The sequence below is a fragment of the Saccoglossus kowalevskii genome, chromosome 20 (assembly GCF_978046115.1).
Source record: "Saccoglossus kowalevskii chromosome 20, keSacKowa6.1, whole genome shotgun sequence".
In the NCBI taxonomy this organism is placed as follows: Eukaryota; Metazoa; Hemichordata; class Enteropneusta; family Harrimaniidae; genus Saccoglossus; species Saccoglossus kowalevskii.
Window position 1 is genome coordinate 28210249 of NC_140660.1, and position 65194 is coordinate 28275442.

A 65194-nucleotide genomic window follows, 5' to 3' on the forward strand; every position below is an offset into this window, starting at 1 on the left:
GACACGAAATATGGACATGAACTCATTTTGCAGATTTTTCTGAAGTTGACATTCAAAGAGGAAGTGAAACTTGTCTTCTATTTTAGTATTTTCACCACCAGTTCTTTCTTTTCATCACATGAATTAGTCCCATTTATAGTTTTCACATTTCTTCAGAAGATTAGGACAAAAATAGCAAACTTTTTTAGTAAAAACTGAAAATCAACTTTATTTTTGGCTGTTACCTACAAAATTAGTGTTCATTTCCCAAAATAATGAAGGATATAAGATAAAAAAAGTACAGAAAAATTTCGGTGAGAAAGTCTGGTGGTGAAAAAGGTTAAAAGTATTAGGGACGACGTCAAAAGATCGGTCGGATAAAAAACTGAATTCTTTTAGTTTTTTCCCAAAAAACCCCCTACCCCCCACTGAAACTTAATTGATAAATATTGATCATGGTGTCAGACTACATTCACCATTAAATACAAATTGATAATCGGACAGTAGTATGGCATAGCAGTTGGTTGTAATAATGAAGCGGAATATACGCATACGCAAACTACTTTTCTGGGTTCTAGGTCCATGCCCTGAAATTGACCTCATTTGACGCACATATTTACACTCGGACCGAACTATTTTCTCGTCTTGGATGTTTTTTTGCACTTTCTGTTATTTTTGTCTATGATTGAATAGAAAAAAACGAACTACAAATACTCCAAGGTTTTTTTGACTTCATTAAAAAATAAAATCGTTTTTGTCGGATGGAAACTTTTTAAGGTCAAACCCCCCACCCCCAAACTAAAGCAAACAAGTTTTTTATCCGACATCAATCTTTTGACATCGTCCCTTACATTGTTAAATTGCTCAAAATCTGAAGTATATGTGTATGTGGCTAATTTGTTTGGGAGAATTCTGAAATGAATTTATTTTCGTTGCCAATACAATGATTGTGTGTACCAGGCTTCTCAAAAACCATTTATAAATAAACAACATTGTCTTGACTGATTTATCCCAGCAGTTCTTACCATATAATTGCCGTGATTTTAGTTTGGTTGCATATACCTGTTAGTGTTTAAAATTTAATTTCTCCCAGCAACCTCAGTGATCTTCACCATGTCGACCAAGCCACTCCTTCCCTTCAGCTCCCCTCCCCTCCCCCCCTCCTGCTTCATTGATTACATGTCTGTGTTGTTTATGGTTTTACCAAATTTTGATAGTTTGTATTTCTCTATGGTGTGCATTTATGTGTCCTCAGGATTGTGGATCGAATATATTCAGACATACATGTAGCTGTATACCGTTTTTATTTCACATTTTAGCAAATTGGTGAAAACTGAATTTTGAGTCTTTGGATGTAAGTGACTTTTTCAACCAAATTTTTGTCTTCAGTAATATTATCCAATTTTGAACATTTCTAGCATTGAAAATTATATACTGTAAAATAAGTTATTTTTGCTGAAATAATTTTTAGGGTGTTTTGTATGAAATTTATTTTTACTGATTTTTGATGAGTTGTATGTAAAATATAGGAAAAGGTATATTCACTGAATTATTTAAATATTACTCATTTTGATGATAGAAACACATCTTTAATTTACGTAAGCACATGTGCTACTAATAGAGTAAATATGGTAGTCTTTATTTGACTCAACAGACTAAGAGATTTATCATCTAAGTATAGACTTTATAACGATGCGGTATGCAAAGATTCCACATTTTAAGATAACAATATTAGAAAATAATGTTAGAAAGGTAATACCAGTTACTTCTTAGTGAAATATGAAAGAAACCTCGAATTTGCCTTTGTCAATATTATACTGTCTTGGGAGCTAAATGGTGGATTGAGGTTTTTAAAAAAACAGTGAATCATATAATGATTGATGATATTATAAGGTTATTTAAGAATATCACAAAGTACATGTAGGCTATAATCTAATAATATCTATTAATTACTGTAAAATACTTTATTTTAGCTGGAATTAATTTTTCGCTGAAAAGACTTTTTTGGGTATTTTGTTAAGGAATTTATTTTCACTGATTTTTAGTGAGTTGAATGTAAAATATAAGAATAAAGGTATAATCACTGGATTTTATTTTAACTGATTCATTCCTTCAGTGAAAATTGCAAAAATTAGTTGCAAGCGAAAATAAAGTATTTTACAGTAAAGCTTTTATAAGTTTGGGTATGTATGTTAATTTAGTATTTGGTTCAGTGGTCTAGTATCGATATAACCTGTCTTTAATATAAAACTAACAAAATTACAGAGATGTTCAGTTTACATGTGTTCAGTTTACAGAGATGTTTATTTTACAGAGGTGTACAAGGTTATAGAGGTGTACAGTTTACAGAGGTGTTTAGTTTACAAAAGTGTTTAGTTTACAGAGGTGAACAACTTTACACATGTGTTCAGTTTACAGAGGTGTACAAGTTTACGGAGGTGTTCAGTTTACAGAGGTGTACAAGTTTACAGAGGTATTCAGTTTACAGAGGTGTACAAGTTTACAGAGGTGTACAAGTTTACAGAGGTGTTCAGTTTACAGAGGTGTACAAGTTTACGGAGGTGTTCAGTTTACAGAGGTGTACAAGTTTACAGAGATATTCAGTTTACAGAGGTGTACAAGTGTACAAGTTTACAGAGGTGTGCAAGTTTACAGAGGTGTTCAGTTTACAGAGGTGTTCAGTTTACAGAGGTATTCAGTTTACAGAGGTATTCAGTTTACAGAGGTATTCAGTTTACTTATTTTCAACCTGTATGTCTCATTCCAGGTGTGGAGAATGTCTCACAGTCAGAAACAACAGAAAAGTCCAGCAGCCAGGTCACCTAAAGTTGCCACGGAAACAGCATCCACAACTAGTCCACATCATGGTAAGTTGCCATCAACCATTATCAAAATAATAAATGTTAGTTTACATTAAATTTCACCGGAAAAATGTTTTGTGTGTGTGGCTAATTTGAATTCTCGTTTTGTCAGTTTTCATAATTTATATCTTTGCATCTCTGGAAGAATTTTGAAATGAATTTTTCATTGCCAATATTTTGAATGTACCAATGAATATAAATATGTAAACACTTTATTTTAGCTGGATTTAATTTTTGCTGAGAAGACTTTTTGACTGTTTTGTAGGAAGTTTATTTTCTTGATTTTTAGTGACTTGAATGTAAATTGAGGAAAAAAATATTTTCACTGATTCATCCTTTCAGCAAAACTAAATTCCAAGTGAAAATAAAGTATTCTACAGTAGTAGTATAAAATAAAATAGAATATACATCACTTCCATATAGAAAAGTATGTCTTCTTTTTATTTTCGCAATAATTACAATATTATATTAACAATTATGCGTTGTCATGGTGAGTGGATCACTGTATACCCCTTATCTACATGTGCCTTTCTAAACACCCAATAGTAGATCACCATTTCCAATTACTTTTTTTTCGCTTGGATTAAATTTTCCCTGAAGGAATGATTCAGTGAGAATAAAATCCAACATATATACCTTTCCTATATTTTACATTCAACTTGTCAAAAATAAGTGAAAATAAATTTTATACAAAACAAATTGTCTTTTCAGTGAAAATTAATTCCAGCTAAAATAAAGTATTTTACAGTAATTTAAATGGAATCTTCCTTCCTTCGTATTTATAATTTTCTCATAAACTAATCTTATTTTACAGCCATGTAACTAACAGTTATTCTTTATTTATAGAAAAAATATTTTCAGAGTTTGAATTTAACAGATTTGGTATTGCAGGAATATTTCCTATAAATCTAAAATTCTGTTTTTTGTTCATTTTTATGTTGAAATTGAAAATCAAAGTTGCCTGTCTATTGGACAGATTGCAGAATAAAAAACGATGTTGTAATTGTCTCTGGCAAGATAAATTAAGAAATTTTTGAAATAAAATTTTATTCTTGCTTCATTATGATTGTTTCATGGGCTTTAAAGTGGGGGAGTCGTCACCTGCGCATGCATCAGATGGCCATAACATGTCATTGTTTACAAACAAGGGTCTACCTATGAGCCTTTGCATTTTTAGCATGTATTGTTATCATCGCTTGGGACTCAATTCCTGCACACGCGCAGGTGACGACCCTCCCGCTTTAAAATTTCTGAAAGCATTTTTGGTTAACATCAACAACTATGAACGTCTGTACTTGATCATTTACCGTGTCTACAGGTACAAACAATATCTCTGTGTAGGAAAGGTGTGCAGGCCTTAATTTTGATTCCTGTGAAGAATAAAATGAATTTATGTTAATTAAAATACTCATTTTGTTCAATTTAGAAATATTTGGCTAAAATAAGTAAACAAAATATCATAAAATACTTTATTTACGCTTGGAATTTATTTTTGCTGTTTTCGCTGAATAACTTTTTTCCCCATATTTCACATTCAACTTGTCAAAAAACAGTGAAAATAAATTCCATACAAAACACCTAAAAAGCCTTTACAGCAAAAATTAATTCCAGGTAAAATAAAGTATTATACAATAGAAAACACAAATAACTGAAGCCTTCACAGGACAGTCCAAGCATAACTTAACATAAGCTGGTATTAAGCTGACCATATATCTAAAATGGTGCAGAACAATCTGCCTACTGTGAAATACTTTGCTTTCGCTTGGAATTAATTTTCGTTTTTTTCGCTGCAGGAATGATTCAGTGAAAATAAAATCCAGTGAATATACCTTTTCCCATATTTTACATTCAACTTTTCAAAAATCAGTGAAAATAAATTCCATACAAAATACCCAAAAAGTCTTTTCATCAAAAATTAATTCCAGCTAAAATACAATATTTTACTGTAATAATGTGTCAAGTCAGTAAGAAAGAAAACGAATACAAAGAATAAGTTGATATTATTGATTCAAGCGTTCAGTTTTCTCAAAATTAGCTTCGGACAATTTGTCAAAAAATGACAACTACCGGATTCGGCTGATACCCCGCCCTGGGCGATCTCATAGAGGATTCGATTTTTTTTTAGAAAAATGTGGACCAAAAGATCGCCCGGGCGATCTTTTGGCAGATATTACGAGGCCCATCTTGTCTGGAAAAATAACCCTGCGTTGATAAAAATGGTCTAGAAAAAATAATGTTTCGCGTTGACCAAATATAATCATGCAAAGTATAAATTCAAAGTGTTTTAATACATTGGTGAGAGGTCGCATTTTACGTGAACAAGAACATGCACTAAGAAGGAAAGGCAAGCCAAAGCCGAAAAGGGGTGCATCATAGACATGACACAACACACGCTACGACAACTGAGTGATCAGCGACATCATTTTGGGACGCAATTGAACATCAAGTACTTCTTTGCGAAACTTGCTGCGTGGCGATGCTGAAATCAAGTGTGTGTTGACCGATGTTTGACCCCAAGTCACGCACTGAACTGGCGCGTTACCTTAGCAACCTTTTTCTTTCGTGGTCCGCGCGTCCATCTAGAGAAATTGTTATTATATTCGACGGTACTGTAATTACGCAACTTGTATGCAACTCTGTACTGGCTTTGAATATATCAACGTGGTTTATTTAGTTCACTGCTTTTCTAATTACGCAAATTTGTTTACAATATTGCACGGGCTCTAAATATTTCAACTGTGTAATATATTGCTTTCATGATAATTACTAGTACGCAAAGTTATTTTTTACTATTGTTAGGATGCTGGCCCGGGGTATTGGGTTGGTGAATAGTTCAATATTACCGACTTGATAATGCGTTGAATTCATAATAATTACGCAAACATAAACATGGGCGCATTTAAATCATTGAAAGGATAGTAGTCAGGTGTCTACGGAAAGTCAAGAAAATATTTTAAATACTTGTGATTCATCGATGTTCCAATGGTGAATTATTTTATTCAAAATGAAGTGAACATGTAATATAAACCATACTATGCGTCAAGTTAAATTTTACTATAATATAATAAACTCTGGATCTGGACAGCGCACTTCGATCGCAATATTGACGTACATTTAGTCTGAACTCTAATAACCACGCAATGGGCAATGACCTCCAGAGTTCATGCACTGATATTTAAATTCGGGCCACCCAGCTTGACGCAAATCAATATAGTTACTTGTCATTTGTTAAAAAAATCTTTCAACTCTCACAAATATTATGAACGCGAAGAGTTAACTGGGGGTTAACTGAAAGGAAACGTCTTTTTTGGACAAAAAACACGTCAATACATGATTATGTGTACAAGGTTAGATTTATAGAACGTACATGACCGCTTAACTCACTGTTTTAATAATCATGTCGCATGTGAAACGCAGGAGACATTTTTGTTCGCCCATTTCTTGTTTACCAACTTTTTGTCTGGAATGCGATACAGACAAAGATTAAACATTGCTGATAACAATCAAGAGGCTCGAATCAGGAAAGCTTGGATATTTTAAACTTCGTAAATAACATTCTTTTCAAGCGTAGACTTTATTCGAGTGTAATAAACGTAAGTGAAATGTACTTTAACGAGTCATAATACGCAACAACAATTCGTATACAGCATTGGTTTTATTGAAGTTTAATGCTTTTCGGCTTCACAGTGAATTATTTTAGCGTCATATTTGAAATAGCGCGCTCGATACAAGATGTCAGACGGGAAAATTGGGGTCTGTAAAAATGTTTGTTGGTTCAGTCAGGCAATGTGTGGACCAAAACATCGCCCACTATTTGAAACATCGCCCATGGGCGGGGTTTAGGATGGGCGGGGTATCAGCCGAATCCGGTAGTAAGATGGAGATTTAAATTCTTTGCCATATTTTTACGCTTTAACTCAAATAGAACTGAACAAGACTAGAATATTTTAAAAAATAAATACCAGACAACGAGCAACTGAATCACTGTGATCACAATAATACTCGCTTTAAAAATTAAAAATTTTAATAAAAATACAAATCCAACAGATACTGTAAAAGGATTAATTATTCACTCGATTTTAATTTTGCTTATTTTGCTGACTGGAAAATGTGCTAAATTAAACCCAGTGAATATGTAAAATTGAGCATAGAATACATTATCTAAATGATTAAATCGTGAATTTAAAATCTACTGAATATGTCTGAAATGCTAAATCAGTGAAATTTAAACCCAGTGAAAATTAGTCATTTTACAGTAATCAGCTTGGAAGTTTTGATACGCCCAGACTATGCTGTAATGTAAATGGTAAGATTCCAGTGCATTAATGTAGTAAAGAGATTGAGACTCACAGCCTTGGGGATAGGAATAATTTGTACCAAGTGTGAGAAAGACACTAGTTTATAAAATAAAACGTTGAGTAGTGATATCAAGTTACTTGCAAAATGGTACTTTGTATCAGGTTTACAGTTTGAGGCCATATTTCATTTACATAACAAAGACAATCCTAATTTGCATAACAAAGTAGTGTTTGTGAAGGATACTCTGTACAATGATGTGTTTGTACACAGCAGTCGGTTGATTTGTCAACTACTGTTCAGTCTGAGTTGGAATGATACGATGTCTCTGCCCCAGTGCCCTGGAATTCCTCAGACCCCTAGCATACTGGAATGCCTCGGTTCCAGTACCCCGTGATAGCAAGATGTCTCATATCATCACAGTCCACTCATAACTGTGACGCTTTTCTTTTTTTAACGACATGGATGAATCGTGGCAGACAGAATAGGTGTATGCTGTGATAATTGAAGCGTAGTGTACGTGTGACGTCAATAGCGCTGAGATGAGAACCCTGGGTGGAGCTCTATTCAAGGGAACAACTCACTGCAACACTTTTATCCATCCCTTGAATTCCATAGTACAATGTCGCATTGACATCCGTGGAGAATAAAACGTTCAATTTACATTATGTTTATGGCGGGTCACACACTCAATTCTTTTCACGCATGTCAGCGCCATTTGCTCTTGGTGTCCATAGACCGAGTCTGTGCGTCCTTATCCGTAGAGTAGTGAACTGAATTGTAACAGTTATTATTAGTGTCATATTACACTGTATTGAGTGGATTAACACTAAATATGGTTTTAAATTGGTAGTTGTGAATAAACATTACCTGATAACTATGTCCACACTTAGTGATTCTAGTCCATGTTTGTATCAGGTGGGTTTATGTTACACTGTATTGAGTGGATTACACATGTAACACTAAATATGGTTTTAAATTGGTAGTTGTGAATAAACATTGCATGATAACTATGTCCACACTTAGTGATTCTAGTCCATGTTTGTATCAGGTGGGTTTATGTTACACTGTATTGAGTGGATTAACACTAAATATGGTTTTAAATTGGTAGTTGTGAATAAACATTGCATGATAACTATGTCCATACTTAGTGATTCTAGTCCATGTTTGTATCAGGTGGGTTTATGTTACACTGTATTGAGTGGATTAACACTAAATATGGTTTTAAATTGGTAGTTGTGAATAAACATTGCATGATAACTATGTCCACACTTAGTGATTCTAGTCCATGTTTGTATCAGGTGGGTTTATGTTACACTGTATTGAGTGGATTAACACTAAATATGGTTTTAAATTGGTAGTTGTGAATAAACATTGCATGATAACTATGTCCACACTTAGTGATTCTAGTCTATGTTTGTATCAGGTGGGTTTATGTTACACTGTATTGAGTGGATTAACACTAAATATGGTTTTAAATTAGTAGTTGTGAATAAACATTGCATGATAACTATGTCCACACTTAGTGATTCTAGTCCATGTTTGCATCAGTTGAGTTTTTGATACTTTATTTTCGCATGGAATGTTTTTATTGCTGAAAGAAAATTCAGTAAAAATTAAATTCGGCTAATATTTCTTATTTTGGCTATATTTTACTTTCATCTCGTCAAAGATACATGTAAGTGAAAATAAATTCCAAAAAACTCCCCAAAAAAATTTTTCAGTGAAAGTGATACATTACCTGTGTTCAATTGTACATTTACCACTGGATACAGTAGAATTTGCGGTTTTCTACAAAGATATCCCAGCACTCAAATTCAAATTTTTCCTCGTATGGAAACTACATCGCTAACATGGACGAGTTTAAAGTTATTGGTGTAACATTGAACATTAATGCCAAGGGGCCTCAACTCAGAAAGTGGGGGTGGGCGCTTACAACGAGCACCCCCCCTCGAAAAAGAGTGCAAATGAAAATTTTGATTGATCATGTAACAGATATTACAGGGGGATATTACATCTTTGAGGGAAAATAAAATTATTAAATCAGTTGCATCATCATTGACATTTACAATGATCACAAAAAATATGCACATTTTATTACAATATTAATTACGTACCACCAGAATTTACAATATTAAAAATATTAGAGTCTGTTGGAACACAATCGAAGTCAAAATCTTCATCATTATCTCCACTGACAAATGTGTTGGATCGTACGCAAACTCTCGATGAAAATCACTTTCTGCCATGATGCATTTGCATGATTTGACCCACAACAGCGTCCTTTGACCTAATGGGTCAAGTCTGTTATTAACCAATCAGAATGCTGTGTTGTACCATTGCAATTCTTCGGAAATTCCTGAAGACTTTCTGGTTATGCAATGCGGAAGTGAATTATCAATGTCGAAGTACGATCTGTTGGAATTGATTTCAGCGAATAAATGACATGGTTTTTCAAAAGAGGTAAACTGAATATGGCATGAAATATTTATAGCATTTTACTTGTATTAACAGGTCATTGTCGACAGTTACCATGGTCTACGCATTCACAACATATTCACATAGGTCGATATCCATGCTTTATCATATAAAAACGATTACATTGTACCAAGATTCGTTACGCAATTATCAAAGACCAAGTTTTAAATTAGTTGCACTTTGAAGGGGTAGGCGCTTTGCCGAATGTGACCCCGAATATAAAAATTGCGCAATAGTGGGGGGTGGGCGCTTGACCGGGCATGGGCGCTAACGTGGTTGAGTACGATTTTTGATGCAGAATCGCTACAGCATTACAAAATCCTGTCACACAGCTCTTAAGCGTTCTTCGTTGCCATTTGGGCTATTATCTCATTAAATTATTACTACAAGCAGATAAAATGGGTATAATAATAATGCTATCACAAGAGTACCGCAAAGTATGCATTCAGGCAGCACAGAAACACATCAACCTACATGTTGATATACTATATATATTTTACATTCAACTCATCAAAAATCAGTAAAATAAATTCCATACAAAACACCCAAAATGCCCTTTCAGTGAAAATAATTCCAGCTAAAATAAAGTATTTTACAATAACTGTATTTAAAACATAAAATAAAATTGGTTTCTGAAACCAAACACTAGATTTTTAACATTTCGGCAATTATCGTCAAAATGCTGTTGGTGAAATAACTGCGTTCGTTTTATGGATAGATGAAATCACTACCCAATCAGTTCACACAGCTCGTACCTTCATTTTTAAAGCAAACAACATGAGATGATTTTGTTTTCTTGTTTATCAATTTATTTTATCTGACACGGTGAAGTCAAGTGAAATTTCAATTTGAATTTTTCTGAAATGAATTAAATTGCAGCAAAAAACTCACTTTATTGCCACTGTCCTCAGTTAACCAGTCTTTTATTCAGTGCACAATACATTGCTACAAATTAGCATCTTGTCCTGAGGTGTTGTAACCTTTCTATTGTTATGCTAATTTTACAACAACAATGGTTGTTGATGACCTCCAAAACAATCAAATAGTCTGTCTTGTTTGAAACTAATCTAATTTTGAGGGAATTTTCAAAATTGTTACAGACTTCTTAAATTTACAAAAAAAGTTCAATGAAATAAATGAAATACCTTAACTACGCACATTGCAGATGTAAGACACAACTGGAAGGTCAAAGGTCATTTCATGCCAAGATTTATCAAGTATTGGGTTACTTGGTATTCTTGTTTTGATGCAGTCCCTTAAAGTTTGTTAAAGCAGTCTGTGATGCAAAGTGTTTATAATTTCTGTGATAATTTTGGACAAATGGTCTTTATTCACATGTTGTTGAAAGTTTTGGTGAAATACGAAAAAATAGTATGCAGATTTGAAAACTTGAAAAGTTAACTTGCGTGCATACATGTCATGTTTTATAAAGTGAAATGGACACACTATATGTCATTCATCTGTTTTCACTAGATATAGTTATGTCAGTGTAAATTGCACACATTAATTACAAAGATAAGAATATCATAATCTGACGTTAACATCTGCAATTCTCACAAGTGATGTACACATGACTGCAAATAGATAATATATGCAATGGCACTGATTTGTAGATAGGCGAAGTTTTGATTTAACAAACATTTCTGTCTTTTGTGTACTTAGCAATAGTTATTAACATAGAATGCCATAAACTGTTAAAACATAGAGCTGCACTGGTAATCTTGTTTTAGCTCTATGTTAGAACCATTCAGCATACTTGAGTTTATCATTGTTTACAAGTCAATGCCACTATTTAAAATTTGATGCATTGCCAGCCTACCTACTGGTAATAAGACTGTGATACTCAAATTTAGTTTGCTGATTCACGTACAACACCCTTTGTGAATGGTTGGTGTTGTTGCCTATGCTATATTTAAAACCATTTATGTTCACATCTGTTTTACCTGACAATTAGGTACTACTGTAAAACATGTTTAAATAGCTACATGCCATTTTAGCAAATTTGACTCCATGCATGAATTAACTAAATCTTAATTTAGCTAAAGTGTCAAAAATCTCATTGTGAAAATATATTTTATTTTAAATTAGTGACATCTTGAATTAGCAAAATTACAGATTAGCTAAATTAGCTAAAATAACATGCTAGCACAAAAAGACGTGTTTTACAATACTGTAAAATGACTAATATTCACTGGGTTTAAATTTCGCTGATTTATCATTTCAGGCATATTCAGTGGGTTTTAAATTCATGGTTTTATCATTTAGATAATGTGTTCTATACTAAATTTTACATATTCACTGGGTTAGTTTAGCGCATTTTCCAGTCAGCGAAATAAGCAAAATTAAAACCCAGTGAATAATTAACCCATTTACAGTATCAGTTGGATTTGCATTTTTATTAAAAAATTGTACATATTCACTAGCTTATATAAACCCTTTAAGTTGGCATTACATGTTCACATTTGTTATTCTCGTCAACTTAAGGTAGCGGAATAGTTTTTTGGGCACTTTTCACATTTTTTTTGAAAATCACAAGCATAGCTCCATAAGGCATGCCACATACATTAGTGTATTTATTTTATTGAAAAAATAATATCTTGTACAATTAAACTGTTTTTTTTCTTGTGTGCAAACAAATACCCAAGTTTTTTGTTTATCCAGTGTACACCCCATGAGTGCTTCTCATTAATATTCATGGTTAACAAACATAACTGAACTGGGGCTAAGCTATTTACAAACAACTGATAAGATATCTGTTTGTAGTTTACACACAGCTGATAAGATGTGTGCACTGCTTCGTTTCATGAGGAAGAAGCTGTACAGCAAAAACAAAAACAAAAAACACTTTCGAAACACAACAAATTTTGTATAAACAAAATAGTACATGAGTGTATCACATGTTACCGGATTTTGCCATAAATTCGCCCGGGCCGTTTAACGGCAGTTTGGTATTTTTTAAGATTTTTTTTTTAATATTTTGGGATAACAAATTTATGTTCTAAATGTTATTTTTAAATCTGTTGTCAAAATAAAAGTACAATGTCACAGTTGGAGATTTTTTATTTTTTATTTATTTCTGTTTGATACATTATATGCTTTTTAGGATCAGATCAGGGGGCCTTGACCCTTACCGAGTTCCGTGTTGATTGACATTCAACGAGATCCGAATTTTTAATTTGATGGCTGGTTTGAATTTATCCACTTTTACAGTGATCAATATAAGCGTTTGGAAATAGCATAATTATATTGCGTGAGTGAAAGAAGCCAGTGAAACAGCGTGTTCTATTTATTTCTAACGCGCGTGGTCGGCGTCTTTGATTGCGATTGTTTTGTATTTTTATCTTCGAAATGTATCACTGTCTGCGTTTTTTTTTTTTGGGGGGGGGGGGTCACGTCTCGCAACTGAAAGTCCAAGCTGACTTTGTTTTGGCTGTAAAACTAAAAGCCCCCAACGTCGGATTCGTCAGCGTCATTCACAAATACTTGAAGGGCATCTGTGATATCTTCACCTTCAAACTGTCTTCGTCCAAAAAGTCAAATTCGTCATCTTCTTCTCCAGAGTTAGCTTCCCCAGCTAACACCTCTTGAAGTTTGCTGTTCAGTAATTTACTTTCATTGACTCCACCGTCATTCACAGCAGTTTTCGTTTCCTCAACGGCGGTACTCACAATGTTAAAGGATGTTTCCCAAGATAGTACGACGTATTCAATGCGGAAGTGTGAATTATAAACAGACCAGAAAAGTCCGGTTAAAGCAACAAAAAGACGACAAAAAGACACTTTGAAGCCCCGTCATAGCCATAACAAGAAACCACGTGGGGTTGTTTAGTGTCTGTCAATATTTTAGAACACTGCATTTTTATTGGTCGAATTACGTTGAAAGAGTCGTCAATTGAAACAAATATTACAGTCTGTTAACAGTGATTGATCACTGTTATCATCATGAGGAAAAAAAATATATCCGCAATGTACTTGCTGTTGGGGAGCCACACTACGGCAGCTTCCTTTGCCGAGATCGCCAGAATCTTCACGATAAAGTGGCAAGTTTAAAACTTGATGCAGCACAATTATTTGCGAACATAATGGACTTGAATTTAGCTGATGGTGGTTGTTACTATTTTAAACCAAAATCAAACCAAAGTCCGACGTACCTGCAAAAAGAGTGCATGTAAATGTGCTGTAAGTTTGCTCTGCGCAAGTTTGCTCGCGGGAGTCTGATAATTATTGTCGGAAAGTGTTCTTGTGTCTCTAAAAGACTTTGAAACTTGTGGAATACTCAAGAAAATAAGTTTGCAAATAAAACGGCCCAAACATAAATACGCTATGTTGACAAACACTTCAACTGCCCAGTGTAGTGTTTGTGTTGTTTGCTACCTGCAAACAGAACCGCCCACTTTGCATAATCCCAGCTGTAATGAATGACGTCACCGTTCGTTATCAGCACAGACAGTGTCAAAACTCCATAGCGTGAAAGAAAACGGTAAAAATACAGTTTTTTCACAGACATAAATGTCGAATCATGATTTTTTTCTGAAAACAACCTTCAAGGTAATTTATTTACTACCAACCTATATAATTGTTGCTGCTAAAACGGGAGTTAACCTTGATTGAAGTTTAAAATCATAAAAGTGCCGATTTCTCGGTGTTCGATTTCTGGAAATTGCCGTTGACCTAATTTTAAATGGCGTTTCAGTGAGTAGCGCTACGATGTCGCCGTTTGGCTTTTCGTACTCTCGAATATGTTGGCTTCGTATCCGTATTTACATTTTTGCGAAATTCTATCGCGTATTTTCACAAACCTCGCGCAAACCACCGGTATACACTAACTTCAACACCAAAAAACGTGCTTGAAATTTTCCATTTTCGGAGAGGAAAAAAAACCTTAATTTAAAAAATAGAAATACGGATTTAAACTTCATGACCCTTGCTTCAAAACAGTGTAAAGTTTTTGGCCGCATGCATGACCGTAGAGCTGACATTTAAAAATGTATTTACGTTAGTTAATTATCAGCCGCGCCGATTTTCAGAATCACGTGACGCTAAAACAAACACAATGTTCACAAAATATTAATAATAGAAAAGTACAAGTCAAGGGCTTTCCAAACATATATAGATTGTATAGGTTCTTGTAAAATTTACTCCGATTATAGATGTTTACATTTTTCATGCCAAAAAAACTATCTCGCTACCTTAAGTTATTATGGTGTAAAAGAACACAACAGATGTGAACACAGTAATTAAGACTTACCCCCTTTTCTCCTCAACACAGATGTCATTCTGATCTCTTTTATGACTTGTATTGACATAGCAAAGACACTGCATTGAAAGTACATGTAATCTGACTCTTTACAGACATTGTACAGTTATGTAACCACAGTGATGGTGTAATGAGAGGTCAATGACCTAGTCACATTCATAAGATGGAACTTTATCTCAACTGCATAGAGTAAATGACATTTCTTGTCAGTACAGTCTGGTAGACTCTCCTTTCAGTATAATTTATTTTTAAATTGAATATTTTTATTTTTATCTTTGTCATCAATAGTTTCAAGTTATTCTTTGTCTTTTCATAATTTATTTTTAAATTGAATATTTTTATCTTTGTTACCAATAATATCAAGTTAATTTTTCGTAAATATCCAAATTTACTACTTTTGGGAAATACGTTCTGTGAGTGAAAGCGAAATGTGTTAGATCTGTATTAATCTTGTTCCTAACCAACTTTTGGCGTCATTGACAAAAGGATTATGTATAGTCTGCTCTTCTCCAAATGAAATATTGAAAAAAATTGAAAAACCTTTACTTTTTAGTCAAAAAGTTAAGGAAATATGAAAAGCTGTGTGTATGGATCAAAATAATCGTAAAATACAGAGACAGTTTCACAAAATGTGAAAATATTTCCGTTGGATTTAGGGTGGGATAAATATCTGGCAGTCAAAAAGTTTACTGTACTCGACTGCATTAACACCCTATGTCCTGAACTCATTTTTTAGGGATGGGCGCTTACCCGAGCACCTCCCTCGGAAAAAACAGCAAAAGACAATTTTAGTTCACCATGTGACAGATTTGAGGGGAAAATAAAATTACGAAATTAGTTCCGTCATCATCGACTTTTACAATGAAGAGACAGAAATGGTCACAAAAAATATGCACATTTTATCACAATATTAATTATGTATCACAAGAATTTATGAGATTAATGGATTTCATGAAATCTTCACAATTTTTTGCTTGCAGTGAAAATAAAATTTTTCTAGAAAAAGATGGAAAAATGCTTTTTTGCAGGCTTTTGAGAAAATATTTTGAGTAGAATCTGATAATTTACTCAAATTTTCTATCTGTCTGCTTTAAAATTGGAGTTTATTTCTATTAATAAGAAGAATATAAAAGAAAAGAAAAATTTGGGCGAGAAAATCTGGTGGTGGAAAAGGTTAAGAAAATAAATTGATTGTTTTTTTTTTGTGTACATTTGAAAACAACTTCTAAAACTCAGGTTTTAGAGCAACTAGTTAAAAAGTTAACTTTTCTAAATTTTGTTAGTCCTTTCATCTAATATATCTTTTTTTTATTTTTTAGCTAAAGTTACGACACGGCCGAAGGTGGAGTCGGTTGCTGCATCATCCACAGATGAAATTGTACGGCAACGTAGAGGAGGAATATCTGTACCTGGTCCAGTATCCGGACCAAACCATCCTCATTATCCTGTAGGTACCGGTACCTATGTTATGGATCCAAGAACAGTTCCTTACGATTCACAGTTTGGTAAGTATACCTTGTGTTCCCTCTAACCTTTTCACCACCAGTTAATCCCTCTTTTCACCACAAATTCACAAAATAGTCCTGTTTATAGTCTACATTTTCCATCGGAAGATTGGGACAAAAATAACCAAATTTTTTTAGGTAAAAATTGGAAGTTTACTCAAATTTTATTTGTTGGTTCTAAAATTAAGATTCATTTCAGGAAATATTGAAGAATATAAGAAACTGGTATTGACTCTTTGTCTGGTGTTTAGATATTGTTATTGCATTTTAAGGACTTTTATTCTCACTTTGTCCTCCAAATAAAAGGTCATACCAGACACCGAGCTTCGCTACTTTGTATCCATTCTGAATTCATTAATTTACTTATGTTTTGTCAGCTCTGTGAGTTTTTACATTGAGTTGATCAGATATAGCTCAAACTTGTAATAGTTGCTTTATGTTTTTATTTGTCTTTTAGTCCATCCTGCTGCCATGGCTGGGTTTGACGGCCGTTTCATGTTTCATCCGCCCATTCCAGTTGATTCAAGAACACATGAAGGTCGTTATCATTTTGATTCACATATGCATCATCCAATCCATGGGTAAGAAATGATTCATTGACATTGTATCACTGCATCACATCTCTGCATCACATCATTGCATTGCATCATGTTGTTGCATCTCATCACTGCATCGCATCATTGCATTGCATCACGTTGTTGCATCTCATCACTGCATTACATCATTGCATCGCATCATTGCATCACATCTCTGCATTGCATCACGTTGTTGCATCACATCATTGCATCACATCACTGCATCACAGCACTGCATCACATCACTGCATCACATCACTGCATCGCATCACATCATTGCATTGCATCACATCTCTGCATCATATCACGTTGTTGCATCTCATTGCATCACATCTCTGCATTGCATCATGTTGCATCTCATTGCATCACATCACTGCATCACATCACTGAAGCACATCACTGAATTACATCACTGAATCACGTCACTGAAGCATTGCATCACATCACTGCATCACATCGCTGCATCACATCACTGCATCACATCACTGCATCACATCACTGCATCTCACCATTGCATCTCACCATTGCAGTCCCATCAGTGCAATCAAATCATATTTATTCTATTAGTACCATATATGGTTGTATAACCAGAGGAATCCATTGACAGTGTTGTAATCACATTGCATAACATCACAGCATTGTTGTGGTGCTTTATCTGCAATGTCCTCCATGATTTTATTTAGCTTGAGACATTTTTAGAATCTCTATCAATTACTTTAAATACATAACAGATGACTGTCTTGAAACATTTATGTCACATTTTAGAAACTTACAATATGTGATATCTAAGCTTTGGTGGTTTCTATGACAACAAACCGTACTGCACATAACCTGGCATAGCCTAAAGCAGCTTTTCTTCTCTGCATACTTTAATGATTATCTATCTAGTATTATTTTGGGGTTTCCATGACAGCAGACATATATCCAATATTTTGTGGTCAATTACTATTATAATTAGTTTTACATATTGATTACATGCTCTGAGACTCTTTAGCTTAGTGATTTTTGAACCAGACACCTTAGCTTAGTGGTTTATCTCTACACAACTCTCTCTCTAAACCCAGCAGTGATGTAGAATATTACTGTACATTACTTTGTTTTCGCATGGAATTAATTTTCACTATTTTCGCTGAAGGAATGATTCAGTGAAAATAAAATCCAGCGAATAAATCTTGTCCTATTCCATACAAAACACCAAAAAAGTCAGTCTTTTCAGTGAAAATTAATTCCAGCTAAAATAAAGTATTTTACAGTACTTGAAATTAGTTTTTGATATTTCCATTGAAGGAATAAAGTAATCTCAATGTATTCCAATTTTATCCAATAAACTTTAAAAATTCACTGATTTGTGTAGGAAACAATACTTGTATATTCATTGTGTTTAAAGCGGGGGAGGTGTCACCTATGCATGCGACAGATGGCCATGGCGTGACATTGTTTACAAACAAGCATCTACCCATGAGTCTTTGCGTTCTTAGCATGTGTTATCTTTGCTTGGGACTCAATTCTTGCGCGTACACAGGTGATGACCCTCTCGCTTTAATATAATAACACATATTACTGTCAGGGAAATCAGCGAAAAAAAGAATCCAGCAAATACTGTGAAATACTTTATTTTAGCTGGAATTAATTTTCGCCGAAAAAATCTTTTTGGGTGTTTTGTTTGGATATTATTTTCACTGATTTTTGACAAGCTCAATGTAAAATATAAGAAAAAAAATATATTTGCTGGATTTTATTTTCACGGAATCATCCCTTCAGCAAAAATAAAGTATTCTACAGTAACACATTTTACTGTCGGGGAAATCATCGAAAAAAGAATCCAGCAAATACTTATATACACAAGCTTTGTACAGCGCTTAAATTAGTAAAAATAAATATCAACTAAAATGAATAAATTAATTCATAATGTATACCAACTTGGAGACAACATCAAAAGATCATTGCAGGGTGAAAAACTTAGTTCCTTAATTTTTTTAGACATAATATTGATTATTAATCATCGGCAAAAAATTAACCTCATCATCAGGACTTTAGCAACACCATGTTTTTTATCATAAAAAAGATTTAACAATTTGTTAGAATCAGTTTGTCCGTGTCAAATATTAAAACTAACAATATTTTGAAAATAACTTTAAAATTTTACATTTTCCATGAACAGAGACAGCACCATCAACTTTTTCATCTGAAAAAGAGTTGATATTAAAAATAAAATTGATTTTGTTAGACAAGAGTCAAACCCACATTCCCAAGTTTAAAGGAATTAAGTTTTTTTATTCAACATTGATATTTTAATATCAAGAGTGGGAACTCTGAGAGTTTTAGGCCTTTGTTTTTTACCGTGATGGTTGCCAGGCGGTGAAAATACTCGGATGTCCGTCTGGAGAATTTTATTCTAATGTCTTATTTCACTAAAATGTCCTCATTTACTAACACTGTCTTCTTTCACTAACACTGTCTTCTTTACTGACACTGTCTTGTTTTACTGCTAACTGTTGACACTGTATGGATTACTAACTCTACCCACCTCTAAGTGGTAAGTAATTATTTTCACTTTTCTGCAAACTCAAATAATAATATGTTCTGCAAGAACTGGTATGTCACGTAGCAATATAAATTACCCAGAATTCAATGATTTGTACCATCGAACATTGATTTCTCTAAAACTGTGTACTAGCTCGTTGATTTTGACCCTGATATATCAGACAATACCCGGTGAGCGAGCACAACTGAGCAAGTTTATAGACGTAACCATAGAACTGATGTAACCATAGAACTGACGTAACCATAGAACTGACGTAACCATAGAACTGACATAACCATAGAGCTGACGTGGCCATAGAACTGACGTGGCCATAGAACTGACGTGACCATAGAACTGACGTGACCATAGAACTGACGTGACCATAGAGCTGACGTGACCATAGAGCTGACGTAACCATAGAGCTGACGTAACCATAGAGCTGACGTAACCATAGGACTGACGTAACCATAGAACTGACGTAACCATAGAGCTGACGTAGCCATAGAACTGACGTAGCCATAGAACCAACGTAGCCATAGAACTGACGTAACCATAGAGCGTTGATGCATGTGAATGGCTGATGCTGCTTTCGCTTCGTGTGCTATTAAATTTCTAGAATTTAAAATCTGCTGTATTTCTTTATCAAAAGTATGTTTTGCAATGTGTGATCAGGAGAAGGGAGAAAAGACGAACAGTATGATATAGTCATTAGGCAGGTTTAAAACTTTAGGGGCCAGGTGCTGACCTGAAACTCTTTGTAGGAATCACAATACATATAAATATGATACAATAAAATTATTTGTTATAACTTTTTGCAGAGCAAGCGGTAGTCCAGTTTTATCTGATGTGTCGTTGATCCGACTTACACCGCATCACCATCATCCCGGTAGTCATTCAGAATCACCGGTTGTACCATATCATCCACATTTATTTGCGGCCAGCCCTGCTATGTCTGTACTATCACAGGCTAGAGGTCTAAGTCCTACAGATTCACATGGCCATAGTAAGTATTATATACATCTACATTATATACATCAGCCCTGCTATACAAAGTGTTAGACAATGTCTATGAATTCTCTAATTGTTTTTCTAGCTTCCATGCCACCACCTCCATTACCACCGGAATATTTACAACATGGTATGCGAAGTGTGTATGCAGATACTATCAGTGGACCACCTAGTACAGCTGGAAGTATTGAACATTCAGCATTAGATTTTGGATCTGTAGATGGTAAGTAAAGTTATATTTTATTTGGCCTAATCACTGAACCTTAACTCACTAGATCCATTGACCTTAATTCACTAGTGTCATGCACCTTAGCTCACTAGTGTCATGCACCTTAGCTCACTAGAGTCATGCACCTTAGCTCACTAGAGTCATGCACCTTAGCTCACTAGAGTCATGCACCTTAGCTCACTAGAGTCATGCACCTTAGCTCACTAGAGTCATGCACCTTAGCTCACTAGAGTCATGCACCTTGGGTCACTAGAGTCATGCACCTTGGGTCACTAGAGTCATGCACCTCGGATCACTAGAGTCGTGGACCTCGGGTCGCTAGAGTCGTGGACCTCGGGTCGCTAGAGTCGTGGACCTCGGGTCGCTAGAGTCGTGGACCTCGGGTCGCTAGAGTCGTGGACCTCGGGTCGCTAGAGTCGTGGACCTCGGGTCGCTAGAGTCGTGGACCTCGGGTCGCTAGAGTCGTGGACCTCGGGTCGCTAGAGTCGTGGACCTCGGGTCGCTAGAGTCGTGGACCTCGGGTCGCTAGAGTCGTGGACCTCGGGTCGCTAGAGTCGTGGACCTCGGGTCGCTAGAGTCGTGGACCTCGGGTCGCTAGAGTCGTAGACCTCAGGTCGCTAGAGTTATGGACCTTGGCTCACTAGAGTCATGTACCTTGGCTCACTAGAGTCATGTACCTTGGCTCACTAGAGTCAGGGACCTTTTCATATGACTGATCCATGTATAGATCTTACCAAACAATATAACATATTTCTGGGAATCATTTATTTTCACAGGTTCCAGGTTTTCCAGTCCAAGACCTTCTGCAAGACTGACTCGTAAAAGAGCACTGTCAATTTCTCCGCTTTCAAATGAATCTTTAGACATTAATGCTATGATACGAACATCTCCTAACTCGTTAGTAGCATATATCAATGGTGGAACCTCACGTAGTTCGTCAGCGAGTGGTTCCTATGGTCATTTATCTGCTGGGACCATCAGTCCTCTTGGATTTCCTCCTTCTATATCACCAGCACATTTACAACATTTTATGCGACAAAAAAGTTACATGGGAACGCCATTCTTACCACCACAGCCGTATCATTCGTCACCGATTCCACAACATCCGTCAATGATGGCACTGTTATCTCAGGCACACCTACCAGGTACGCAGAAAATATCAGAGGAACCAAGACACAAAATACAAGAAAGTGAAGCTCAGGTAAATACAGTAACCAGTCAGTGGTCAGTCGACGGACAGTTGGTGGTCAGTTGGTGGTCAGTCAATTCATATATTGACATATTATGGTGGTCAGCTGATCAATACACTTTCAATGTTGGTAATACAGTGACCCCCCATCACCACCCCGAGCTCAGTGGAGCCTTAGTAAGTCAGGGTTTTGTCTAAGTCTATTTTCTGTTTTGCCAACAGTTTTCAAGTAAAAGAACTAATGTTTCGTCATATTGTGTATTAAATTGGCCGTTTAATGGCTGGAGGAGACAACTTAACACATACTGGCCATCAATTTCTGAGATACAAAGGGTGACGGTGACCTGACTCGAGGTGTCATTTTTGGTATGCATACTTCTCGGCCGGTCCCCTCGATAAAGCCCTTAGCTTAGCGAGAAGCCGCTGTATAGGGGGTCATCTATATTAAAAGTTACTTAGGGGATCTATATATTTTGGCAAAATAAATCTGCATAACTTTTTTTCCAAATATTCGACTTTTGACCAACGAGTAGTCTGTTTTCAAGTAGTCTCAATACAGAGGTCGACCAATCAGTGCATTGTATGCTATGTAGCTTTCTTTTGAGGGAAAGAGAAAGCGTGGTTGTCAGCCAGTTCATGTATCCCATGATGCTTTGTCAACACATATTTGATCACATGATTATTTCAACCAATCATTGATTTGTTTACCTTGTAGTCGCCGGTAACACCAACAAATGAATGCAACACTGTCAGCAGTACAGAGGAACCAGCAATAATCAAAAGAACCAAAATAAAGGAAGAAGCTGTCAATTCACCCCCGGCAACCGTTTCATCATCAACTAATGCAGATATCAAAAATCTTAATGTTGGGACGCCCGGTGACCCAATGAAAGATGAGGAAGATGTTGCCATAGTAACAGATTGTGAGTGGGGAGAATGTAGAAAACATTTTGAAACATTAGAAGAGTTGGTACAGGTAAGTAGAAAATTCATTTTTGAGTTTTGTCTTTTTTGCCTAAAAACAGCAACTTGGTCATGATAATATTTGTTACAGGTAATGCTTTGTGGCGAAAATGCAGTGTCAGCACTAGCACTTGAAACTTGCACATACAAAAAAAAGTCAACAGAGAGACAACAGTGACATTCAATGTACAGAACTGTCGCCCGGCTCGAAAAAAAATAATAAAAAAGTAAAAAAAAATGCTATATATTAAATGAATTTATGTTTGAAACTTTATATAATTTATTACAGCATATCAATAATGACCATATTCACGCTGAAAGGAAAGATTTTGTGTGTCGATGGAAAGATTGTATACGAGAACAGAAACCATTTAAAGCTCAGTATATGTTGGTTGTACATATGAGAAGACATACTGGTGAGAAACCACACAAGTGTACGGTAAGTACAGCCCATATTTGGTAGTGGTATACCCATATTTGGTAGTTGTGTACCCATATTTGGTAGTCATATACCCATATTTGGTGGTATACCCTTGGTTGGTAGTGATAACTATATTTGGTAGTGGTATACCCATATTTGGTAGTTGGTACACCCATATTTGGTAGTTGGTACACCCATATTTGGTAGTTGGTACACCCATATTTGGTAGTGGTACACCCATATTTTGTAGTGGTACACCCATATTTGGTAGTGGTATACCCATATTAGGTAGTTGTGTACCTATATTTGGTAGTCATATACCCATATTTGGTGGTATACCCTTGGTTGGTAGTGATAACTATATTTGGTAGTGGTATACCCATATTTGGTAGTTGGTATACCCATATTTGGTAGTTGGTACACCCATATTTGGTAGTTGGTACACCCATATTTGGTAGTGGTTTACCCTTGTTTGGTAATGACATGCCTATATTTAGTAGTGACATGCCTATATTTAGTAGTGACATGCCTATATTTAGTAGTGACGTGCCTATATTTAGTAGTGACGTGCCTATATTTAGTAGTGACATGCCTATATTTAGTAGTGACGTGCCTATATTTAGTAGTGACGTGCCTATATTTAGTAGTGACGTGCCTATATTTAGTAGTGACGTGCCTATATTTAGTAGTGACGTGCCTATATTTAGTAGTGACGTGCCTATATTTAGTAGTGACGTGCCTATATTTAGTAGTGACGTGCCTATATTTAGTAGTGACGTGCCTATATTTAGTAGTGACGTGCCTATATTTAGTAGTGACGTGCCTATATTTAGTAGTGACGTGCCTATATTTAGTAGTGACGTGCCTATATTTAGTAGTGACGTGCCTATATTTAGTAGTGACGTGCCTATATTTAGTAGTGAAGTGCCTATATTTGTGAGTGGTATACCCATATTTACAGTGATATTTTCCTTACTGGTTTTGTTTTTTTGCCAGATGCAAAGTTTCCCTCAATAGTTGAGGGGTAGCCTTATTTGCATATTAATTTGCATATTAATTTGCATATTATTTTGCATACACTATTCTATTATTTTAACTGTATACCCACTCAGTTTTTCATTATTTTTTCATTTAATTGAAACCTTCCTTCAGCGAAAATTAATTCCAAGCGAAAATAAAATATTTTACAGTATGTTACTAATATGAAACAGATTTAGGTAGTATTGCCATTCAAATTTAATTAAATTTACAGAAGTTGTTCTTATTTAGAGTAACTTAGGAAGGGCTTGTATTGTAAGATAATTATGAGTAAATTAGGGGGTCCAAGTCTCAATTTGTCTGAAATTTGTTTATTGTACAATTGATATGGGTATGATTGTATTACCAAGGTCAAAGGTCATATGACTAATGTGTATTGGGTAAATCCATTGTTATTTGGGGGTGTCAGCTATTTGTTATTGTTAATACTGTAAATTCCTCAATTATTTACTGATTAATTAAATTCCAAAAAAGAATGATTACCGGTAAACTCATTATGGGTATAACCAACTTGGTGTAAAATGTTGAAATAAATTGTGGTTAAATGGTGCTGTTGAATTGTGTGATATTAACTTGAATATATCTACCTTGGTTTGTAAACAAAATGCAATTTATTGTACTGATACTCATAGTGGGTAAATAAAATGTTCCGATAAGTATTCAGGAAGTTACTGACTGTAAAATGACTAATTTTCACTGGGTTTAAATTTTGCTGGTTTACCATTTCAGGCATATTCAGTGGGTTTTAAATTCACGGTTTTATCATTTAAATAATGTGTTCTATGCTAAATTTTACATATTCACTGGGTTTTAATTTAGCACATTTTCCAGTCAGCGAATTAAGCAAAATTAAAACCCAGTGAATAATTAACCCATTTACAGTTGTTAATAACTCAGTATAAAATACAAGCATGCAATCATCTAAAAAAACCTTCCTGTGATGTGATCCAAACTAGGCGTGCATATATTAATGCATATTTCATGTACAGTAAATTTTGCAGTTTTACAACATAATTCATTGTTCAGAACTGTCATCGGAATTAATTAATTAATTAATCAATTACAGGCAATTATTAGAAAAGCAGAAAATACATATTTTAAAATGGCCATTCCATTCATGCAGTTTATGATTAGAATATTTCTGCATCCATTAAGAAATATTAATTTATTTATTATTATTAATAATAATAATTTATTTATTTATTAATTTATTGAATTAAACTTTAAAAATATTACGCCATTTTGAAACCCCCAAAAAATGCTTATTTCTTCCGTCTCCGCTAGCAACAAATATTTGTGTAATGAAATATTATCTCAATAATAATAATACTCTATAGTTAGATTTAATCTTTATAAGAATGTGGAATCTTAATTGAGTTTCACACACCATAACGAGTTTTCATTTTACATTAACTAGAATAAAAGAATCATAGTGCATCACGGTACAACAGTGTATTACAGTACATTACATTATCACAGTAGATTACAGTGTATTAGTGTATTATAGTACATTACAGTGTATTAGTGTATTACAATGTATTACAGCACATTACAGTGCATTACAGTACATTACAGTGCATTGCAGTACATTACAGTGTATTGCAGTACATTACAGTGTATTGCAGTACATTACAGTGTATTGCAGTACATTACAGTGCATTACAATGTATTAGTGTATTACAGTGTATTACAGTACATTACAGTGTATTGCAGTACATTACAGTGTATTGCAGTACATTACAGTGTATTGCAGTACATTACAGTGTATTGCAGTACATTACAGTGCATTACAATGTATTACAATGTATCAGTGTATTACAGTGTATCAGTACATTAAAGTGTATTACTGTGTGTCACAGTTCATTACAATGTATCACAGTATTGTATGGTCTCCAGGAAATTGAGATGGCCACCAAGTTTTATATGACACACTGCATCACATAACACACCAGGAAATTGTTTTGTCAGTTGTTTTGACAGATTTTCTTCTGTTTATTTCTTGCTGTCATACCTAACACAAATGCATTGTGGGTAATCTGACATCGTATCTGTATTCATGAGTAAAATAAGCCATGCTTGGTTACAGTCCCTCTGTGATAAAAAGACTATGGCTTAACAGTTGAGTATTTGCATTGCATTGTGGGTAACCTGACATCATATCTGTATCTATGAGTAAAATAAGCCATTCTTGGTCACAGTCCCTCTGTGATAAAAAGACTATGGCTTAACAGTTGAGTATTTGCATTGCATTGTGGGTAACCTGACATCATATCTGTATCCATGAGTAAAATAAGCCATGCTTGGTCACAGTCCCTCTGTGATAAAAAGACTATGGCTTAACAGTTGAGTATTTGCATTGCATTGTGGGTAATCTGACATTATATCTGTATCTATGAGTAAAATAAGCCATGCTTGGTCACAGTCCCTCTGTGATAAAAAGACTATGGCTTAACAGTTGAGTATTTGCATTGCATTGTGGGTAATCTGACATCATATCTGTATCTATGAGTAAAATAAGCCATGCTTGGTTACAGTCCCTCTGTGATAAAAAGACTATGGCTTAACAGTTGAGTATTTGCATTGCATTGTGGGTAATCTGACATCATATCTGTATCTATGAGTAAAATAAGCCATGCTTGGTCACAGTCCCTCTGTGATAAAAAGACTATGGCTTCACAGTTGAGTGATTCCATTGAATGGCTGCACACTATGCCAAGATAAACACCATACACTCATAGATCTATGGTGTATTCCACATTCCTTTACTTCCTGTTATTTGTCTCATTGTTTGTGCCTGCCGTTGTCGTTCACTTCATGCTTGATTCAATGATGTATCAGCATAAAGCGACAATCACTGTAATAATATACGACAACAATGCAAACAACTGATTTGTGTTTGCCAGTACACTCACTCAATGGTTACAAGTATTCTCTTAATCATTAGCTTAGTTTTATGTTAGCTGATTGCTAAAATTAAACCCAGTAGATACGCTAAGTTAACAAAATAATGTATTGTCTTTTTCACAAATCAGTTAGTTAAAAACCTGGTGAATATTACTTCAACATCAAATCCACTAAAATTAAACCCAGTATTGTTTTTTTTCACAAATCAGTGAGTTAAAAACCTGGTGAATATTACTTCAACATCAAATCCACTAAAATTAAACCCAGTATTGTTTTTTTTCACAAATCAGTGAGTTAAAAACCTGGTGAATATTACTTTAACATCAAATCCACTAAAATTAAACCCAGTATTGTTTTTTTTCACAAATCAGTAAGTTAAAAACCTGGTGATTATCCCTGTAATATCATTTCCACTAAAATTAAACCCAGTATTGTTATTTTTCACAAGTCAGTAAGTTAAAAACCTGGTGATTATCCCTGTAATATCATTTCCACTAAAATTAAACCCAGTATTGTTTTTTTTCACAAACCAGTGAGTTAAAAACCTGGTGATTATAAAAACCTGGTGATTATCTCTGTAATGTCATTTCCACTAAAATTTAACTCGGTGAATACTGTAAACTATTTCATTTTATTGTGAAAAAATTGTTTGTTAATTTCGTGAACAGTGAAAATCATAAAATTTTGTAACTGTGAAAATTGTCCATTGGGGGTCTTTTTAGTTTCGCAAAAATTGCAAAAGTTGCATAAAGAAATGGCCACCGAAAATATAAAAACTTGAGAAGCAAGAGTTTTTACACAGAAAAGTTAAAAGAGGTTTCTCTATTATTAAACAAATTTCATTCCATCATCACAATACTTCTCAAAATGAAGCTGAAAAGTTGGAGAGGTTGACCTTGCTGCTAATGTACTCTAAAATCACCATAGTTACCAAAGTCAGCCTACTTTTGTAATTTTTCACAAAATTAAACGTACCTAAAATTGTGCGTGTGTGTGTGTGTGGGGGGGGTATTCAAAGATTTTTTGTTTATTTTACATTTGAGTTTCTACAGAGAAAAACTTTGCCTATATTCATCAGCAGAATAATTAATTGTGGTCATGGTGGTGTGTTCAATTCTCAGAGGCTCAGTAATATCAAGGCAAAAAGCCTATTAGCACATTTTGCAGTCAGCGAAATAAGCAAAATTAAAACCCAGTGAATAATTAATCCTTTTACAGTAGTTAATAACTCAGTATAAAATACAAGCATGCATTCATTTAAAAAAAACTTAATTTAGAAACTTTGTGTATGAATACAAGTTATATTAGTGATGTGAAAAGTCCACTTAAGTCTTACTTTCAGGTTGCATTCTTGTTCCTCAATTATTAGTAACATAAAATTGTCCGAAAAATAATCTTTTGTAAGTTTTTGTTAAAACAGAATGGATTTCTTTGGATACTATAGTAACATTCAATCATTGTCATTGTTGGTATGTTGGTACTGGTTTCCTGTCTACTTCCGGTCTCAGCTTACATACTTTATGGATTCAATGGATTGCCCCCAGGGTATAGGAGTGGAATGGTGTTAGTCATAGTCTGTTAGGGATCTATCATTAAGTACTGGGGGGGGGGTCTATTAGGGATCTACCATTTAGTACTTGGGGGGCATGGTCTGTTAAGGATCTACCATTTAGTACTGGGGGGTCATGGTCTGTTAGGGATCAATCATTAAGTACTTTGGGGGGCATGGTCTGTTAGGGATCTACCATTTCGTATGGGTGGTGTGGGTGTTGGTCATGATATGTTAGGGGTCAACCATTTAGTATTTGGGGGTGTTAGTTATTGTACTTTGAGGGGTGGTGAAAGGCTGTACAAATTAAACGTGTAGCCTTCTGATCATATCACAGAAATGGAATCAATGCATCTTGTCATTTCCTTATTTGTTGTTATCACCCCCCTCCCCCTCTTCTGTGTCCTTCTATCCATTTCTAGAAATTACTATGTGGTTTATTCAGATCTGATTCATGAAAATATCAATGTGAATTCATACAGTGACATGAAAACACGATACAGTGGTTGTGGAATGACCACAGTGTAAATTCACTTCAGATTTAACATAGCCATCTGTTAATTAAATCATATACCTTGTTTTGCCCGGCCTCGTAATGCTAAGGGAAGTGCCCCCTCACATCAGGGCAGTAATTTCTCGTATCACGCCTGACTCAGCACGTTATGCTTTCAACAATCATAACAAAACACGTCACTCTAAATTACATCGTGTGTTTCAGGTCACGGCATGGTAATTACACTAATAAGGTATATAATGAACCCTTATGAACTGAATACTGCTTTTGCTGCCATCGGTGGTTCAGCTTACTCACCCTCGCAAACTTGGGTGCTTTCGCTGCACGACCTCGGGCCTAAAAAGCTGTATCCAGTCTATAAAGAATATTACCATATAAGTATACTCTGGGGTATTCAGATCAAGATTGCTACCCTCCCATTAATAAAATGGTTGTACCCTGAACTATCTAGATTGTTACCCACCCATGAATCGAATGATTGTACCCTAAACTATTTAGATTGCTACCCACCCATTAATAAAATGGTTGTACCCTGAACTATCTAGATTGCTACCCAACCATTAATAAAATAGTTGTACCCTGAACTATCTAGATTGCTACCCAATCATTAATAAAATGGTTGTACCCTGAACTATTTATATTGTTACCCACCCATGAATTAAATGGTTGTACCCCGAACTAACTAGATTGCTACCCACCCATTAATCAAATGGTTGTATCCTGAACTATCTAGATTGCTACCCACCCATTATTAAAATAGTTGTACCCTGAACTATCTAGATTGCTACCCAACCATTAATAAAATGGTTGTACCCTGAACTATCTAGATTGCTACCCAACCATTAATAAAATGGTTGTACCCTGAACTATTTAGATTGTTACCCACCCATTGATAAATGGTTGTACCCTAAACTATTTGGATTGCTACCCACCCTTGTACCCTAAACTATTTAGATTGCTACCCACCCATGAATCAAATGGTAGTACCCCGAACTCACTAGATTGCTACCCACTCATTAATCAAATGGTTGTACCCTAAACTATCTAGATTGCTACCCACCCATTAATCAAATGGTTGTCTCCTAGCATCTGTACATGTCATTAGCGGAGACCACCCAAGTTGCCACGCCTACAATACCATGTAATTACAAGTCGACATGATTGGTTGGGTTACTAGCTACATTGTATCCATCACGATCACTGGTAAAACACAGCATACTGAGTGTCACCCTGACATTCTTATAAACCGAACTGAAAATATTAAACACACATTATTGCAAAATCTCAAAATGTATTGACAAACATGATTAATTTATCCATAGACCAGAGGGTCTATGATTTATCACATGAAAAAATCTGTGAAATCCCTGGCTTAAGAAAGTTTCGCCAAAAATAATCAATTTTTTTGTGTAAAAACTGAAAATTGACTCAAATTTTGTTTGTTAGCTCCAAAATTAGGGTTCATTTCCAGAAAAAATTGACGATTACAAGAAAAAAGTAAAAACAAATTGGTCTGGTGGTGAAAAGGTTAGGTTTGAATGAATACAGGTAACAAGGGAAACTTCAAAACAAATATATTTGGGAATATTGACAAATATATGAAAAAAATGCAGAAAAATTTGTGCGAGTGAGTCTGGTGGTGAAAAGTTTGAAAATGCAATGACAATTACTGAATTTTCTCTATTAGTAGTGAACTTGTTTATAAATTTTACAGATGTGTTTTCGGTCAAAGTATGTATTGTACTGTAAAATAATTTATTTTCGCGTGAAATTTATTTTCGCTTTTTTCAACGGCATGATTCAGTGAAAATAAAATCCAGCAAATTTCACATTCAACTCATCAAAAATCTGTGAAAATAAATTCTATACAAAACACCCAAAAACAACTTTTCAGTAAAAATGGAATTCCAGCGAAAATAAAGTATTCTACAGTATATAATTAATAAAAGGAAATATGGTATATTTGATAAACTTTACTACATTATGAAAATATTGATGTGTTCATTGCATGTCAATCAAATATGACGGTATATTGTAAATAGGTGCATTATGTCACTACTTTCTTAGGGTATTGATAACCAGTTTGTTGTTCAGACAGTTTTTGCTTGCTTAAGAGACTGTTAACAGAGCTCTGTCGCAAATGAAACATACTATATACAAAATAATTCTTTCTTTTGAATGTTACCCTTATCCTCCCAGTCCCATGTACTTTTATATTGACTTGATCAAATGATACTTGGGTTGGGTTGTACATAAATAGTAAAAGTGAAATGGGGTTAAAAAATACTGATTTGCATATTTTAACAAAACATTAATAATTTCCCTCTCACAGTTTCTGTCAGTAAATAAAATTATAAAAATAAAATTATAAAAATTAAATTAAATATTAATTATTATGTGATCTTCAATATATTTACAAAATTTGTAATTTGGTGAAATAATATTCATATTTTATGAAAAAGTTTGAAATTCACAATATTCTAGTTTGTACCTCCAGTCACCTACAGTCGCATACATTTGAAGATTCCATTTTGACATAGGATTCCTACAAAATCAGTTTTGTTGAGAAGGCACACTGATTAGGAATTAGGAAATTGTGTCTCCATTTTGTCTCTGGATCCTTACAAAATCAGTTTTGTTAAGAAGGCACACTAATCAGGATTTAGGAAATTGTGTCTTGCTTTCTATTGTAAGTCAAATATTGACACAGACCCATATGTACCTACTTGTGCTGGTTGTAATAAGTAGATGTTATGAAGTGTTGTACAAACACTTATACTTACCTATGTACATACAGTGTCTACAACACTAAGCTTTCCACTAAGGATAGTTTTAATTGTATTGGCCAATACTACATTTAGTTGCTTTGAAAAATCATGAATTTGGACCTATGTACATACAGTGTCTTAAGGTTTCTGGGTTCTCACTCAGGATAGTTTTAATTGTATTGGCCAATACTACATTATGAACTGATTTAGTTGCTTTGAAAAATCATGAATTTGGACCTATGTACATACAGTGTCTTAAGGTTTCTGGGTTCCCACTCAGGATAGTTTTAATCGCACTGGCCTATACCACATTATGAACTGATTTAGTTGCTTTGAAAAATCATGAATTTGGACCTATGTACATACAGTGTCTTAAGGTTTCTGGGTTCCCACTCAGGATAGTTTTAATCGCACTGGCCTATACCACATTATGAACTGATTTAGTTGCTTTGAAAAATCATGAATTTGGAAATTTACTACTGCAACATTTTTCTTGGGAATGCTTTTAAATGATGACAATTGTTTGAGATTACTTTTAGTCATTGTTGACGAATATAACAAAATTTATTGTCGTCGAATCTGAATAAAATTCACCCTCACATCTGGCAGAATGTTAATGGCAGTTGTGGATCTGTGAATTAGTCCTTTTCTAATATTACTGAGTAGAAGTCTGATTACATACTGTATTGCTGTCAAATACTTTATTTTAGCTAAAGACAATATGGGAGTTTTGTATAGAATTTATTTTCACTGATTTTTGACAACTTGAATGTAAAATATAGGAAAAAAGGTATATTCGCTGGATTTTATTTTTACTGAATCATTCCTTCAGCAAAAATAGTGAAAATTAATTCCAAGTGAAAATAAAGTATTCATTTCACTTTCTGATTCTGACAGTATTTGCTGTGGGACCAATACATCTGGTAATTTGCATAAAACAGTAATACTATTACCCAGTATGCATTGCCCACCTGGCCTAGTCTTCAGATGTAACAACTGGGTAAAATTATCATGGGTAGGTCTTAATCAAATACCTAGTGGTTTTCTAGGTAGGATAGAATGCTTCATTTATTGGATAGGGAGGGCATGTCTACCAGTAAATGAGGAGAAAATAACCAGCATAAATTTTATCATGTTTAATTTGATATATGGTAATACTGTGGAAGCAAACACAATACACAGTTGTAAAATTCAATAAGATACAAAAATAAATAAAAAAATAAATCTAGAATTTGGAAGAAAAAATTTTGCCTAGGTGGTATAAGTAATCGTATAGATAATACTACTGTAGAATACTTTATTTTGGCTTGGAATTAATTTTCACTATTTTTGCTGAAAGAATGTTTCATTAAAAATAAAATCCAGCGAATATACCTTTTTTCTTATGTTTTACATTCAACTCGTCAGAAATCAGCGAAAATTAATTCCAGATAAAATAAATTATTTTACAGTATCAGTATTTTGCTAAATATGCCCTCTATAAAATGCTGGTATATTGGGTTTATTGGTATGTACATAGTAAGAATTAAATCGATCTGCAGTATCTTCATTTGTTACAATGAAATAGTGAATAATACGTCAGTGTAATGTTTGCTATAAGTTTGTTGTAATTTTGTGGTATCTGCATCCTACCATATTCATTCATTCATTTTGTGCGGTTCTGCATAGCGTTGACTACCATGGATCTCCATCTATCACGGTTCCAAGTGCACGATATCGTTTCTGTTGGCTTTTCCTACTGTATCATGACTTCATACTGTCAAGCATCTTCTCTCTCTCTCTGTCTACCCATGCTTCGTTTCCCATCAATTTTCCCTGTTGTTACTAAATGTTCCATTTATTTTCTTCTCACCACAAGTCCAAAGAACGTTGCTTGCCTCTTCTTTATTTCATTGACGAGAAACCTTGTTGATTCTGAGCATTCTGCGAAAAAACTACATCTCAGCTGCTTTTGATCGATTTTCTGTCTCCTTATTGATAGTCTATTAATAACCATAAATTAATAACCCTACCACATTAGAAAATATCAAATTATGAAAAACAATTTTAATGATTTTTGAAAATAAAAGAGTTTTGATAATTATAACTATTTATGGATATCCTACACCAAACGGCCGGATCTAGATGATGTCAAACATGGGAATTATGAGGAGGATACCGCGAAGGAGGCACTCAGACGATACATGGTACACGCGTTGGTCGGTTGCATCGGTCATTGCTCCCTCTGAACTGTCTTATCGTCATAACCTTGTAATATTTTAGGAATATATCAACAAGAGTAATGTCACTAGAATTGGTTCAGCTGTGAAAGATTGAGAAATTAATTCATCTGACCTCTGACCAATTGGTAACCCATGATTTATGTCCTTGTAGGTTTTAAGGAGTGTTTTATAATCTTAGTTACCATGACAACACATCAATTGGCTGATATCATGTAACAAATTAAGATAGGTGATATCACAGGAGGGAATACTTAAACCTTGTTGGTATGGCAACAGCTATAATGGTTTCCATATGTGAATGTAATTACTTTATGATTCAAAGACCAAAGTTCTTCTCTAATTTTCTTATACATGTTAATTCAGTACAGTCTGGGTTACTGATTGTCATCAAAAATGGATCTGGGATATATTGTGAGGGGTGTTACTGGTGAGGGGTGTTGTGAGGGTGTCAGTAATGAGGGGTGGCAAAGGTGTTGTCTTGAGGGTTGTCAGTGATGTGAGGTTTGGAAGGGATGTTGTGGTGAGGGGTGGCAGGGATGCTGTGATGAGGGGTGGCAGGATTGTGAGGGGTATTGTTGTGAGGGGTGGTAAAGATGGAATCACCCACTGTACTTTGTCTTAACTTCGCTCATTTACATGTCTGAACACCATAATTTTCTGCAACACATTTTTGTTTCAATGTTTTGCATATAGAGGAATTTTAGAGCTTACACTCAATTGACAGTATTGTGTCAATCATCCCTTGGGTATTTGACACTCAATTGACAGTATTGTGTCAATCATCCCTTGGGTATTTGACACTCAATTGACAGTATTGTGTCAATCATCCCTTGGGTATTTGACTTGTGTTCACTTCCCTGGGGGTTGTGAATTTGAGACTGCTTAAAAAAAAATGTATTTTATCTACCAGGAATCAGTCCTACCAAGGTTTTGTTTGATGGGTCTCTGTTCCTTGGGATTCTGTCTAAATCCCAAAATGTCCATCTCTGCAAATCGAAATAGATTTCCTGAGCTTTAGAAAGGTAAAATCCTTTGAAAGTCTTTAGATTTTCTGAGGTCTGGAAAGTCTTTGAGTTGTCTTTAAATTACAGGAAAAATAAAAAAAATCTTTAAAAAGCTTTTAAATTTCTTCATATCCCTGGTAATTATTTATTCATTTTATCCAGGGATCTACCATATTCTCAGAACGTTGATAAGCTTTGGTGATAATGTTGGTCTGAATTAAATGTCTTGGGGGAAAATGCAAGAAAGTTTGGGGAAAAGTCTTGGAAATAATTTGGCTCTTGGTGCTATGGACCCTGGATTACTTTAACACTATCAATAGAATTTACAATTCATCTTTGTAAGGCGTGGCAGTACAGTACATTTCTGAAAATATTGTTATGCTGCGTATCCATGCTATATTTTCTTTTCAGTTTCAGTTGTGAAAATACAGTCACAGAATACACTGCATCACTCATTAAAATAACTTCCATACACTACAAACATCAGAGCGGTGTAGTTGGATTCTGTCATATGTTTCCACCAAATTCTCAATGTATTTTTTATCTATGTTTAATTTTTGCTTAATATACAATTCACTACCAGTTATCAAAAGAATATTAAAAACATAATGGTATATTTGGCTAAATGGATCAGATGAACAATATGACATTAAGTCACATGACATCTTGCATAGTGTTTTGTACACTTTTAAATTTACTTTTTATTTTAAAATTTAATTCTCTAATTTTAGTGAATATTTTTTTAATTTTTGGTGAAAAGTGATATTTTTGACTTCTTGTTGAAAACCACAAGTCTGATTGCTTTGATACTATACATATATAGGTACTACATGTAGACCTCTCTCAGATTTGTTCATTTCATTGTGATATCCTCAATTATCTAATTTTGATGATTATTTTTGGTGAAAAATGATATTTTTGAATCCTTGTTGAAAACAGCAAGTCTGATTGCTTTGATACTATACACACATTGTTCATTTTCTAATGATATCTTCTGTTCTTTAATTGTAATGTGCATTGCTAACAGCGGAGCTATCTCAGCCGACAGGCTGCTTGTTTTAAAATTTAATCCTAGATACTGTATTTGCTTTAAACCCTAATAACCCTAAACCCTAACAGACAGAGTGGTATCTCCAGTGATGCAATGAAACTATTGTAGTGTCAACAGGTTTATACATTTCCTTGTTTTTAGCCTATATAGCCCTCTAGAGGGCGCTATTGTAGTTGTGGAGTCTGTGAAATTGGTCAGCTTTATTACCAAACGCTTCAGAGTTTGTTTTCAGGGTTGGGTAATACCAAGGTGGGAAATGGTTGCACATATGGGGTTAATTCCTTGAATTGCAATATAGAGGGTTCAGGCTGAAATACAATATATAGTGTTTTCATGTTTCGTCTGATATTTCTGTGGTATTCTGCTGCTGTAAGTAATGCACGATTTGTTCCAAAATTCATCTTGTTGTGTGCATTCCAGGGTTATTCGTTTTTTGCTGAAAACACCCCTATTTTTCAATGGCAGAGTGGAATAGTTTCACTCCCACTGGGAAATCTGCATTGTTGCTTGAATGAGAGCTAATTAAACACATTTTCCAGACCGGCGAAAGAGTATGCAACAGCCAATTTTAACAGCCTGTCACATGATTTTACTCTGAATGTCAACATGAAAAGAGGCTAGTCCATTTTACGCAGGAGTAATTGGGAGTAGAATATGTGAGAGATAGTATCAACAGAGATGTGTATAGTGAAAAGTAATATCTATCCTTCTTTTGCATCTCTGAGCATTTCTGTTTTAGTATATTGGTTTGAAAATGTTGAACTTGCATGATTTGCGATGTTTTCTTTACTGAAACTCCTCTATTGATCGAATCCCGGGTTTGAACGAGAGCGGCACACCACGTGATTCGTGTGAATACAATGCTGAAGGCAAACATGCCGTGCTACTGTGGTACTCCACTGACGGGATGACTTACTAGTACTGCGTGCTACAACTTCGCTTGTGATGTTGCTTGTTAGCCATGGATTTAATGAATCTTGATTACCAGTTAAAATGTTGCTCATTTGGCGTTGGTAATCTTTATTTGGAACTGGGTAACGCCGCAACGTCGCCAGCAGAAACCTCCTGGTACTTCGTACTATGATAAAACTCAGTCAACATACACCAAGTTCTCTCAATCGTAGTATTCCATGTGATGTACACCTACTATGCCAAAAATGTTGCTGAACGATTTGAACTGGATAAAAATAGCAGACGAAAATTTGTTTACAAAATAAAAATACTTAGGTTGCCACTGAAAACAAGCCGATAAAAAACAAGCAATATGTTTTCGGCTGTTACCATGGTATGACATGAACGTGAAGCTAACGTCGGTTTATAACTAAAACCGGGCACATTATACGAGATTCGCAAAATAACATTTAGTCTTTAAAGGTTACTTTATTGTATTACTAGGACGTATTCAGCCGTTAAATGTATTATTTCCAACCGTTTTGCGATAGTATTTTCTAGATTGGAGGCAGCATTTACATTTTATTCAAAGTTAAAAGTTGCGTTGGGATTACGTTGATACAGTGTAACAATGTCGGCGCCGGTGATCTCTTACCAGTGCGCAACGTAGCCAGAATAAAAGGCATGATCATTTGAACACTGCTATTACAAGACTGGTAGGAGGTAATAAATTTGGGGCGAAAGTTTTCAAAAAACTGATTTTGGCTGTTGCCATGGTAGCGGTGGGTCAGGATTGTTTTTCCAATTAGTGATGGTACGACCTGCCTGTCAAGTATGAACAAAATCAGGCAATCCAAAAAAAAACAAACTAAAAACAAAAACAAAAAAACACAGAATAGTTAAAAAGCCATTCCTGGTGAACAGTTACTCTAACTTTGGGGTCAACTTTCTCATTAATGAAAAAAAAAATCAAAAATTCAAATAGTAACTTTGTGCCCACACTCAAGCCGAGTACAGTGAGCTATGTCTGAGGTGTTGTTTCACAGGGAGTTGGACAAACTTATGTATTTTAATAAATTATTGAATAATAAAATGTTATATAACTTTTCTTTTATCCCCTCCCCTTCCTGGTATCTATTTCAAGAAATCACTATTTTTATTTTGTAAACACATTTCCTTCTGCTATTTTTGTCCGGTTCAAATTGCTCACCAGCATTTTTGGCATGTTAGATGTACATCACATAGAATACTAGGATTGGGAGAACTTAATGTATGTTGACCACCTGGAAACTGAGTTTTATAAATCTTAAAGGGCTCGCGGAAGATTCACCCGCAGCCTGGACCCGCAGTAAAATCAGCGATTACTGTGGAGCCGCAACCATCAACATTGAGATACCAGAAGGTTTCTGCTGGCGACTTTGCGGCGTTACTCAGTTCCAAATAAAGTTACCAACGCCAAATGAGCAACATTTAACCGCTAACCAAGACTCAGTCTATCCACGACCAGCAAACAACATCACAAACGAGGTTGTAGTGTGCAGCTCACGAGTCAGCGACGACCGATGTCAACGAAAGTCATCCCGTCAGTGGAGTACCGCAGTTGCACGGCATGTTTGCCAGTGCACAGATCTGTGGGGGAACTTTTAACTTCAACATAAACTGTGTATCGTAGTAGCCCAGTTTAAGTTCTGGTTCTGTCGTGGTCCCAACTAAAGGGCGACAGTCGTCGTGCCGCGTCCTGTTCGATATGGGACTCATAGCGACGTATACAACGCGTGTAAAATACATTGTTTATTTACATGAAATTCGAACACGCGCTGCGAGACGACCACCATGCTTAAACATCCATGAGTTATTTATTCGAACAATGACTCAAATTAGACGTCTGATTATTTCATTTCCACACGTACAGTGACACGCGTTCTACACTAACACGCGTTGCTAGGTCGCAGCAGTCTTGGAGCATATTACTGGGCAATTGGGTTACCCGACCTAAATTTCTATCACGGTTTGTTGCACGTTCTTTCTTTAATATGAAATAATCAAATATGAGACATATGTAATAATAACAGAACCCCACACCCTCCCCGTGGCTTCGCTCGTGAAAGTATGGTAGCAGGATACACCGCATCACTCGTGAAAATAAATTCCATACGCAATGAAAGCCACGGGGAGGGTATGGGGTTCTATCATAATACTTCATTATCACTGAAAACATTTTTCCCCTGAAATAAATTCCAGTGAAAATGCCATTTCCTCATACTCTATTGAGACACAGCACAGTGAAATTGGATTCACATGTAATGCTTGAAAACATGTCAACAAAAATAAATTAAGTGAAATCAACGTGACTTCATAAGAGTTGGAAATGAACAAATTACACCCGACCCTACCACTCCATAAACAATGTAAACTACATCCCAAAACATCCTTTCACCCACGGTTACAACCGTGTTTCACCAGTGTATTCTATTTGACTTCAGGAGAAATTGAAATAAACAAATTAATTATAATTTCAGCCTCTAGCACTGATTAAATAAACTACCTCGTCTTTATGTCAACTTGAAGTTATTCATTGCCTACAGTGACTTCAAAATATATGTTTCAATCCCAGGAATTTCATTCGCTGTTAATTGCATGGGACTGCCAGTCTTTCATGAATTTCTATTGTCATGTCAATTTCTTGCGATTACTTGGAACATGAAGCTGTAACCACATACCGCCTAGGTGCTGTAACTAAATCCTGGTATAAGCACTGGTTAGGCAGTCTTGAACTATGCATGTGAAGCCAGCTGAGAGGTATATCCAATCCTATAGATTTTTCATTGTTTGGTAACTATTTGCTGCAAATGCAACAAAATTAAAGTCAATATAAAAATATTACCCACACAGCATTCTACAGGTTACTTGTTTGTAACGATATCCTGGTACAGTGGCTAGAAAGTTTGATAGTCTGTATAATGTTTTGGCAAAACCTTTCATCAATGAACTAATATTTGTTTCTAACATTTAAAATGTAATGGTACTAAACTTTGTAACTACTTTCATTATGTTCGACTTAAAATGGTTGCCGTGGCCACACTTTTGTTGCATGGGACTCGCATTAATGATAAATAACCTTTTCCTCTGTATATCAAGCCAATATCATTTATATGATTTAATATAATAACAAATGACATGACATTCTGTGTCTCACAACATAAAAGTAGTTGACAGTATTACATACAAGAAATATGTAAAATACATGAACTGAAAGTAGAACTGAAAGCAGTTTACTGAGATTTCTGTATAAATAAAATGTTTTTTTTTATTCTTTTTTCATTTTCAGTTTGAAGGCTGTTTCAAAGCATATTCCCGTCTAGAAAACTTAAAAACTCATTTGAGGTCTCATACTGGTGAGAGACCCTATGTATGTGAGCATGATGGTTGTACTAAGGCGTTCTCGAATGCTTCCGACAGAGCAAAACATCAAAACAGAACACATTCAAATGCTGTAAGTATCTTTAAATATTTGAGGTCACGTACTGGTAAGACCCCATTTGAATCAGTACCCTGGGTGCTTGGCTGTTTTTTTAGGGAGTAAATTCAAAATTTTTTCCGGAAGACAATTTTAGTTAACCATCTGCCAGATTTTGTGGGGTGGGGGGGGGGGGGGTTAGCACATCTTTTTGATGGGATTTAAAATTTCGAAATGAATTGCATCGTCATTGATTTCTGCAACTTGCAGTGTAAACAGAAATTTGTTCAAAATACACACATTTTATTACAATATTATTTACATAAAGTCAGAATTTACAGTGTAGAAATTATTAGAGTCTGTGAGAAAATGTCAAAAACTTCGTTATTATTTTCGTTATTGAATGTTTCTGGTTTAACACTAACCCTTGACCCTAATCAATTTCCGCAATAAGGTTTTCGGCAATATTTGAACTGATGTTATTAATCAATCAGAATGCAATCGGGAATTGACGTTAGCGTTTTTTACAGCACAAAGTGTTTAAATTGATCTGTTGGCACTGATTTTGACAAAAAAAACAATAAGATTTTTTAAAATAAATGTTGATTTGAAAGTGTGGATGTATATAACATTTTTCACAACCTTGAACAAGGGGGTGTTGAATTGTAGTTTACCAGTTTACACACAATTTACGATAGTCATAAAAGATCCTGTAATTAGTATGAAAAGATAAAATAATGTTCAATAACCGTGTTCCAAGACTAAACTGTTTAATTTGAGTTGTTTCGGAAAGAGGTGTTTGCGAAGTTGAACATGACACCAAAAACTGACATCCCCCCAAAATGGTGGGTAAGCGTTTAGTCGAAAATGGTGGTAAGATGATTACGGTATGTGAACATTATGGCTATACTAAGATATTGTCAACTGCATAGTGATGAATATCAGTGCTTAACTAAGTTGACTTTCTGTTGTTGTTATTATTATTATTATGATAATGAATGTTTGTTTACTTTGTAGAAACCTTATGCATGTAAGATCCCCGGTTGCCCCAAGCGATACACAGATCCGAGCTCGCTACGGAAACATGTCAAGACAGTACACGGACCAGATGCGCATGTCACCAAGAAACATAAAGGTGACAGAAAACCAGACATGGGAGGAAGTAACCATGGTAACAGTCACCATGGCGGCAAGGGTGAAAAGGGAGAGCACAAGCCAGATATTGGAAAGGTGGACGAATGTTTAAGTGTTAGACCAATAAGAGTAAAACCAAGTGAGACAAAATTGGTAAGATTTTATTATAAGACAATGACAATGGATATTTTCAAATTTTTGATATTCCTGACGAAAAATGGAGATTGACACATTTTTTGCCTGTTAAGTGTTACCCTCTCCTGTACTAAAATGAAATTTCTTCTCTAATATTTGTTTTTTTTAGAAAACCAAATAGAGGGATAACATAGTATGGAAGTGTGACATATCTTTGTACTATATTAGGAATGACGTTCCAATGTACCCTCACCCCTTATCCGACTCTAACCCTCCAAATTCTGTTGTATATGCCCCTCTTGATAACTATACTAAAAATTGCGTGAAATCATATCTAATAGAATTATATGTTTATTCAACAGTCACCACAACCTGTTTGTAGTTCATCACCGCATGACGACAGCGGCGTTGAAATGAATATGCACAGCGACAGTCTCGGTGATCTCACAACAATAGAAGATCAAAAGATTTGTGAACACAAAGTCACAAGTAGTAGTCGACATGGTGTTGAATTTCGAGATGGTAGTGTTGCCGTGACAACTACACATACACATGTATATCACGTACCATCAAAAAGGACGACAGCGGGAAAGAAGATGCGAGGAGTCTCTAACGTTGGTCGACTTTCACAGAAAGTAACAAACTCTATTCCATGTGTTCCCAATCTACCAGCTATCATTTCTAGTAGTAAGTAATGTAAAATGCTTAAAGGGCAGTGGTCGTTGTGCCGTGTCCTGTTTGATATGGGACTTATAGCGACGTATACCATGTGTGTAAAATACATTATTTTTTTGCATGAAATTTGAACATACGCTGCATGACGACCACCACGCTTTAAATTCCCTGTCAAATGACCACCTTCATATTTATATTTTTGGTTTCTCTTGTCCTGAAAAGGACATTTGAAAAAAATAAATAAATCATCTTTGACATAATTTTATAAAATTCTGAATTGTGGCCACACCTTTCAGTATCCCAATACACACCTATGCTCAGTCAGTATCCCAATACACACCTATGCACAGTCAGTATCCCAATACACACCTATGCACAGTCAGTATCCCAATACACACCTATGCACAGTCAGTATCCCAATACACACCTATGCTCAGTCAGTATCCCAATACACACTATGCTCAGTCAGTATCCCAATATACACCTTTGCACAGTCGGTATCCCAATACACACCTATGCGCAGTCAATGTCCCAATACACACCCATGCACAGTCAGTATCCCAATACACACCTATGCACAGTCAGTATCCAAATATACACTTATGCACAGTCAGTATCCCAATGCACACCTATGCACAGTCAATGTCCCAATACACACCTATGCACAGTCAGTATCCCAATACACACCTATGCACAGTCAATGTCCCAATACACACCTATGCACAGTCAGTATCCCAATACACACCTATGCTCAGTCAGTATCCCAATATACACCTATGCTCTGTCAGTATCTCAATACACACCTATGCACAGTCAATGTCCCAATACACACCTATGCACAGTCAATGTCCCAATACACACCTATGCACAGTCGGTATCCCAATACACACCTATGCACAGTCGGTATCCCAATACACACCTATGCACAGTCAATGTCCCAATACACACCTATGCACAGTCAGTATCCCAATACACACCTATGCTCTGTCAGTATCACAATACACACCTATGCTCAGTCAGTATCTCAATACACACCTATGCACAGTCAGTATCCCAATACACACCTATGCACAGTCAATGTTCCAATACACACCTATGCACAGTCGGTATCCCAATACACACCTATGCACAGTCAATGTCCCAATACACACCTATGCACAGTCGGTACCCCAATACACACCTATGCACAGTCAATGTCCCAATACACACCTATGCACAGTCAGTACCCCAATATACACCTATGCACAGTCGGTATCCCAATACACACCTATGCACAGTCAATGTCCCAATACACACCTATGCACAGTCAGTATCCCAATACACACCTATGCACAGTCAGTATCCCAATACACACCTATGCTCAGTCAGTATCCCAATATACACCTATGCTCTGTCAGTATCTCAATACACACCTATGCACAGTCAGTATCCCAATACACACCTATGCACAGTCAATGTCCCAATACACACCTATGCACAGTCGGTATCCCAATACACACCTATGCACAGTCAATGTCCCAATACACACCTATGCACAGTCAGTATCCCAATACACACCTATGCACAGTCAGTATCCCAATACACACCTATGCACAGTCAGTATCCCAATACACACCTATGCACATTCAATGTCCCAATACACACCTATGCATAGTCAGTATCCCAATATACACCTATGCACATTCAATGTCCCAATACACACCTATGCACATTCAGTATCCCAATACACACCTATGCTCAGTCAGTATCCCAATACACACTATGCTCAGTCAGTATCCCAATATACACCTATGCACAGTCGGTATCCCAATACACACCTATGCACAGTCAATGTCCCAATACACACCTATGCACAGTCAGTATCCCAATACACACCTATGCTCAGTCAGTATCCCAATATACACCTATGCTCTGTCAGTATCTCAATACACACCTATGCACAGTCAATGTCCCAATACACACCTATGCACAGTCGGTATCCCAATACACACCTATGCACAGTCAATGTCCCAATACACACCTATGCACAGTCAGTATCCCAATACACACCTATGCACAGTCAGTATCCCAATACACACCTATGCACAGTCAGTATCCCAATACACCTATGCACATTTAATGTCCCAATACACACCTATACATAGTCAGTATCCCATTATACACCTATGCACAGTCAGTATCCCAATATACACCCATGCACAGTCAGTATCCCAATACACACCTATGCACAGTCAGTATCCCAATACACACCTATGCACAGTCAGTATCCCAATACACACCTATGCACAGTCAGTATCCCAATACACACCTATGCACATTTAATGTCCCAATACACACCTATACATAGTCAGTATCCCAATATACACCTATGCACATTCAATATCCCAATTTACACCTATGCACAGTCAGTATCCCAATACACACCTATGCTCAGTCAGTATCCCAATACACACACATGCACAGTCAATGTCCCAATACACACCTATGCACAGTCAATGTCCCAATACACACCTATGTACAGTCAGTATCCCAATATACACCCATGCACAGTCAGTATCCCAATACACACCTATGCACAGTCAGTATCCCAATACACACCTATGCACAGTCAGTATCCCAATACACACCTATGCACAGTCAGTATCTCAATACACACCCATGCACAGTCAGTATCCCAATACACACCTATGCTCTGTCAGTATCTCAATACACACCCATGCACAGTCAGTATCCCAATACACACCTATGCTCTGTCAGTATCTCAATACACACCCATGCAGTCAGTATCCCAATACACACCTATGCACAGTCAGTATCCCAATACACACCTATGCACAGTCAGTATCCCAATACACATCTATGCACAGTCAGTATCCCAATACACACCTATGCAGTCAGTATCCCAATATACACCTATGCACAGTCAGTATCCCAATACACACTTATGCAGTCAGTATCCCAATACACACCTATGCACAGTCAGTATCCCAATACACACCTATGCACAGTCAGTATCCTAATGCACAGTTAGTATCCCAATACACACCCATGCACAGTCAGTAACCCAATACACACCCATGCACAGTCAGTAACCCAATACACACCTATGCACAGTCAGTATCCCAATACACACCTATGCACAGTCAGTATCCCAATACACACCTATGCACAGTCAGTATCCCAATACACACCTATGCACTGTCAGTATCCCAATACACACCTATGTACAGTCAGTATCCCAATACACACCTATGCAGTCAGTATCCCAATATACACCTATGCTCTGTCAGTATCTCAATACACACCTATGCACAGTTAGTATCCCAATACACACCCATGCACAGTCAGTGTCCCAATACACACCTATACACAGTCAGTATCCCAATACACACCTATGCACAGTCAGTATCCCAATACACACCTATGTACAGTCAGTATCCCAATACACACCTATGCAGTCAGTATCCCAATATACACCTATGCTCTGTCAGTATCTCAATACACACCTATGCACAGTTAGTATCCCAATACACACCTATGCACAGTCAGTGTCCCAATACACACCCATGCACAGTCAGTATCCCAATACACACCTATACACAGTCAGTATCCCAATACACAGGAATGTCTCAAAATAATCGCCTTTAATTTCCATCTACAGTGAATGTGTGTTTCAATATTAGACAATATCAATGAAAGCAACCCAAACAAACACAGCATGAAAATCCAATTCACATATCAGGTCATTGAATGCACCCAAATATGGTATCAATGGCTGATAAAGATAATTATTATTACTGCCAACCATCTGTAGTTGCATTGGGTGGAATCATCTGTTAAATGCATGTGTTAGTGATCGCTTATACCTACTACAACACATACTGAGTGATCATAACCAGACAATTAACCATTGAATTGTACATGTGTCAAAATATTCCATTGTAAGACGTAATGATTTTTGCATGATTAATACCAGAAAAATCAGTCATAACCCCATAAATGAATCAAGTTGTTACTATGCTAATAATATCGCCTAATATCTGTCCAAATTTGTGAAGAAAAAATTGTAGAAGTTTATTTTAGATTATTTAAAAGTCAAAATCAGTATTAGATGCAGAATAATATTCGCTGTGCTAATTTATGCTAATTTATGCTAATTTGAACACTGATGTGGAAAGGGACGGGTATAAATTATCATATTCACTGCCTCTGTGCTAATTCATGCTAATTTATGTTAATTTAGACATAGATGTTGAACTGGACAGATGTAAATTATATATTTACTGCTTTTGTGCTAATTTAAACACTGATGTGAAAAGGGACGGGTAAAAATTATCATATATTCACTGCCTCTGTGCTAATTTATGTTAATTTAAACATAGATTTTGAACGGGACAGATGTAAATTATATATTTACTGCTTTTGTGCTAATTTTTGCTAATTTAAACACTGATGTGAAAAGGGACGGGTAAAAATTATCATATATTCACTGCCTCTGTGCTAATTTATGTTAATTTAAACATAGATTTTGAATGGGACAGATGTAAATTATATATTTACTGCTTTTGTGCTAATTTATGCTAATTTAAACACTGATGTGAAAAGGGACGGGTAAAAATTATCATATATTCACTGCCTCTGTGCTAATTTATGCTAATTTATGTTAATTTAAACATAGATTTTGAACCGGACAGATGTAAATTATATATTTACTGCTTTTGTGCTAATTTATGCTAATTTAAACACTGATGTGAAAAGGGACGGGTAAAAATTATCATATATTCACTGCCTCTGTGCTAATTTATGCTAATTTATGTTAATTTAAACATAGATTTTGAACCGGACAGATGTAAATTATATATTTACTGCTTTTGTGCTAATTTAAACACTGATGTGAAAAGGGACGGGTAAAAATTATCATATATTCACTGCCTCTGTGCTAATTTATGTTAATTTAAACATAGATGTTGAACGGGACAGATTCAAATTATATATTTACTGCTTTTGTGCTAATTTATGCTAATTTAAACACTGATGTGGAAAGGGACAGGTGCAAATTATCATATATTCACTGCCTCTGTGCTAATTTATTCAAAATTTCTACAATTTCAGCGGCACCTGTTAATAACAGGCGTAATCTTCCTCGTAAAAGTTTCCATGAAAGTTCCAATCTTCCTGATAGCGGTCGCTGTGGTAGCGGTATATCGTACGACAGTTTGGGACGCAGACGTGACAGCAATACAAGTACTATCAGTTCGTATTATAGCAGTCGTCGATCATCAGAAGCGTCTCCTTTCCCGTTTAGTCAATTTTCAAGTCGTAGATCTAGTGAAGCGAGTCCATTCCCAGCAGGACGACGTGGTTCTGAAGCATCACAGGCGTCAAATCGTTTAAGTGTACTTGGATCTCCATATGATCCGATATCACCGGGTTCATCTCGTAGATCTAGCGGTATAAGTGGTATGAATGCACCAACTGGATTACCTGGATTGACCGTTGCACAGCAAAGACGACTACAAGCAAAATTTTATCAAGCCACACATCAACAAATGGGAGATGATTCTTGTGCTCCATCACCGGTACCACCTATGTGGGGATCAAGAAGAGACAGTGAGGGTGGCGTTAGTTTACCACCACGTACTCCATTACCGCATGAAGTTCCTGGTGTTAATGTGCGACGTGCTAGTGATCCAGTACGTGCATTACGAACACCAATTAAAGTTGATTTGAACCGATATAGCAGTATGAGTTCAATGCCGCCATCAAGCAGAAACTTTAACTCCTCTCAGATCAATCCTTTCAAAGCTTTACCAGATATCGGTTACCGCTACTCATCACCAAGACCTCCTAGCATAGCAGAAAATGTTCCAATGGAGTCCATGGAAAATGATGATGCGCCAGAAATGCAAGAAAATGGTGATGTGATTCTCCCGGATGAAGCAGCAATGTTCATAACACAGCAAGAAGAAAAACAACGGCAACGCAGACAACAACGAATTCGTCAACAGATGCGAATGCAGAAAGAACAATATCAACAGCAATTTGGACAACAACAAAGTTATAATAACTATCCAGCCCAGTTGTCTCCGCAGCAACCATCACCACAGCAACCATCACCGCAGCAACCATCATTAGAACAACCACAATACAATCAAGTTATTATGACACAGCAACAAACCCAAATGTGCTACCCACAGGAACAAGCGCAGATATATGAACAAACGTCAAGGTACGTTGATCAAATGAACGCACAATTCGAATCTCAGCCACCGTTACCAACGCAAGCAATTGCCATGGAAACATCCCCTGATAATAATCAAGTTTCCAGTACTGTTAATACTTGTCAGTTGCCACAGCAACCAAACACTGCAGGTTATGAAACATTCATGGTTGAAGGTATGGGGGCGCTGTCTACTGACAACTATTCACAAGATCCAAACACTTACCCTGCAGCAAATATGGACCCAAATCTCATTGATATGCAAATCACTGGTGGTGGCGATGATGACATGGGGTCAGAGGTCATACCAGAACCCGGAAGTACTTCCAATATGGTAATCAATGATATGAATTCAACAATGTCATCATTGGTCGAAGAAAATAAATATTTGAATTTGATGTCATAATATTTCAGTTGCCATGACAATTAGCATACATGTATATTTTAAATGTAGCAAAATTTGTAGCAAATATTTGAATATTAAATCATGTCAGGTTGTCATGGAAATAGATTTACAACATAATTTGGGAAGTGCTATAAATATAAACATATTACATTCATCAGTTATTTTCTGAAATACTGAGAATTGTAACTGTTTTGAAAATATCACATTTTTGTCCTAATGACAGTTTGTCAAATGGTAATACAAATGTATTGCAAATTACATTACGAGTGTATCTATGGATTTTAATTTAGTGTTCACACTTTTCAAATCTTCGGCGTAGATGTACAATCGTCTGATTAATATACACACCATCAAATGTTGAGATTGCGGACAGATAATGCGAAATTAACTACGAAATATGTGAATCTAAGTGGCTCTTCTAAATTAAGCAGAGATTTATGAACAATAGACACTGAGTTAGGGGGCTTTGTTCTTTAAGGTCAGTAAAGGTTAAGGAATAAGACCCTCCAGTAATCTCAAAATGAAATATGTGGAAAGCAGGATATCTACATTTATTGTATTATTTTATTTGAACAAAATTTCCTGTTTTTACCTTATTCTATGAGTAATGTTTCTCATATTTGCATAACGAGAATACAACATTAGCCTTTTCACCACCAGACTTTCTTACCCAAATTATTCTGCACTTTTCTCTTATATTCTTCGATGTTTCTGGAAATGAGTCTCTAATTTTGGAGCTAACAGACAAAATTCGAGTAAATTTTCAATTTAAACTAAAAAAAAATTGGTTAATTTTTTTTTCAACAATTTTACGAAGGAAATTATAAACGGAACTATTGTGTGGATTTGTAAAGAAATGAGGAGGACTGGTGGTGACAACAGTGCTATACTAGATTTTTAAGAAATATTTAAATGAATATGTTTCATGTAATTTATGTCTAAAGCAGGGTAAACCAATAACATAAAAGATACCATCAGCCAATCAGGAAGGCTCTTACATAATGTCATTTCTTGACTGGTTATATCACTGCCATCTGGTATTAGGAGATTATAGTTTATTGCTAATAAGTGGTAGATTTTATTTAATGATGCCATTTAAACATTATTTTGCATGACAATAGAATGTGTTTCCATGACAATATATCAGGTGCTGCAATAGTGGAAACCTCAACAATTTCCTGGTAACCATAGAGCATTAATACTCATTATTATAATGACAATAGAGAGCATTATTTCAATTGTGTCATGACATTGTTATAATTTCCATGACAATAGAGAGCATTATTACAATTGTGTCATGGCATTGTTAAAATTTCCATGACAATAGAGAGCATTATTACAATTGTGTCATGGCATTGTTAAAATTTCCATGACAATAGAGAGCATTATTCTTAACTGCTATTCAGAGTAAAGTTTCATTAAACGATATTTGTATTATAACAATAGAGCTATTGTGATGCTCCTAGTTGATAACAATAGAGGCTAGTGTGATGTTCCTGGTTGATAACAATAGAGGCTATTGTGATGTTCCTGGTTTATAACAATAGAGGCTATTGTGATGCTCCTAGTTGATAACAATAGAGGCTATTGTGATGTTCCTGGTTTATAACAATAGAGGCTATTGTGATGTTCCTGGTTTATAACAATAGAGGCTATTGTGATGCTCCTAGTTGATAACAATAGAGGCTAGTGTGATGTTCCTGGTTTATAACAATAGAGGCTAGTGTGATGTTCCTGGTTTATAACAATAGAGGCTATTGTGATGTTCCTGGTTTATAACAATAGAGGCTAGTGTGATGTTCCTGGTTTATAACAATAGAGGCTATTGTGATGTTCCTGGTTTATAACAATAGAGGCTATTGTGATGTTCCTGGTTTATAACAATAGAGGCTAGTGTGATGTTCCTGGTTTATAACAATAGAGGCTATTGTGATGTTCCTGGTTTATAACAATAGAGGCTAGTGTGATGTTCCTGGTTTATAACAATAGAGGCTATTGTAATGCTCCAAGGTCATACCAATTGGCACTATTGTGATGTTGTGTTGTTATAACCGCTTGAGGAATTTCTTGGGATTGATGATATGAATTTGAATCATTTTATTAAAACAATCAAACCATGTACATTTGAAACTAAATGTTAAATTCAATCTATTAGATCAGTGAATAAATTGTCAAAATCAAATGTGCCAGTGAACTTGATATTGAATTTTTGGTAAAGTATAGTTTGGGGTGAAATTAGGTAATGTGTGATTTGAGTAACATTGTATATGCAAATTGCTTGTATTGGGAGTTGGCCAATCAATTGTATGCGAATTAGCAGGGCAGTTAGGCATTGTCTATGTGAATTTGTTGTGTTGTTAGGCAACCTATGCAAATTTAATGTGTAGTTAGGCAATATCTGAAAATTTGATCGCATGCACATTAGGTGTGTAGTTAGGCAATGTATATATGCAAATTGGCGATAGTTAGGCAGTTTCTATCCACAAATGTAAATATTACACTAATGGTATATTAGTCACTACTCACTACCAACATTATTCAAATTTAAGAACAAAATATTTGACTAAAAAGTGTTTCTATTGTAGGGATACTCATATGGAAGAAAATATTTCAAATAAAATCGCAATATTTTAAAGAAATATCTGGGTAAAACAAGTCTGAATTTGAAAAAAATTAAACTAGCCATTAGGTCAATAGTATGTGTCTATTGACTGTATCAAAGAGAAGTAGCTGATATTGTTGGTGACGTAAAGGAATATATAGATTTCAAAAATATTACACATTTAAAAAAAATTAGTAAATTTACTAAACTTTCTATAAGGAATATTATGTGTTGCTATTGACTGATTATGGAGGCAATAACACACAATGTGTTGCTATTTACTGATTGGGGAGGCAATAACACAATGTGTTGCTATTGACTGATTGGGGAGGCAATAACACACAATGTGTTGCTATTGACTGATTGGGGAGGCAATAAAACACAATGTGTTGCTATTGACTGATTGGGGAGGCAATAACACACAATGTGTTGCTATTGACTGATTGGGGAGGCAATAAAACACAATGTGTTGCTATTGACTAACTGGGGAAGCAATAAAACACAATGTGTTGCTATTGACTGATTGGGGAGGCAATAACACACAATGTGTTGCTATTGACTGATTGGGGAGGCAATAAAACACAATGTGTTGCTATTGACTAACTGGGGAGGCAATAAAACACAATGTGTTGCTATTGACTGATTGGGGAGGCAATAAAACACAATGTGTTGCTATTGACTAACTGGGGAGGCAATAAAACACAATGTGTTGCTATTGACTAACTGGGGAGGCAATAAAACACAATGTGTTGCTATTGACTGATTGGGGAGGCAATAACACACAATGTGTTGCTATTGACTGATTGGGGAGGCAATAAAACACAATGTGTTGCTATTGACTGATTGGGGAGGCAATAACACACAATGTGTTGCTATTGACTGATTGGGTAGGCAATAAAACACAATGTGTTGCTATTGACTGATTGGGGAGGCAATAACACACAATGTGTTGCTATTGACTGATTGGGGAGGCAATAAAACACAATGTGTTGCTATTGACTGATTGGGGAGGCAATAACACACAATGTGTTGCTATTGACTGATTGGGTAGGCAATAAAACACAATGTGTTGCTATTGACTGGTTTTGGAGGCAATAAAACACAATGTGTTGCTATTGACTGGTTTTGGAGGCAATAAAACACAATGTGTTGCTATTGACTGGATTTGGAGGCAATAAAACACAATGTGTTGCTATTGACTGGTTTTGGAGGCAATAAAACACAATGTGTTGCTATTGACTGGATTTGGAGGCAATAAAACACAATGTGTTGCTATTGACTGGTTTTGGAGGCAATAGTACATCAATGTTTTGCTAGTAAAAAGTTATTGTGATACCAAATTGAAGTTTTTATTTTATCTTTTGTTTTCTTTTCCATTTATCTGTATTTATTTCTATTTTTGCAATAATTTTAGAATAGATTGCATGAATTGCCAATTTTAACATTGTTTCCATGACAAAGTATTTTAATGTATTTTTTGTACATTTTATAGCAGACTATAGCATTTATATGTAAATTACATAGTATGTATTTTAGTAGATTGAACTTTATTTGTGTCCATGTTTTGCAACCTTATCTCCCTGTAATATTCCAACTGCCCTGCACATGTCACTTTATTCTAAATGACGAAATTTTTGTCAGTTTTTAATAAAAATTCTATTTATGCATAAATATCTAGTGTCTGTATGACCATGTGTCTGTATGTCTGTCTGTGTCTGTATGACCATGTGTGTCTATATGACCATGTGTCTGTATGACCATGTGTGTGTATATGACGGTGTGTCAGTATGACCATGTGTGTATATGACCATGTGTCTGTATGACCATGCGTGTCTGTATGACCATGTGTGTCTGTATGACCATGTGTCTGTATGACCATGTGTGTGTATATGACCATGTGTGTGTATATGACGGTGTGTCTGTATGACGGTGTGTCTGTATGACCATGTGTCTGTATGACCATGTGTCTGTATGACCATGTGTCTGTATGACCATGTGTGTCTGTATGACCATGTGTGTCTGTATGACCATGTGTGTCTGTATGACCATGTGTCTGTATGACTCTGTGTCTGTATGACCATGCGTCTGTATGACCATGTGTCTGTATGACTGTATGACCATGTGTCTGTGTGATCATGTGTGTGTATGACTGTCTGTGTATGACCATGTGTGTCTGTATGACCATGTGTCAGTATGATCATGTCTGTGTCTGCATGACCATGTGTCAGTATGACTCTGTGTCTGTATGACCATGTGTGTCTGTATGACCATGTGTCTGTATGACCATGTGTCTGTATTACTGTATGACCATGTGTCTGTGTGACCATGTGTGTGTATGACTGTCTGTGTATGACCATGTGTGTCTGTATGACCATGTGTGTGTATATGACGGTGTGTCTGTATATGACCATGTGTCTGTATGACCATGTGTGTCTGTATGACCGTGTGTGTCTGTATGACCGTGTCTGTATGACCGTGTGTCTGTATGACCGTGTGTGTCTGTATGACCATGCGTCTGTATGACCATGTGTCTGTATGACTATGACTGTATGACCATGTGTCTGTGTGACCATGTGTGTGTATGACTGTCTGTGTATGACCATGTGTGTCTGTATGACCATGTGTCAGTATGATCATGTCTGTGTCTGCATGACCATGTTTCTGTATGACCATGTGTGTCTGTATGACCATGTGTTTGTATGACCATGTGTCTGTATGACTATGACTGTATGACCATGTGTCTGTGTGACCATGTGTGTGTATGACTGTCTGTGTATGACCATGTGTGTCTGTATGACCATGTGTCTGTATGACCATGTGTGTGTATATGACAGTGTGTGTGTATATGACCATGTGTCTGTATGACCATGTGTGTCTGTATGACCGTGTGTCTGTATGACTCTGTGTCTGTATGACTATGTGTCTGTATGTCTGTCTGTGTCTGTATGACCATGTGTCTGTATGTCTGTCTGTGTCTGTATGACCATGTGTCTGTATGACTGTCTGTGTCTGTATGACCATGTGTGTCTGTATGACTCTGTGTCTGTATGACTGTCTGTGTCTGTATGACCATGTGTGTCTGTATGACTCTGTGTCTGTATGACTGTCTGTGTCTGTATGACCATGTGTGTCTGTATGACCATGTGTCTGTATGACTGTCTGTATCTGTATGACCATGTGTGTCTGTATGACTATCTGTGTCTGTATGACCATGTGTGTCTGTATGACTCTGTGTCTGTATGACTGTCTGTGTCTGTATGACCATGTGTGTCTGTATGACTCTGTGTCTGTATGACTGTCTGTGTCTGTATGACCATGTGTGTCTGTATGACCATGTGTCTGTATGACTGTCTGTGTCTGTATGACCATGTGTGTCTGTATGACTATCTGTGTCTGTATGACCATGTGTGTCTGTATGACTGTCTGTGTCTGTATGACCATGTCTGTATGACTGTCTGTGTCTGTATGACCATGTGTGTCTGTATGACTGTCTGTGTCTGTATGACCATGTCTGTATGACTGTCTGTGTCTGTATGACCATGTGTGTCTGTATGACCATGTGTCTGTATGATCATGTCTGTGTCTGCATGACCATGTGTCTGTATGACTCTGTGTCTGTATGACCATGTGTGTCTGTATGACCATGCGTCTGTATGACCATGTGTCTGTATGACTGTATGACCATGTGTCTGTGTGACCATGTGTGTGTATGACTGTCTGTGTATGACCATGTGTGTCTGTATGACCATGTGTCAGTATGATCATGTCTGTGTCTGCATGACCATGTGTCTGTATGACTCTGTGTCTGTATGACCATGTGTGTCTGTATGACCATGTGTCTGTATGACCATGTGTCTGTATTACTGTATGACCATGTGTCTGTGTGACCATGTGTGTGTATGACTGTCTGTGTATGACCATATGTGTCTGTATGACCATGTGTGTGTATATGACGGTGTGTGTGTATATGACCATGTGTCTGTATGACCGTGTGTGTCTGTATGACCGTGTGTGTCTGTATGACCGTGTGTGTCTGTATGACCGTGTGTCTGTATGACCGTGTGTGTCTGTATGACCATGCGTCTGTATGACCATGTGTCTGTATGACTATGTATGACCATGTGTCTGTGTGACCATGTGTGTGTATGACTGTCTGTGTATGACCATGTGTGTCTGTATGACCATGTGTCAGTATGATCATGTCTGTGTCTGCATGACCATGTTTCTGTATGACCATGTGTGTCTGTATGACCATGTGTCTGTATGACCATGTGTCTGTATGACTGTATGACTGTATGACCATGTGTCTGTGTGACCATGTGTGTGTATGACTGTCTGTGTATGACCATGTGTGTCTGTATGACCATGTGTCTGTATGACCATGTGTGTGTATATGACGGTGTGTGTGTATATGACCATGTGTCTGTATGACCGTGTGTGTCTGTATGACCGTGTGTGTCTGTATGACCATGCGTCTGTATGACCATGTGTCTGTATGACTATGTATGACCATGTGTCTGTGTGACCATGTGTGTGTATGACTGTCTGTGTATGACCATGTGTGTCTGTATGACCATGTGTCAGTATGATCATGTCTGTGTCTGCATGACCATGTTTCTGTATGACCATGTGTGTCTGTATGACCATGTGTCTGTATGACCATGTGTCTGTATGACTGTATGACTGTATGACCATGTGTCTGTGTGACCATGTGTGTGTATGACTGTCTGTGTATGACCATGTGTGTCTGTATGACCATGTGTCTGTATGACCATGTGTGTGTATATGACGGTGTGTGTGTATATGACCATGTGTCTGTATGACCATGTGTGTCTGTATGACCGTGTGTGTCTGTATGACCGTGTGTGTCTGTATGACCGTGTGTGTCTGTATGACCGTATGTGTGTGTGTATGACCATGCGTCTGTATGACCATGTGTCTGTATGACTGTATGACTGTATGACCATGTGTCTGTGTGACCATGTGTGTGTATGACTGTCTGTGTATGACCATGTGTGTCTGTATGACCATGTGTCAGTATGATCATGACCATGTGTCTGTATGACTCTGTGTCTGTATGACCATGTGTGTCTGTATGACCATGTGTCTGTATGACTGTATGACTGTATGACCATGTGTCTGTGTGACCATGTGTGTGTATGACTGTCTGTGTATGACCATGTGTGTCTGTATGACCATGTGTGTCTGTATGACCATGTGTCTGTATGACCATATGTGTGTATATGACAGTGTGTGTGTATATGACCATGTGTCTGTATGACCATGTGTGTGTATGACCATGTGTCTGTATGACCATGTGTGTCTGTATGACCATGTGTCTGTATGACCATGTGTGTGTATATGACGGTGTGTCAGTATGACCATGTGTGTGTATATGACGGTGTGTCAGTATGACCATGTGTGTATATGACAGTGTGTCTGTATGTATGACCATGTGTTTGTATGACCATGTGTGTCTGTATGACCATGTGTCTGTATGGCCATGTGTGTGTCTGTATGACCATGTGTCTGTATGACCGTGTGTCTGTATGACCATGTATCTGTATGACCATGTGTGTGTGTGTGTGTGTCTGTATGACCATGTGTGTGTGTATGACCATGTGTGTCTGTATGACCATGTGTGTGTGTATATGACCATGTGTGTCTGTATGACCATGTGTGTGTGTATGACCATGTGTCTGTATGACCATGTGTGTGTGTATGACCATGTGTCTGTATGACCATGTGTCTGTATGACCATATGTCTGTGTCACCATGTGTCTGTATGACCATGTGTGTCTGTATGACCATGTGTCTGTATGACCATGTCTGTATGACTGTATGGCCATGTGTCTGTATGACCATGTGTTTGTATGACCATGTGTCTGTATGACCATGTGTGTCTGTATGACCATGTGTGTGTATATGACGGTGTGTCAGTATGACCATGTGTGTATATGACCGTGTGTCTGTATGACCATGTGTCAGTATGACCATGTCTCCATGTATTTCTGTGAGTCACTGGCTGTGTCTCTGAGCATGTTTTTGTGTGACTCTAATCTTGTTTTGCAGAATCTCTGACATTACAGTTTGCTGGATTGGATGTCTAGTGTCACCAAATACTAAATTTGTGATTTGCATGGGTCTATTTACCATCTATAGATTTATTTCATTTTGATATTGGTACATTGACATCTAGATTCATATCATTTTGATATTGGTACATTGACATCTAGATTCAGATCATTTTGATATTGGTACATTGACATCTAGATTCAGATCATTTTGATATTGGTACATTGACATCTAGATTCAGATCATTTTGATATTGGTACATTGACATCTAGATTCGTATCATTTTGATATTGGTACATTGACATCTAGATTCGTATCATTTTGATATTGGTACGGTGAGATCTAGATTCGTATCATTCTGATATTAGTACATTGACATCTAGATTCAGATCATTTTGATATTGGTACATTGACATCTAGATTCAGATCATTCTGATATTAGTACATTGACACCTAGATTCAGATCATTTTGATATTGGTACATTGACATCTAGATTCAGATCATTCTGATATTAACACATTGACATCTAGATTCAGATCATTTTGATATTGGTACATTGAAATCTAGATTCGTATCATTCTGATATTGGTACATTGACATCTAGATTCAGATCATTTTGATATTGGTACATTGACATCTAGAATCATATCATTTTGATATTGGTACATTGACATCTAGATTCAGATCATTTTGGTATTGGTACATTGACATCTAGATTCAGATCATTCTGATATTAACACATTGACATCTAGATTCAGATCATTTTAATATTGGTACATTGACATCTAGATTCGTATCATGTTGATATTGGTACATTGACATCTAGATTCAGATCGTTTTGATATTGGTACATTGACATCTAGATTCAGATCATTTTGATATTGGTACATTGAAATCTAGATTCAGATCATTTTGATATAGGTACATTGACATCTAAATTCAGATAATTTTGATATTAGTACATTGACATCTAGATTCAGATCATTTTGATATTGGTACATTGACATCTAGATTCAGATCATTTTGATATTGGTACATTGACATCTAGATTCAGATCATTTTGATATTGGTACATTGACATCTAGATTCAGATCATTTTGATATTGGTACATTGACATCTAGATTCGTATCATTTTGATATTGGTACATTGACATCTAGATTCGTATCATTTTGATATTGGTACGGTGAGATCTAGATTCGTATCATTCTGATATTAGTACATTGACATCTAGATTCAGATCATTTTGATATTGGTACATTGACATCTAGATTCAGATCATTCTGATATTAGTACATTGACACCTAGATTCAGATCATTTTGATATTGGTACATTGACATCTAGATTCAGATCATTCTGATATTAACACATTGACATCTAGATTCAGATCATTTTGATATTGGTACATTGAAATCTAGATTCGTATCATTCTGATATTGGTACATTGACATCTAGATTCAGATCATTTTGATATTGGTACATTGACATCTAGAATCATATCATTTTGATATTGGTACATTGACATCTAGATTCAGATCATTTTGGTATTGGTACATTGACATCTAGATTCAGATCATTCTGATATTAACACATTGACATCTAGATTCAGATCATTTTAATATTGGTACATTGACATCTAGATTCGTATCATGTTGATATTGGTACATTGACATCTAGATTCAGATCGTTTTGATATTGGTACATTGACATCTAGATTCAGATCATTTTGATATTGGTACATTGAAATCTAGATTCAGATCATTTTGATATAGGTACATTGACATCTAAATTCAGATAATTTTGATATTAGTACATTGACATCTAGATTCAGATCATTTTGATATTGGTACATTGACATCTAGATTCAGATCGTTTTGATATTGGTACATTGAAATCTAGATTCATATCATTTTGATATTGGTACATTGACATCTAGATTCGTATCATTTTGATATTGGTACATTGAAATCTAGATTCAGATCATTTTGATATTGGTACATTGACATCTAGATTCGTGTCATTTTGATATTGGTACATTGACATCTAGATTCAGATCATTTTTATATTGATACATTGACATCTAGATTCGTATCATTTTGATATTGGTACATTGAAATCTAGATTCAGATCAATTTAATATTGGTACATTTACATCTAGATTCAGATCGTTTTGATATTGGTACATTTACATCTAGATTCAGACCAGATTCGACAAGCATAGAAGTGGTATGGTGAACGTTTAATTACATAAAAGATGAAATAGAAGAGGCCAAGCATACTTGAAAGTTTTTAAAGTTTTACATTGTCTCATTACAGGCAACCACAGCTACACATGTTGTGCCGTCCGTACGGGTTACCTTTATCTTGAAAAATATTCCTATCCCTGGGTCATTTTATGTGGTTAGCATACCACATAATGATGATTTAGATTTATTCACATTATCTTAAAATACAAATTATTTTCTTTGCATGCGTTGTGTCAACATCGTTTTATCGCCACTTATGTTTTTATGGAACGAAGTTTTATGCAAATCACCCATGCCGAACATTTTTCACCCGATTGGAGTAAAACATTTTCACGTGATTGAAGTAAAACATTTTTCACCCGATTGGAGTAAAACATTTTCACGTGATTGAAGTAAAACATTTTTCACCCGATTGGAGTAAAACATTTTCACGTGATTGAAGTAAAACATTTTTCACCCGATTGGAGTAAAACATTTTCACATGAAAGAAGTAAAACATTTTTCACCCGATTGGAGTAAAACATTTTCACGTGATTGAAGTAAAACATTTTTCATATGATTGAAGTAAAACATTTTTCAAACGATTGATGTAAAACACTTTTCACACGATTAGAGTAAAACACTTTTCACATGATTGAAGTAAAATACTTTTCACATGATTGAAGTAAAAAACTTTTCACACGATTGGAGTAAAAAACTTTTCACATGATTGAAGTAAAATACTTTTCACACGATTGGAGTAAAACAATTTTCACACGATTGGAGTAAAACACTTTTCACACGATTGGAGTAAAACACTTTTCACACTATTGAAGTAAAACACTTTTCACACGATTGAAGTAAAACGCTTTTCACACGATTGAAGTAAAACATTTTTCACATGATTGAAGTAAAACAATTTTCACGCGATTGGAGTAAAACATTTTTCACACGATTGAAGTAAAACATTTTTCATGCGATTGGAGTAAAACACTTTTCACATGATTGAAGTAAAACATTTTTCACACGATTGAAGTAAAACATTTTTCACGCGATTGGAGTAAAACATTTTTCACACGATTGAAGTAAAACATTTTTCACATGATTGAAGTAAAACATTTTTCATATGATTGAAGTAAAACATTTTTCAAACGATTGATGTAAAACATTTTTCATGCGATTGGAGTGAAACATTTTTCATATGATTGAAGTAAAACATTTTTCAAACAATTGATGTAAAACATTTTTCATGCGATTGGAGTAAAACACTTTTCACACGATTGAAGTTCAACATTTTTCATTCTATTGATGTAAAACACTTTCCACACGATTGAAGTAAAACACTTTTCACACGATTAGAGTAAAACACTTTTCACATGATTGAAGTAAAAAACTTTCCACACGATTGGAGTAAAAAACTTTTCACATGATTGAAGTTCAACATTTTTCATTCTATTGATGTAAAACACTTTCCACACGATTGAAGTAAAACACTTTACACGCGATTAGAGTAAAACACTTTTCACATGATTGAAGTAAAAAACTTTTCACACGATTGGAGTAAAAAACTTTTCACATGAATGGAGCAAAACACTTTTCACATGATTGAAGTAAAATACTTTTCACATGATTGAAGTAAAACACTTTTCACACGATTGGAGTAAAAAACTTTTCACATGATTGAAGTAAAATACTTTTCACACGATTGGAGTAAACCACTTTTCACACGATTGAAGTAAAACGCTTTTCACACGATTGATGTAAAACACTTTTCACACGATTGAAGTAAAACATTTTCCACATGATTGGAGTAAAACACGTTTCACACGATTGGAGTAAAACACTTTTCACATGATTGAAGTAAAATACTTTTCACATGATTGAAGTAAAACATTTTTCACACGATTGGAGTAAAATACTTTTCACATGATTGAAGTAAAACATTTTTCACGCAATTGGAGTAAAACACCTTTCGCGTGATTGAAGTAAAACATTTTTCACGCAATTGAAGTAAACCCTTTTCACGCGATTGAAGTAAAACAATTTTCACATGATTGGAGTAAAACACTTTTCACATGATTGAAGTAAAACATTGTTCACATGATTGAAGTAAAACACTTTTCACGCGATTGGAGTAAAACATTGTTCACATGATTGAAGTAAAGCATTTTTCACGCGATTGAAGTAAAACAATTTTCACATGATTGGAGTAAAAGACTTTTCACATGATTGAAGTAAAACATTTTTCACGAGATTGAAGTAAAACTCTTTTCACATGATTGAAGTAAAAAAAATTTCACGCAATTGCAGTAAAACACTTTTCACATGATTGAAGTAAAACATTTTTCACACGATTGGAGTAAAAAACTTTTCACATGATTGAAGTAAAACATTTTTCACACGATTGGAGTAAAACACTTTTCACATGATTGAAGTAAAACATTGTTCACATGATTGAAGTAAAACACTTTTCACGCGATTGGAGTAAAACACTTTTCACGCGATTGAAGTGAAACACTTCACGCGATTGGAGTAAAACACTTTTCACATGATTGAATTAAAACACTTTTCACATGATTGATGTAAAAGATTTTTTACATGATTAAAGTAAAACTCTTTTCACACGATTGAAGTAAAACACTTTTCACACGATTGATGTGAAACTCTTCACACGATTGAAGTAATACTATTTTCACACGATTGAAGTAAAACACTTTTCACACGATTGATGTGAAACACTTTTCACACAATTGAACTAAAACACTTTTCACACGATTGGTGTGAGACACTTTTCACACAATTGAACTAAAACACTTTTCACACGATTGGTGTGAGACACTTTTCACACAATTGAACTAAACCACTTTTCACACGATTGGTGTGAGACACTTTTCACACGATTGATGTGAAACACTTTTCACACAATTGAACTAAAACACTTTTCACACGATTGGTGTGAGACACTTTTCACACAATTGAACTAAAACACTTTTCACACGATTGGTGTGAGACACTTCACACGATTGATGTGAAACACTTTTCACACAATTGAACTAAAACACTTTTCACACGATTGGTGTGAGACACTTTTCACACAATTGAACTAAAACACTTTTCACACGATTGGTGTGAGACACATTTCGCACGATTGATGTGAAACACATTTCACACAATTGAACTAAAACACTTTTCACACAATTGAACTAAAACACTTTTCACACGATTGGTGTGAGATACTTTCACACAATTGAACTAAAACACTTTTCGCACGATTGGTGTGAGATACTTTTCACACAATTGAAGCACATAATTAAGATACCGAGACATTCTGAGTGGATGACAGGTGTTTGTATTAATAATGGTGGTGAAAAAGGTAGTGGTACTCAAAGGCGGATTTAGAGGGGTACAGAGGGCACACACTCTAGTCTCGCGGTAACTCGTTCATATGTATCCCACAATGCAATGCAGCAATTACGTCATTTGTATAGGTGCGCTCCTCTTATTAAACATCCTACACCCGACCTTGGTGCTGAACTCAATCTTGAAAATTGAATTCAAATTTTCCCGGAAGCACGCTTTTCTCAAAGCGGGGGAGTCGTCACCTGTGCATGCGCCAAATGGCCATAGCGTGTCATAGTTTACAAACAAGCGTCTACCCATGAACCTTTGCATTTTAGCGTGTGTTATTATTGTCGCTTGGGACTCAAATCCCGCGCGTGCGCACGTGACGACCCCTCCGCTTTAACGTAAAATAAGACGTACTGATGTTAAGAAATGAACACAGTGGTCACGTGAACACAGCGTTATTGAATATGATACAGGAGCGGGGTGCGCATCATAATGAATGACGTAACTTGAGAAAACATTACCTGTCGTGTCATGTCTTCTACTTAGAAGCCTAAAATTAAATAACGTGTTTTGATTTTTTCAAAAGGGAGTTTTTCAGCGAAACTTGAAACCGAAATTTGAAATGTGCACGTCCAAAATATCTTCCCTTAATTATGTGTTTTATTTTGTGGTTGCGTACCCGATTTAACGTCAAGTGCCTTGGAATGCAGGGTGTACATTCCCTTGCCCAACCATCGGACGCTATTTCAGCCCGCCATATAAACCCTCTATTTCAGCCCGCCATATAAACCCTCTATTTCAGCCCGCCATATAAACCCTCTATTTCAGTCCGCTATTTCAGCCCACTATTTCAGCCTGCTATACAGCCCACTATTACAGCCCGTTATTTCAGCTTTCTATTTCAGCCTACTATTTCAGCTCGCTATTTCAGCCCGCCATATAAACCCTCTATTTCAGTCCGCTATTACAGCCCACTATTTCAGCCTTCTATTACAGCCTACTATTTCAGCCTGCTATACAGCCCACTATTACAGCCCGTTATTTCAGCCTCCTATTTCAGCCTTCTATTACAGCCTACTATTTCAGCCTGTTATACAGCCCACTATTACAGCCCGTTATTTCAGCCTCCTATTTCAGCCTTCTATTACAGCCTACTATTTCAGCCTGATATACAGCCCACTATTTCAGCCTCCTATTTCAGCCTGCTATACAGCCCACTATTACAGCCCGCTATTTCAGCCTTCTATTACAGCTTTCTATTTCAGCCCACTATTTCAGCCAGCCATTTAAACCCACTATTTCAGCCTGCTATACAGCCAACTATTACAGCCCGCTATTTCAGCCTTCTATTACAGCTTTCTATTTCAGCCCACTATTTCAGCCTGCTATACAGCCCACTATTACAACCCCTTATTACAGCCTGCTATTTCAGCCTGTACGATGGAAATTCAAAATCGATCTAGTGTGTATAAGGTGTACATGAATGTACATTTTTTGCTCAATCATTTAAAGAAGTGGTTCTGGGTTTTGGGAATACAAGAAACACTTTAATAACTTGTGCCATATGTTAATGGCATCACAGCAGATGTAGTATGAACATGATGTATTATTTGGTGTGTACGTCGAGACATGTTTGGTAACCCATGGTAACTCAAACTCGACAATTTATTTTATTTTACTAGATACACTTC

General features: G+C 35.8%; 1 protein-coding gene across 1 annotated transcript; it reads left to right on the top strand.

The window, feature by feature from the left end:
- Positions 1–2750: 2750 nt before the first annotated feature.
- Positions 2751–53525, top strand: LOC100377291 (transcription activator GLI2.S-like). Its single transcript, XM_085494173.1, has 12 exons — positions 2751–2846; positions 16190–16375; positions 16833–16956; positions 20293–20477; positions 20568–20705; positions 21488–21912; positions 22616–22876; positions 23153–23302; positions 40554–40718; positions 41700–41969; positions 42314–42638; positions 47739–53525. Exons 1-12 carry the CDS (start codon positions 2756–2758, stop codon positions 49250–49252), a joined length of 3834 nt encoding a protein of 1277 aa, XP_085350299.1. The 5' UTR covers positions 2751–2755; the 3' UTR covers positions 49253–53525.
- The last annotated feature ends 11669 nt before the right edge of the window (positions 53526–65194 follow it).

Excerpts from the sequence above, each read along its gene's own strand:
- LOC100377291 (XM_085494173.1), top strand. The coding sequence starts at position 2,756 with ATGTCTCACAGTCAGAAACAACAGAAAAGTCCAGCAGCCAGGTCACCT. Across the intron at positions 21,913-22,615 it reads TACAAGAAAGTGAAGCTCAG|TCGCCGGTAACACCAACAAA; the intron begins GTAAATACAGTA and ends TTTACCTTGTAG. Across the intron at positions 42,639-47,738 it reads ACCAGCTATCATTTCTAGTA|CGGCACCTGTTAATAACAGG; the intron begins GTAAGTAATGTA and ends CTACAATTTCAG.